A 72,089-nucleotide genomic window follows, 5' to 3' on the forward strand; every position below is an offset into this window, starting at 1 on the left:
CCATAAGCTTGTCTTACTGACTTGTCTGCCAATTGTAATGAGAATAAGGCAGGCTGTACCTCAATGATCCCTAGCTTCTCCATTATAGAGAGTGGCATAAGATTTATGCTTGACCCTAGGTCACAGAGAGCTTTTTCAAAGGTCATGGTGCCTATGGTACAGGGTATTAAGAATTTCCCAGGATCTTGTTTCTTTTGAGGTAAAGTTTGCTGAAACCATGTATCAAGTTCACTAATAAGCAAGGGAGGTTCACCTTCTCAAGTCTCATTACCAAATAACTTGGCATTCAGCTTCATGATGGCTCCTAGATATTGAGCAACTTGCTCTCCAGTTACATCTTCATCCTCTTCAGAGGAAGAATATTCTTCAGAGCTCATGAATGGCAGAAGGAGATTTAATGGAATCTCTATGGTCTCTATATGAGCCTCAGATTCCTTTGGATCCTCAATAGGGAACTCCTTCCTACTTGAGAGACGTCCCATGAGATCTTCCTCATTGGGATTCGCATCCTCTCCCTCCTCCTTGCATTCGGCCATATTGATTATATCAATGGCCTTGCACTCTCTTTTTAGATTTTCTTCAGTATTGCTTGGGAGAGTACTAGGAAGGGTTTCAGTGATTTTCTTACTCAGCTGGCCCACTTGTGTCTCCAGATTTCTGATGGAGGACCTTGTTTCATTCATGAAACTTAAAGTGGCCTTAGATAGATCAGAGACTAAATTTGCTAAGTTAGAGGTATTCTGTTCATGATTCTCTGTCTATTGCTGAGAAGATGATGGATAAGGCTTGATATTGCTGAGCCTATTTCTTCCACCATTATTAAAGCCTTGTTGAGGCTTTTGTTGATCCTTCTATGAGAAATTCGGATGATTTCTCTATGATGAATTATAGGTGTTTTCATAAGGTTCACCCATGTAATTTACCTTTGCCATTGCAGGGTTTTCAGGATCATAAGCTTCTTCTTTAGAAGATGCCTCTTTAGTACTGTTGGATGCATTTTGTCATCCATTCAGACTTTGAGAAATCATGTTGACTTGCTGAGTCAACACTTTGTTCTGAGCCAATATGGCATTCAGAGCATCAATTTCAAGAACTCCCTTCCTCTGAGGCGTCCCATTATTCACGGAATTCCTCTCAGAAGTATACATGAATTGGTTATTTGCAACTATGTCAATAAGTTCCTGAGCTTCTGCAGACGTTTTCTTTAGGTGAATGGATCCACCTGTAGAGTGGTCCAATGACATCTTGGAAAACTCAGATAGACCATAATAGAATATATCTAATATGGTCCACTCTGAAAATATGTCAGAAGGACACTTTTTGGTCATCTACTTATATCTTTCCCAAGCTTCATAGAGGGATTCACCATCTTTTTGCTTGAAGGTCTGAACATCCACTCTAAGCTTGCTCAGCTTTTGAGGAGGAAAGAATTTATCCAAGAAGGCTGTGACCAGCTTATCCCAGGAGTCCAGGCTATCTTTAGGTTGTGAGTCCAACCATGTTCTAGCTCTGTCTCTTACAGCAAAAGGGAAAAACATGAGCCTGTAGACTTCAGGATCTACTCCATTCGTCTTAACAGTCTCACAAATCTGCAAGAACTTAGTTAAAAACTGGTAAGGATCTTCAGATGAAAGTCCATAAAACTTGCAGTTCTGTTGCATTAGAGCAACTAATTGAGGTTTTAGCTCAAAATTGTTTGCTCCAATGGCAGGAATTGAGATGCTTCTTCCATCAAACTTGGACGTGGGTTTAGTAAAATCACCAAGCATCCTCCTTGCATTATTGTTGTTGGGTTCGGCTGCCATCTCCTTCTCTTGTTCGAAAATTTCAGAAAGGTTGCCTCTGGATTGTTGTAATTTAGCTTCTCTTAGTTTCCTCTTCAGAGTCCTTTCAGGTTCAGGATCAGCTTCAACAAGAGTATTTTTTCCTTGTTCCTGCTCATATGAAAGAGAAGAGAACAAGAAAAGAAGAGGAATTCTCTATGTCACAGTAAAGAGGATCCTTATTATTAGTAGAAGAAGAAAAGAATAAAGAAAGGAGAATCCAAACACAAGGGTAAGGATAGAGGCAGTGATTGGAGATGAAAAGGGGTGAAGAGAAGTGTTAGTAAATGAATAAATAAATAGAAGAAGATGTGAGAGAGAATTCGAAAATTAATTTTGAAAAGGAGTTAATAATTTTCGAAAATTAAAGATGAGATAGAGTTAAAATTAAAATTTAAAACAATTAGTTAATTAAAAAGAATTATTTTGAAAAAAGAGGGAGGTATTTTCAAAAATTAGAGAGGGGAGAGTAGTTAGGTGGTTTTGAAAAAGATAAGAAACAAACAAAAAGTCAAATAATTAGTTGGAAGAGATATTAAAATCAAATTTGAAAAGATAAGAAGATAAGAAGTTAGATAAGATATTTTAAAATCAAATTTTTGAAAAAGATAAAATTTTGAAAAAGATATGATATAAAAGATAGGATAAGATAGATTTAATTTTTAAAGTTAAAATTAATTACTTAACTAACAAGAAACTAAAAGATAAGATTCTAGAATTTAAAGATTGAACCTTTCTTAACAAGAAATTAACAACTTCAAATTTTTGAACCAATCACATTAATTGTTAGCATAATTTTCGAAAATAAAGATAAAATTAAGAAAAAGATTTTTGAAAAACATTTTTAAAAAGAAAATTTCAAAAAATTAATAAGAAAAATGAAAAAGATTTGATTTTTGAAAAAGTTTTGAGAAGATAAGATTTTTAAAATTGAAAATTTGACTTGACTTGTAAGAAACAACTAATTTTAAAAATTTTTGACTAAGTCAACTCAAATTTTCGAAAATTAAGAGAAAATTAAGGAAAATATATTTTTTATTTTTTGAATTTTTAATTATGAGAGAGAAAAACACAAATATGACTCACAACATGAAAATTATGAATCAAAACACATTATGCATGCAAGAATACTATGAATGTCAAGATGAACACCAAGAACACTTTGAATATCATGATGAACATCAAGAACATATTTTTGAAAAAAATTTTATGCAAAGGAAACATGCAAGACACCAAACTTAAAATTCTTTAATGCTTGGACTCTAACAAACAAAAAATGCATATGAAAAACAACAAAAGATACAAAATAAGAAAACATCAAGATCAAACAAGAAGACTTACCAAGAACAACTTGAAGATCATGAAGAACACTATGAATGCATGAATTTTCGAAAAATGCAAGAATTTTTAAATCATGCAATTGACACCAAACTTAAAACATGACACAAGACTCAAACAAGAAACACAAAATATTTTTGGTTTTTATGATTTTATAATTTTTTTTCTTCGAAAATTATTCTTTTGAAAAATTAAAATAAAGAAAAATTTTTGAAAAAATTTTGAAAACTTTTTTTTGAAAAGAAAATTACCTAATCTGAGCAACAAGATGAACTGTTAGTTGTTCAAACTCGAACAATCCCCGGCAACGGCGCCAAAAACTTGGTGGACGAAATTCTGATCATCAACAATGGCTCCAAAGACTTGGTGCTCTTAAACATAAATCACACTTTGTCACAACTCCGCACAACTAACCAGCAAGTGTACTGGGTCGTCCAAGTAATACCTTACGTGAGTAAGGGTCGATCCCACAGAGATTGTTGGTATGAAGCAAGCTATGGTCATCTTGTAAATCCCAGTCAGGCGGATTCAACTATATTAAGAGATTATTGGGTTTTTGAATAATAATAATAAATTTAAACAAAAAGTAAAGATAGAGTTACTCATGTAATTCAATGATGGGAATTTCAGATAAGTGTATGGAGGTGTTGTGTTCCTTCCGAATCTCTGCTTTCCTACTGCTTTTGTCCAATCTTTGTCACTCCTTTCTATGGCAAGCTGTATGTAAGGCATCACCATTATCAATGGCTACATCCCATCCTCTCAGTGAAAATGATCCAAATGCTCTGTCACAGCACGGCTAATCATCTGTCGGTTCTCGATCATACTGGAATAGAATCCCTTGATTCTTTTGCGTTTGTCATCACGCCCAGCAATCGCGAGTTTGAAGCTCGTCACAGTCATTCAATCCTGGAATCCTACTCGGAATACCACAGACAAGGTTAGACTTTCCGGATTCCCATAAATGACGCCATCAATTCTAGCTTATACCACGAAGATTCTGATTAAGGAATCCAAGAGATATGCGCTCGATCTAAGGTAGAATAGAAGTGGTTGTCAGTCACGCGTTCATAGGTGAGAATAATGATGAGTGTCATAGATCATCACATTCATCATGTTGAAGTGCAACGAATATCTTAGAATAAGAATAAGTCGAATTGAATAGAAAATAGTAGTAATTGCATTAAAACTCGAGGTACAGCAGAGCTTCACACCCTTAATCTATGGTGTGTAGATACTCCACCGTTGAAAATACATAAGTGATGAAGGTCCAGGCATGGCCGAATGGCCAGCCCCCATGAAAGACCGAATGGTCAAAAGAACTAGATAGTCCAAGACATCTAATAAACTAGTAAAAAGTTCTATTTATACTAAACTAGCTACTAGGGTTTACAAAAGTAAGTAATTGATGCATAAATTCACTTCCGGGGCCCACTTGGTATGTGCTTGGGCTGAACTTGATCTATCCACGAGCTGAGACTTCTCTTGGAGTTGAACGCCAAGTTGTAACGTGTTTTGGGCGTTCAACTCTGGTTCGTGACATGTTTCTGGCGTTTGACTCTAGAATGCAGCATGGAACTGGCATTGAGAGCCAGTTTACGTCATCTAATTACGAATAAAGTATGGACTATTATATATTGCTGGAAAGCTCTAGATGTCTATTTTCCAACGCCGTTGAGAGCGCGCCATTTGGAGTTCTGTAGCTCCAGAAAATCCATTTTGAGTGCAGGGAGGTCAGATTCCAACAGCATCAGCAGTCCTTTGTCAGCCTCCTATCAGAGTTTTGCTCAGGTCCCTCAATTTCAGCCAGAAAATACCTGAAATCACAGAAAAATACAAAAACTCATAGTAAAATCCAGAAATGTGAATTTAGCATAAAAACTAATGAAAACATCCCTAAAAGTAACTAGATCATACTAAAAACTACCTAAAAACAATGCCAAAAAGCGTATAAATTATCCGCTCATCACCGCTCGTAGTCGTTGTCGCCGTCGTTCTGCAGGTAGGTCATCCTTCGATCTTCAATGTGTTAATTTATGTTACGAATTCATGGCCAACCCTAATTTAGTACTTTCTAATTCTGAAATATGTTAATATATGCATTGATTTGGAATATAAATTATGATTACTGTAGTTGATTTTCAGGAAATTAAATTCCCTATGTTTAGCACTATAAATTCAGAAAAATTTTAGTCTAAGACTTTGGATCTCTCTGTTTTTCATTCCTCAATTCTTTCAAGGGCTTCGATTCGCTTTTTCGGGGGAGATTTTCTAGGGTTTCTTAGTCTGAAACAATTGGAAGATGTGGCTTAAGATTATGTTATTTATGTTCTTCATTGATGAGAGGTATGGTTTAAATTTTAGCTTGTCTTTTATTCTAAATCTTGAAAATTGCCAGTGTTCTTGTTCTGTTAATTGATTTTTAAATGAGAGGTATGGTTTAAAATAATTGTTGCTTCACAGTTTTCACTAGTTTTGTGCCCTTGCATAGTTTTTGAATTGTAAACCAAGGTAAACTCTTGCTTTGAGCAACCCTGGGGGATTTTATGCTTGCTACTTTCTTAGAAGCATCATTTTTAAGCTCTCAATTATTTCTTTCTAAATTTTTTAAAACTGGAAGACTGTTGAATTTGATTAACTTGTTTTGACTGAAAGAAAAAATTTGGAGTTTCATGTTTAAATAGGCCAAATATATCAGATAGTTAAATTTGTTAGTTGCTTATTCAAGTATTCTATGACCTTCATGTGGCTCCTATAGTCCCTGCTTATACTTTTGATAGTTGTTTTGTATCCAGCTGATGGCAGAGCAGAACCTGGTAAAGGTGTGAAGCAGTCTTCAGGGAAGAAAGATGGACCTCCTGTAACATCTTTGACATCTACTGCCAAAAAATCAGGTGGTCGTCCTTTGGAGAAAGAGAGGACAAAAGATGTTCCTCCTCCACGAATGCAATTTGATGACAAAAGTAGAGTTGAAAAGGCCAAAAGGCATCTATTAGTCAATCAAACTAAAGTTGTAAACAGAGTTAAAAACCCATAGAATCATTTTTTGTCAAGGTACTAACATGTAAAATCGCTCCTAAATTGGAAAACTTCAAGGATAGAGATATAGTCAGTGGCTCAGTTTCTGCAGCAAAATCAGCAAAGTCAACTGAGGCTTCTCCAAGAAATCCAGATTTTGAAGATCCTTGCAGGGGAGGTTAAAGGTTAGACCCTCTATTCGACGTCCTAGTCCGATAGACTATATAGTATGCAATTACAAGTCTACAGCTTACAGTTGAAACGACGAAATGATAGATTTTTTCTTGTAGTTTTCCTGATTTTGTGTCTCTAACAAATTTAACTGTTTCAAAAATTGGTTTATCCCATAAACAGGATCTACCCTGGATAGCAACTTTCTCTAATTTAATTGTTGGCTTCCCAGCACCATCTGGAACCAAAGCTATCATCAGTGCCACATTTTTTATCTTTGGCACCTGATAGAAAGGAGAAGAGAACAAGGTAAGATACTGTATACAGAATCTGTTCATAGCCACGACATGCCTAGACAGCCCAGTGTATGTTAGCTTTCATACTCCTTAACCATCTATAGGATCCACTGTATCTTTCAAACTTCCTGGTAAATATATTTTGAGTAAAAGCTGGGACAAACCCCATTTTTGGATTTTGTATAAGATAAGATGGCATAAAAACTTTGTATGCCTTAGTGAATGTTACCTGAGTCGCCTAAAATTGCAGTTTCAATACAGCTTTTATTTTGTTCTTCTTGCTGCATTCCCTGAACATGATTTTCTGAATGATTGATAAAATATTGCAGTTTGATTTTATGGAAAACTGATAGTGTTTAATTCCTAGGAGTCCCAGTGACACGTCATTGGTGAGTTGGCCAGTTGTTGTGTTGATTTGAAACTTGAAAGTACGTTTCTGATAGATTCAGTTACCAACTGGAATGAAATGTCGGTATGCTCTTGTTAAATCCCTTCCTTCTGATTTATTGGCTTAGTTACTAGTACTAGATGCTATACTGAACTTGTATCGTTACTTCGTTAGCAAACTTAATAGAAGTTTAATTTGATACTAAAAGCTTTTTCAGAAGACTAAAGGGACTGAGGAAATAAATAAAGGAACGTTTTTGAAATGTATGGTTCATTTTTCTGGTTTTAGCTTTTGTTTTTTACTTTAAAGAAAATGGAAGGGGTCATATGAGGGAGCGAGACAAAATAAAATCACAAGATTGACCCATACAACTTTATTTTCTTAGGCGTATCTTTTCAAATGCAAAAACATACTGAATTGTATCTCTGTTGATGTAAGTTCAATTATTTTTCCATTGAAATAGATAGACCCAAATATTTAATAGTAAGTAAATACTTAAAATAAGAAACATATATAGAATATTTAATATTCTTAACAAACATGCAGAACAAAATGTCAAAACTAAAAGGGAAATAGATCTATTTTATATCTTAATAGCGGAAAATTAATAAATTTGCACTAATCTATATCTTAGAAAGGGAAAATTAATAAATTTGGCTGCACCCATGACTTTGGCTTTGTCTTGCAATACGTGTTTATTTTCAGATATCAGAGCATGTGAAGATGCTATTGCTTATTTAGATGCTGGTTCTACAGAGAGTTTCCAGTTTATAGGGGCATATCCTATACTTCTTGATCTTGGAGCACAAGCTATCTGTAGTTTGGAAAGTATGTCAGTACTTGATGCGGTATGTAGTAGTTTCATATTTGATCAACATTGTCTTTACTCTGTGTACTTACAGTAGGATGTTTCACATTTGATTAATCATTTGGTTGGCAACACCCGCAATGACCAATTAATCCAATTCAGAGCCTAGTTAGAATTAAGGCTCTTCAATCTCTAAGGAGTGTGTTTAGTGAGAATCAAACCTAGACCTAATCTTTTTTTTAAATAAAGAAGAGTATATATCTATAAAAAATAAAATAAAATTGAAGATTTACTGGCTGATGGCCAATCTTATAGTTCATTATTTCCATATCTAAATTTGTTACAGACTTTAAGTAATAATTAATTGAGGGAAGATATATGGTTTTAATCAAATACAAGCAAGTCACTAACATTTGTAACTGACTACTAATGATCAGTGTATGCTAGGTTTAGAATTTTGTTTTTAGTTTTCAATATTGAGAATTGAAATTATCAAATAAATTCCAAGCAGAGATACCAATTCCAAGTTTTGGTGCTATATGAATTCTGGTGTCTTGTTGGCTTGATCATGATGTGTATTAATATACGTTTCTCAATTTCATCCACTAGCTCAGATTAATGCGTGAGCAAAAAATATTTGTACCTTGTATAATTGTAGCAACTCCTCATCAATTATAATAAACTTTAATTTATGGTTCGTTGTATAAATGGCTGATTGGAACTCACATTCTAATCCTGCGGGGAAATTTGTGATTATTACATAAGTGATGCACATCGGTTTATTTTACGTTGCATGAGTGCACATCAAGTTGTTTGTCACTGCGTTATATTGAATATTTCCCCTTTTGATATGGCAGAATCATGCTCTGTAGCTGGCTCTGGATTTGTGAATGTTGTCTTATCAAGGAATTGGATAGCATAAGTGACTGCATTTTCGACCTTCTAGTTCTAAAAGTATCTATAAGTAAGTAGCCTTTTATACTGTTATCTCCCCCATTGATAACTTAGATTTAGATGGGATATAACAAGTGTATCTTTTGACATTTGAATTACTAATTTATTGCACTGATTAACATCTGAATTACTGATTTATTGCACTGAGAAAATAGTTTGTTTAATTTATAACACCATATGAAACGGTCGCTTCTGTATATGGCTATTAGTAGTAGTTTTTCTATAGTAGTACATTGTACAGCTGGTGAACCTTAAAATTTCAAGTGGATAAGAGAAGAAATTATATGTATGTTCAAATGATTCTTGTGCAGGGTCAAGATTATTTTAGAGGGAGTCAAGTATAGGAGAAGGGAGCAGTGATGGACATCACAAAGTGAAAAGACCAACATTTTGTGATGGTGAAATTAAGGACCATGTGTTTTGGCTGAAGCTCCTTCAAGTTTAGAAAGAAGTTTAGAATCATTGGTCAGCATTGAATATTTGTTCTCTTGTATGATTGGTAAACTATTTGTATTACTTTTTCTTTTCTTTTTTATATTTATATGGAATGTTTAGAGTTTAAGTGCTATAAGTATTTTTTTTCTTTTATCATTTTATTTGAATCATAAAACAACCTTGTACAATGATTATTGATTAATGAAAGAGGCTATAAAAATTTCATTTTGTGAATTTGTGAATTTAATGAAATATTTCATGTTGTAATAATTAATTTTAGTATATTTATATTGTGTATAATATAAAATATTAAATAGTATAATATAACTAAAAAATGTTACTAAAGATCTTTTGTAATATTTTTTAAGTGTTACAAAAAATATCTATGGTAACATTTTTTGAAGTATTACAAAAAATATCTTTGGTAACATTTTTTGAAGTGTTACATAAAATATTTATTGTAACATTTTTTAAGTGTTACAAAAAATATCTATAGTAACATTTTTCTAAGTATTACAAAATATATCTATTGTAACATTTCTTTAAGTGTTACTAAGAAAGGTCTATTGTAACATTTTTACCAAATGTTATTAAATTTTTAGAAAAATGTTAGTAAAACTCTTTAGTAACATAGGGTATATTTAACATTTGTTAAAATGTTACTAATATATATAGGTAACATTTTAATATGATTTGGTAACATTTTTTAAATGTTAGTAAAAGTCAATTATATAGTAGTGCGCTGGTTACCGGTGAATTGTGTTTGTTTGTAAATATAAGATGCTAAGATGTGAACAAAAAATATAAAATTATATTTAATAAATTAGATATAGATACCGACGTCAGCATCTATTCTGCTGTCTCAGTAGGAGGATCATGATTACCGGGATCTGTAGGGATTAAGGTTTTATTTTTCTATTTGTCTATTTCATTGTACTCTACTTTTGTGATATTTTATTGTATTCATACTATTTATTTTTAATAAAATAATTTATTGATTTCTACTAATTTTAAATTTTTGCTAACAATTTTGTTAGCAAGAGTTTTAATTTGACTACTAATTGTGACTTAATTAACTGTACCAAAAAAAAAATATTGCCGTTGGATTTATCGTCGGATTAATCCGATGGTAACTTGGAACCTAAACACGTGAAATGGCGCCAAAGTTACCGTCGGATTAATCCGACGGTAATCATCAACTCAGTCTCAACAAATCCATTGAAAAAATCGATAGAAAATCTACCGGTAATTAGTGTCGAACGGAAAAAAAAATCCATGGGTAAGCAGTTTTTCGGCGACATTTATACCGTCAACTCCAAAACGACGGTAACTTTATTACCAGCGGATTTATTAGATGAATCTAATAGTAAATTCAATGGTACTCAATTTTTTTTTTGTAGAGGCAAATTCTGAGTCCATACAAGTTCAGATTGCACAACTGCCAAAGCGTGAAACTCTACCTCTGTACTGGACCTACTAATAGCTTGTTGTTTATTGCATTTCTAGGCAATTAGATTCCTTCTAAGGCACACACAGTAGCTTGTCATCAATCTTCTATCATCAACATACATCAGCACCCCAATCTGCTTCTACAAAAGAGAGTTGACAAAAATCAGTGCTTTTAGTAAACAACAATCTTTGATTCAAGTACCTTTTATGTGGCGCAGGATTCTTTTCATATCTTTCCAATGATTTAATTGTGCATGTACTGACATACTTTGCTCACAGCAAATGTAATGTCTAGTCTTGTTAAGGTTAAATATTGCAATGTTCCAACAATAGGTCTGTACTTCTTAGGATCATCAAAAGGGTCAGAGTCATCTTTACTTAATTTGATTGATGAAATCATAGAAGTAGGGACTGTGTTAGCAGTTACCATGTTAGTTATAGTTGATAAGTCAGTAGCATACTTCTGTGGTATCAATAGAATCTGATTATCATCTGTATGCATTGCTTCCAGTCCTAGAAAATAATTAAACTTGTTTAAATCTTTTAAAGGAAAAATTAAATTCAGTTGCATGATACTATTTTGTAATTCTTGAGGATTATCTCCAATTATCAAAAGGTCATCTACATATGCAAGAAGATATGTAATAGAAGAATTAGTGTGTCGAATGAAGAGTAAAAGATCAGATTTTGTACTAAAAAAAGCCAAAATCTCTTAATGTTTTAAAGAGGGTTACAAACCAAGCGCTTGGTGCTTGTTTTAAACTATAGATAGCCTTCTTCAGACAGCACACTAAGTGAGGATTAGATGTTGTAAATCCCTATAGTTGCTCCATATATACTATTTTAGAGAGTCACCATTTAAAAACGCATTATCAAAATCAATCTGTCTTAGAATCCAACCTCTTGTTAAAACAATTGAGATCACAATTCTAATCATTTGTGGTTTAAGCACAGGACTAAAAGTTTGATCAAAACCAAGCCCTTTTCGTTGATGAAATTCCTTGGCTACTAGTCTAGCTTTATATCCTATAATTTGGCCTTGAGAATTCTTTTTCAAAACAAAAATCCCTTTAAAACCAACAACAACAGAATTAGAAGTAGGGATAGTCCATGTTTTGCATTTCTGCAAAGCATTAAATTCATACTCCATAGCCTTCCTCCAATGAGTTAAGGTTGAAGCCTGTTTGACTATTTTTGGTACATGACAGAAAAAATCAGGATCAGTAATTTTATCATAAAGAGAAACATTATAAGCCATATGGGGATGAGCTTTTGTTTTAGACCTGGTTTGCATAGTATGAGTATTCTGAGAGGAAGGAGGAAGAAGTCCTAAGAGTAATTGAATTTCTATACCACTAATTGGTACTTGACTAGAAGCTAAGGGAGAACACCAGTAAAGGCTACAGGAGAGATTGGGGAGGTAGGAGAGAGATTGTTAGGGGGGAGGCAGGAAAGGGATTGTTAGGGGGGTGTTCTGCTTATCAGGAGTTGAGATTGTGACTGATTGAATTGAGGGTGATGATACAATGATGGGTGGTGTGAGAGAAAGATGGAACAGCAATAACTTGAGGTTCTGAGTATAGACTAGGACTGGATGGTATTAAAGACTCCTTTTGAACAAAAAAATGAGTGGACTAATTAAATCTAAGTTCATCAAAGATAACATTCCTGGAGAAATACAACTTACCATCTGGAGACAGGCACTTATAGCGTTTATGGCAATTATCATAACCAAGAAAAAGACAAATATGAGACTTAAAATCAAATTTCTATTTATTATATAGTTTAAAATAAGGATAACAAGCACAGCCAAACACTTTGAAGAAACTATAATCCGGTTGTTTGTTATACCTTTTTTTCAAAGGGTGATAAAGAGCGAAGAACACGTGTAGGTAGTCTATTGATCAAATAAACTGATGCTTGAAAAGCATCATCCCAAAACTGAAGAGTTAAGTCTACAGTAACTAATAATGAAAGACCTACTTCTGTTAAATGTATATGTTTTCTCTCAACAATCCCTTGATGTTGATGTGTGTAAGGACATACTAGTCTATGTGCAATTCCATTGTCATTCAAAAAATTTCTAAAGGCGTTTGAACAAAATTCTAAGCTATCATCAGTTTGTATAGATTTAAAAGCATGACCAGTTTGTTTTTCACAAATAATTTTATATTGTTGGAAGACACTTAAAGCTCCAGCCTTATTTCTAAGAAGAGAAATAGAAGTTAATCTGGTATAAGCATCAACAAAACTAATATATTAATATCTGAATCCATTTCGAGAGACAATGAAAGTTGGTCCTCAAATGTTAGCATAAACCAACTCTAGAGGGTGATTGTAAATAGTGACAAAATTCTTAAATGGTAGTTGATATAATTTGGACATAGAATATAATTCACACACATTAAATTGATCTGATGCTACAAAATAGGAAATTTGAGATTTATTAAGAGCATTCAATACAGTTTGCATAAAAGGATGTCCCAATCATTTATTCCACATTGTTACTGAATTCAATGGTTTATCAACAGCTACCATTGCAGTTTTTGATGTTACAATTGAGGTGGGTGAATTGTTTAGGAACATACAAAGATGAAAAAACATAAATTCTGTTTCTAGTAACTCCTTGTAGAAGATGTGTCTTGGTAACCGGATCACAGACAGAATAATTATGAGGCCAGAATTAAAAGAAAACCGAATTGTCAGCTTCAAATTTGGATACACTTAAAATTTTTTTGTATAATTTGTGGAACAAGCAACAAATTATTCAATTTGAAGGAAAGATCAATATTAGAGTCAATTAAGATAGATGAACCAGAGTTAGTTGTAGCAATACCTTCACCATTATGCCTATGCAGAGATGATTAGAGCCGTTTGAATCTCTGCAGCTTGAATGAGATTAGTTGGTTCAGCTAGCACCAGAATTAGGATATATATCAAGCTGATTGTGGGGTTGTTGGGGTTGCAAGAAATGCTCAAGGTTGATGAAATGAGGATAGAGGAGCTGATGGTTGAAAGGATTGTATGGAGGTAGTAGCATTAGGGGACTCATCATATTGCTTATCAAATCTGTAACAATTTTTTTTGTTACAAATACTTTTTTTTATAATACGTATGCACATATTTTTGTTCCGTTGGACTTTATACTAACTTAGTTGGACTTAGTTACAAAAACACCTATACATACAACATCACTCAATTCTAATATTGATCACATTTTTTTATATATTCTTTTTTCCAATTGTACAATATAATCACTAAAAAATAAAAATAAGTTTGTATAAAAACACATATTAAAATACAAGATGATTTTATATTCGTAAATACAATTAAATTTTATAGATGAGATAATAAAATTTTATAAATAATTTAATTAAACTTGATCTAATGCTTAAAACAAAATTTCATGAATAATATAATTAATTAAATTTATCTTCTGTTTTTTCTTTTTTGTGCGTATAAACATAGTGATGGAGGTTTTTTTATTTTCAGTGAAGATCATAACCCCCAAATTTTTTATAAATAATTAGCAATTTTATTATATAAAAAAATAAATTTAGTTTTTTTAGTGAAATAAATTAGACAATTTTCAATCTTAAGCATTACTAAATAAATTTAGTTTAATTGGATTAAATCTTATCCTTCTGCATTAGGCTTATTATGTTCAACTCTACTTTCTGCATTTGTTCAACAATTTTTGTTTCAAACATTAACCTCTTGACTTTAGATTGGAATGGATATTCACAAATTAAAAATCTTGTTAGTGTATTCATATAAATTAAAATCTCATTTTAAAAACCAACTTGAGTTGATATAGTAGTTAGATTATTAATCTGTTTAAATAAGTGTTAGGAGTTTAAATCTTATCTTGTGTATGTAGCAATTCATTAACTAGTGACAAACTCTTAAATGGAATTCAGATCCACGACGGATGGATCCTTGACCTAGTAAGCTAGAATATACCGTAAAAAATAAAAAATAAATAAATAAATCTCCGTTGCAATTAGCTGCAATATAATATTTACAAAGTAGTTACATTTCTGATTGATTATACCTAATATATATAAATCACTATAGGACGTAGAGTCTTATAAATTTACACAAAATATTTTATAGTAGAGCGCTTTATGTAAAGATTTTAGTAGGTCGAAACTGCTTAATTGTGATGCGATATATTATATATTCGTTTGAGTCGTTTTCAAGGCCATGGATTCCTTACTCCTACTTTTATGTAGGAGTACGATTAACCATCATCAAAATAATTACAAAATATATCCCTTTTTTGAAAAAATTATTAATTAGATTTTGATCCCTCGAATTTTTGGTTTTTTTAACTTTTTTTCCTTTTCTTTTTGATTTAAGGTTCAGAGAACCCTAGCAGACTAGAAGTTCTGGACCCTGTACCTTACAGCTTGCGAAAGAGCTGTTCGTTACTATAAATGCATCTGATCTGAGCAGCGGATCATGATGTCGGGGAGTTGTTCACAGGGGTAGAAGTTGGGAAATGCTAGGGTTTTTCTTCCAAATTCAATCACTGCCATTCTCTCATCCTCTTCCTCTTCTCGATCGCTTATCCTTGCCACCGCAACATGCCTCAGACGACGCAAGGACTAATCTACCGCTGCTGCGTAACTTGCTTCCGCTGCTGCTGCGCAAAATGTCATTTTTGCTCCTGCAAGCTTCTCCTCTTTCCTCGAGCTTTTGCTCTGGTAGCTTCTCCTTATCTATTAACGTGCCTTCGCCTCCTCGATCTGTTTCTCAATTTGTGTTCTAACTTCTCACTTTTAGATCTGTAACTAAATTCACATCCTCTTGTTCCAATTACTTCAATGATTGTTATATGCTAATTATTCTAATTACATTGTCCCTCAATAATGTTTTTGGTTTCGATTTTGTATTCACTCTTAATTATTTTTTTCTAGCATTTCATCTTTCATGAGGCTTTGATAATTGACTCGATGCTCTTTATTACTTATTTCTTCCTAGTAATTTTATAGAAGTTCTATTTCGGTTCATTTCTTGTGATGTGCTGTTATCAAATTACCGAATTTAGGGGTTTCCTCTTCTTGATTTTGGTTTTGGTTCCATCGAATTCTAATTTTGGTCCACTCCCTGCGATTATTAATTTTGTGATTGTGCCACTACTTGATTGTTAATTTTGGTTTTGGTTTCATGGAATTTTAATTTTCTTACTGATGCAGAGGTACATAAAGCAGAACAATAACGTTGCCCTCTATGCACCAGAGATGGGTATCAATTTCTTTCTCTTCTCTACTTTCTTCGTGCACATTATTACCTCATTACTTCTTTTTCCATTAGGTTCCATCAAGAAAATAATCGTTGTTTTAATATAACCGATATGGTACCATTACTTTATTAATTGTGTCAAAAGCAATTAAGAATTAAGATACAGGAGTTTTAGATATAATTGAGATGTCAGCTAGAAAGTTCGAAGAGCAGCAGCCAAATGCCTAGCAGCATTGATTCTTTCTTGCCCAGAAATTCTTTCAAAGCTATATGATTAGGCTTGTCCCAAATTGATCGACAGATTTAAAGAGAGGGAAGAAAATGTCAAGAGGGATGTATTTAATACTTTCATTGAGCTCTTAGGTCAAACTGAAAATGTAACTAAAGGGCAGATTGATGCAAATGAAACAAGTCCTAGATGGTTGTTGAAGCAAGAAGTTTTAAAGATTGTCAAATCTATAAATAGGCAGTTGCGTGAGAAATCTATCAAGACAAAGGTTGATACATTTTCTGTTCTGAAAGAACTGGTAGTTGTCTTGCTAGACTGTCTTGCAGACCACATTGGGTCACTCATTCCAGGAATAAAAAAAGCATTAAATGAAAAATCATCTACTTCAAATTTGAAGATTGAAGCTCTCGTATTTACTAGATTGGTATTATCTTCACACTCTCCTGATGTTTTTCACCCATATATTAAGGCTCTTTCTGCTATTGTTCTATCAGCTGTTGGTGAGCGATAGTATAAGGTCACTGCTGAGGCCTTGAGGGTATGCAGAGAACTCGTACGTGTTGTCCGCCCAAGCATTGAGGGATCTGGATTTGATTTCAGACCGTACGCCCATCCCATTTATAATGGCATTATGTCGCGCTTAATAAACCAAGTTCAGGATCAGAAGGTTAAGGAGTATGCCATCTACTACATTGGCAACATTGTGTCAACATTTGGTGATCATCTAAATGAAGAACTACCAGCATGCCTTCTGTACTTGTTGATTGAATGGAAAATGAGATAACTCGTCTTATAGTTCTCAAGGCATTTGCTGTCATTGTTGCTTCTCCACTTCGGGTGGATCTGTCGTGTTCTGGAGCATGTAATAGCAAAGTTGACTGCATTTCTACGGAAAGCTAATTGAGCACTAAGGCAGGCAACCTTAGGAACCTTAAATTCACTTATAGTTGCATATGGTGATAAGATTGGTTCTTTTTCATATGAAGTTATTATTGTAGAACTCTCGGGACTAATTAGTGATTCTGATTTACATATGACAGCTCTTGCCCTTGAACTCTGCTGCACGTTAATGAGTGACAAGAGGTCCAGTCCTAGTATTGGTTTGGCTGTCAGAAACAAAGTTCTTCCTCAAGCTCTGACATTAATTAAAAGCTCCTTGCTGCAGGGGCAAGCCCTTTTGGCTTTACAGAATTTTTTTGTTACTTTAGTCTATTCTACAAACACTAGCTTTGATTCTCTGCTGGAGTCACTACTTGCCAGCGCCAAGCCTTCACCACAGTCAGGTGGCATTGCCAAACAAGTGTTGCATTCAATAGCTCAATGTGTGGTTGTTCTATGCCTTGCTGCTGGGGATCAGAAGTGTTCGTCCACAGTGAAAATACTGACAGACATTCTCAAGGATGACAGCAGTTCTAACTCTGCTAAGCAGCACCTTGCCCTTCTATGTTTAGGAGAGATTGGTAGGAGGATGGATCTTACTGCACATGCTCATATAGAAAATATTGTCATTGAATCCTTCCAATCTCCTTTTGTTTGAACTTTGCTCTTGTTCATTTTTTGGATTAAGATAGATAAATTATATCTTATAAATTCAGGATATGTTTGAACTTTGCTCTTGTTCATTTTTTGGATTAAGTTATATTGTATCTATTATACTGAGCAATAATTAGTTACGGGAATATATAGCTTATGAATAATTATATTAACTGATAAAGTAAAAGAAATTAGTAATATAGAATTGTAATATAAAGAAAAAGGATAAATTAGTGTATAAACCAATGAAACATAGCTTAGTAATTTGTCTTTCAAAAAAATTATTAAAAATATCTAAAAAGATAATTCCTCATTCCCAAATGTCTTCATGCTCTGCTTCCACCTTGCTCTGATATTGCCAAGCATTTTTTTGGATTACGAGACACAAATCATTGTACTTCTCTAAAACCATATCCATGGCAAGTCTCATTCATGTGGAGTTGTTAATCTGCTTAGAGCACCACAATATAATTCTAATTAGAAGTGTGTTGAAAAAATTATGTTAAAAATACTTTGTTATAAATATGACTTGAATATTGAAGTTATCTTGTAAAGTACATTTTCTCATCCAACTGGTCACCCAAACTCCGCTATCATTCCTAAGATATAAAGCATTCAACAAATAGTTATTATATACATATAAGATATAAACTATTGAACAAGTTACGATATTTAAAAATAAATAAATATTAGACTTACGATCTATTTTTTTGAGTGGGTAGGCCAAAAGGTGTGATAGGCCAAAAAGTGGAGCAATCTACAACTTTAGACTTATGATCATCAAAAATATGATCATCTAACATCACTTCTAAATAAGTTTCTTGTACAAGAGTGAATTGTAAATGAATTAAATTGACTAAGAGTACTAGTTACAACAAACGGTTATTTAAATTGTTAAATTGTTAAACAATTCTAAATGATTGAGTACAGATTTAGAACAAATAATTACTACTTTAATTGCATTCCTTTTGTGTTGTTAATATTTTCCGACACAAGGCAGTAAATCCAATAAGATTAGGCGACGCTCATAAAGTCAACAATAACCAAATACCAATGTAGCTCCTCACAGGTAGGGATAAAAACCTGCAATAAACCTTAAACCATTATAAACATTAAAAAAATATAATAGTATATTAATGGGAAACAAATTGGTCACTTGTACCCTACTGACGTGGCTAACTTTCAGTGACATATATGTTTCAAGGAAATCAAAGATAACCTCGGCCGGTTTGTATTTGTCGCTTAAAGCATATTGCTGCAAACAAAAAAATAGTTAAATGAAAATATGTTTTTAATTTAACAACTATTTTTGAATTGATAATTTAATTATACACTTTACTCATGTAAGTATATAGCATGGTTTAGTCTAGAAAAAAGAACTTCTTTATAAATTAGTATATCCACTCAAACTATTAGATAAAAATATTAACTAATAATTTAGAAATATTATAGGGATAACTTTACTGCAAAATGTTCAGGCATGAACCAACAAATTGGATCTTCATTCCTACGTCAAAATACACGTGTCATCATAAGTGCCACCAGGTTTATAACCTACAATATGTTAAAATTATATGTAAAATATGTTTATAGGTAAATAGAGGCTTAAAAATATAATTACAAGAAAAAGTATAATATGCATTGACCTCTATACTTACTCGTGATTCGACACATCTCTACAGCACAAGACATCTAAATGTACTTCTATAACCTTTTTCATCTGAGATTACCAACTCTTCAAAACTGCCAAAGTCATAAAATGGTTAGCTGAGAGAATCATAAAATTTTTAAACCATTATATATTACACATAATCGTAAGCCACACCTACGGATCTAACGTATTCTAAAAAATATAGGTTGCAACATCAGCTTGAGAATCGGTTAACATAATCGAAGGTGTAGGCTCAAATGCAATAAGTGTCCACCACTGTAGTTAAAAAAATAGTTTCAAGATTACACTAAAAAATAAAGAAAAAAAAGTAAAAGAAAGAAGAAAAAAAATAAGGTTACCTTTGGCAGTATAGCTCCTTCTCTAACATGTGGTTGTCCATTAGGTGGAGTTGTTGCTTCACGAGTAATATCCGAGTGGAATAATTTTTTGCGTTGAATTGGTAGGATATTAGTAAGATCACTAGTTTTTGTACTCTCCAAAGATTGCACAACTACAAAATGATCCAATATCAAACTACTATTTGTGGAAGTTATCTGTTATGCCATGATCATATCAATTTTTTGGTGTAGAATATGAAAGACCGATTCTAAGTTTTCTATCCTTTTTGTTATATCGTTAAACATATTCTTGACCTGCATATTTTTCATTGGAATAATCTTTTACTACTCACTTAGATAGTATTTTGTCTTATATTGTATCATATAACTCCTTAGGATGAATATATAACAAATTCGGTTATAAAAGATAAGATAAGATAAAAATAATACAAATTTTAAAATATTTTATTTCTATCTTTTTTAAAAAAAAATATCTAATTAGAGTAAGATAAAAAGAAGTTAAGAATAATAAGATTATATAAAATAATCTAAATTTTATCTTTTTTAAAAAGTTAATATTTAATATATAACCTCAAAATTATTATTATTTTAATACAAAATAAAAGGATAGTAATTTTGACGGTGGAAAGTTGTTAAATTTTGGATAAATTGATTTTAAATTTAAAGTTAAATTACAAATTATTGGTTATCATATTTAAATTATTAAAAGAGAATTAGTTGTGTGAAACATAATCTTATTCTTATATATAAACACTCAAGCATATAACACTATTAACTATCTTTACTAAAACTAAAATTACAATATAGTAGAGCAATGGAAAAAAAAGTAGTAGACGATAATTTTCTTTTTATAATGTAGTCTTTATCCAAGAGAGTTGATGAGATGGAGAAAGCAATGTGGGTGGCGAAGAAGTCACTTGATAAGTTAACCGTCCTTCAATGTAAAACTGATGAGAAGCATGAAAAATTCGATAATACGGACCTATATGAGATGAAGAATAAATTCTCTGGTGATGTAACAAAGAAAAACTCTTATCCATTGCAAGTAAAGTCCGAACATTGTGTGTTTACGGATTTATCCGACGAAAATAAGGACGTTGATGTTTTGCACAATCTGCCACAAAGGGACGCAAACATGCCTGGATGGAGAAGAAAAATCGAAGCCAAAGTCAAGATTGGGTTTTCAAAAAAATAGAAAACCTAATAAAACTGTGCAAGAACATCCAAGTACGTTTGTAAGGCAAAAGGGCAAATTGGCAAGCGTCAATAATCCACCATCTATCCAAAAGATAGCGTTTGCACGACCAGCTAAAATGCCAAAACTTGAGCACAAAGGTCAACTATCAAGCAAGATGGCAGAAACTAGAGTACGCAAAGGGCCTTTAACTTTCACCATGGACAATGCAGTTAACGACCTCTGCAAAATAAAAAAAAAATGGCTTTCAAGTCAACTTCTATTCCAAAGGTATTTGATTTAGTTAAAAATAATTTATTGGCATAGTATTCAAATACGTATATTGTGGATAACCTTTATGTTTGGTGCAGAATTTTAGCTGTTCATTCAAACCACCCCAAGATATGAGGTTGAGCGAGGATTTGGTCAATATGGCTATGTACATCTTTGCTGCTGATAATGATATAGCGTGAGCATTTTTTTGTTATCTTTTATTTTTAATTTTAGTTATCTTTATGGCTAACATGTTGGCTTTGTGTTAGAGAGGATTTGGTTTATATTCACGATACAACTGCAACTAGAGAAGATCTGTTCTGTCTCGTACCTGAAAAGCAAGTGTCTGGTAATAAAGTTGATGGCATTAAAGATAACATCAAATATTAGCATGACCAAATTAAAGAATGTTTGGTCCCTTCCACCATCATTTGCAGTAAGTCAAAATCTTGATTTGCTCATTTTAACTAAATAAAATAAATAATCATTGTGCTCAAACATACCTAGGATGACGTGTCATTACATATGGAGGATCATGACCTACTGAAAAAATATGCATATTATATGCCACCAACCCGTGACCTTCAATTTGTAAGTTCTCATTAATTATTGGAATATTTTTATTACAATAAAAAATACTCAAACTTGTAGTTATACATATTACATCCTATTTGTTATACAGATATATGTCCCAATCAAAGAGAATGATCACTGGTATCTAATGGTAATGAGCATTCCTGACAAAATACTTTATCATTTAGACTCTCACTGTAAGGTTGAAGATGAACCACGCAAGCATCATATTAGAAATATAGTAAGTTCTCCTACTATAGAAACAAAGCTAATAATAATAACATTACTTCGAATAATAAAGCACAATATTCTGATTACATGGAGTGGCTCTTTCTGAAATAATATTTTCAGAGAAGTATGCAGAATGTGGTATACAAGAAATAGTGAGTTTCGAGGGTTGGGATGTTCGTAGGGCAATAGCTATTCCTAGGTGTACAAATAGGTAATTATTCAAATTGTTGGTTATTTAATATATATATATATATATATATATATATATATATATATATATATATATTGCTTTCGACAGCCTTATGTTGTATTATATGATACGTTTTCACACAGTAATGATTCAGCTGTATGCGTTATGCAATGGATGGATGTGCAACAGGAATTCACTCCTTTGATCTCCCCAAAGGTAATTTTAACATAGAGAATTTTGCTCTTTAATTACATTAATACATGTGGAAACGTTTAGTAAAATAAATTACAGCTGCATGAAGGAAGGAGTAGAATGTATTTAGCATTGGATTTCATCACCAGAGATTGGAATAAAATATGGGCAGATGTTAACGAGAGGTTTCAATTATGGTGGCTTATGATACACCCATAGCATCTTTACTGAAATTGGGAATAATTATTCATGTCTTCTTGTTAGACTTACTAAAATAGACGAATTTATTAATTATGTATTTTTTATTTCTCTTGTCGTGTATCACTTTTTTGTTATCCCATTAAGAACTTATAATTCTGAATAAAACTCAAAATCATCAGTGCTATTTACCTCATTTTTTTCAATTTTTTTATGATGAGCTTTTCTTTGTTAAAGTAAAAAAAGAAACTGTATAATATATATTTTACAACTAAAACAACAAAATTACTTGAAATCTTGAAATTTAGATAATAATGATTCATTCACTAATCATGCTCATTATTCGGTTTCAGATTTGGGTGGGTAAATTATTCCCCATTCGGCCATTCCAACCCAGCTACCTCCTCGTCGAAAGACTCATTTGAAATCCAGGTCCATTCACACCACAAAACCTAGTCCTATCACAAACTGAATGTTTAATTACTATTAAGTTCTGAGTTTTCATCATAAGCACATAAAGGGTGCTAAAAAATATTCATCCCACAAAAAGGTGTATAAAAAAATCACTTAACAGAATTTCTTTTTATCAATCTTCTATTCCCTTGGACATTTTGCACCAAAGTTCATTGCATCCAACATGGATATCTAACCATCAAGCCGACAACAAAATCTATATCAATTTCCGTAGCTTTACATGAATTATTAGCGAAGGAGGGAGGGAGCAAGGTTAAAGGTTAAAACGGCAAAAAGATAATTAGAAGAGCTAGGCTTTTACTCCCTGCTCAGTCTCTGAGCTGCGCTGCAAAATCAATTAGCTGCAAATTCTATTTTGGCTCACTTTTATTTGACACAACAATCTTACTTCTTTTAACTTGATGCTTTGTCTCAATAGGACCTTTGTCACTAGTCCTCTTATTTGGGATTTGAAGGCACTTCAAGAGAATCCTCACTAGTTCTCAGCACACAAATTTTAAGAGGAAATATTACTGCAATCAGCAAGCATGGAATTGGATCAGTTAATTTAAAAAGACATCTAGCCACAGTTAAGCATGATTCAAATGAAACCAAAACACCTGAAACTCCAAAGGTCGTAAAGTTTTAACAGATTAAGCTATAATTCTATCAAAGCTAGAGAGAGGGATTAAAAAGTAAACATTTCTTTTCCTAATAGGATTTTAGCAACACTATTGCATCATACTCTAACCATAATATGAGGAAATATAAGTTTGTGGAACCCATGTTTTCTGATCAGTGAATTCTGGATTAGACTTGCATCATTTCATACATAATTACGTAAAGATATTGACTTTCAGCCATAACAATATTACGTGTCACACCAAAGGTGATGGATACTTGCAACTACCTTTAATTCAAACATACTCTCGGCACTAAAAAATTAGTGGTAACATAAGGCATATTCATCATTCAAAATACAAATAACCATAGGTTAAAGACAATCACCAGTAATCAAACAAAGGTGATAGAAGCAGTCAAGCAGGACTTCAAACTTTGGTTCATAATAGTAAATAGAAATAGTCTAACATGTAACAAACATAATATTTGAATAGATCAATGTGACAAAGAACACAACAAATCCACTAACGAATGTAGGATAGCGAATTTTTCTTTTTTCATTTCTATGATGGAATAAAAAAGTAAATGCTTCACATTATAACAATCTCGGACGATGCACGGAGCACACTAGGTTGAGTCGAAAGGTCTGAAACACAAGGGAACGAGGAAAGTGTTAACACAAAGGATGGCAATCCATTGTGCAAAACGGTGTTTGTTGATTGTGAAGGAGGTGACTAAAGGTTAAAGGTTAACCTAATGTAACTGTAGCATAAGAGAATTGGACAGCAGAGAACTGCAAATAGAGGCTTTGGCTACCGCAAACCGGCGGACTAGCTATAGCCAAAGAATGTTGTAGCTCCCAATATATGCAAACCAGATAATGTAATCTACATGATTCTATTCAATGGACAACAGGATTAAACTTCTAGAATAGTTTGGATCTACCAAGAAAGTGTAATGCCACAAATATTATCCTAAGAATGGGTGTCAATGACATGGATTTTGGTCCAGTTCAGAGTCAATTCAATGATACACTAAAGAGAATGCAAAGTAAAGTCCCCAATTCTATTTACCCAACTATGAATTAGCAATCATTACCACTACCGAATGAGCCCCTCACTCCACTCAATGTCTTTTTGGGATGAATTTCGAGTCTTTGCCAGCTGTGTGAACTCTTCTTGGCAATCACTATCTGAAGGCAAAAGAACCATGAAAGGATTCACCATAAACTAGCATCAAGCCATACCAACAGTACAAACCTCAACCTTTAGTCATAAACACGAACAACAACAACCATCGCAAAAGCTGAATTCCAATAAGATTAAATATAACAAAAATAAATTAAAAAAAACACCAATCCCAAATAAAATAAAAATTAGAGAATACTAAAAACTTAAACCATTAACTATACCTTATTATAGCACTTCATTGCTACTGTACGAAGCATTCTCATCATATACCTACAATATCAGCAATATAATATCATTAGTACTAGCTAATAAGCAGCAATTAAAACTTTGTCATACCTCATTGGTAAAAATACTTACTAGTGAATTATCTTCAATGTTCATATGATCATCCAAGTCATTATCAATTGTGTCATTTCCACGACCTTCTAACTGTGAAATGCCACGACGAACACGACAAGTTGTTCGATTGTGGCCCTCCATGCCACACTGTCCATATCGATATTTTTTTTATTGGACTGTGAAGCCCCCCTTTTGTCCTACATTTTCTTGGGTCTCTTGGCATGCTATGTCCCAGATCATTGGTTGCAAGCCCAACTCTAGAAGCATTCACTTGCACATTATCTCTTACATTATCTACATCATTGACTAACTCTTTTTGTGCAGCATCTTCCTCCTTAAATTGTTTCAACAAATTCATAGTCATTTCTCGTGTAAAGATAAATCTCTCGTTATCTTGGCAAGCAAAGTTGGCTAGTTGTCTAAACCAATCCATCAAACAACCATATTGACTTAGCATCAAAGAATCCCAATGAAATCCAACCGCATTTTGCAAACCTACTTTGGCAGTCTTGGTTTACTGAAGCAAGACTAATGACCTTGGCAACTCTTCTATATCTTCATGCACCAAAACGCAAACTATGTGTTCACAAGATATACCAAATGATTCCATTCTCATAAATGAACAATTGAATTCCATCTCAATGTCACAATAGAATACACGCTACATCTCATTTGGCGTACAGTCTAAACCGACAGAGTAAATCACATAAGAGCCAGTTTGCCTCATATTTATTACCTTCATTGATGCAGCTCTACAAGGATTGGTTGGAACATATAAAATATTGATAGGGTGTAAACATTGGCAACACTCCTATCTAACTGTTGAAAACAGGTTTGCATACTGGGTCTTCCATTCACAGATGCGAGGTCAGCCTGGACCTTTTTCCACCTTATATGGTTGACACATCAATTAAAGTGTTGAATGAACTCAACCAGATTGTACCTTGAATTGACATACTTTGCAATGATTAAGTTTAATCCCTTGCACCGAGAAGTAGTCTGAAAACCAGCAAAAACTTCCCTCTTATATGTACAGTTGCCCATGAATGTCTCTTTTTATACATATCTAGGACCCAATTCTTGTTTTTGACACCAAATCCCTCAACCATTTCAAACCACTTTTGACGAAATGCATCAATTTCATAGTCGCCTAATATACACTTTTTAAACATGGAGGTAAACTGGGGCTTGCCAATGTTACTTGTTGCATTGAAAATCAGATGCCATGCACATAATCTATGATGTGCATTAGGAAACTCTTTCTCAATGGCAAACTTCATTGATAGATCACCATCTGTGATAACCGAAACAGGTGCTTTCCCATTCATTGCCACCTTCAGTTGTTGTAGCAACCACCTATATGTGTCTTTTTCCTCATCGCAAATTAAAGCAGCAGCAAAGATAATTGTTTGATTGTGATAATTGACACCAGAAAATACCACCAATGGACACATATATTTATTCCTCTTATAGGTAGCATCAAAGCCAGCACATCGCCAAATAATGAGTAATCTGCCCTACTAAGACCATCGCACCAGAATAAATTGCACAAAGTACCATCGGCATCCATTTGATGATTAAAATAGAGAGAATGGTCATTTGTTGCTTGATCTTCTAGATACTTCAAAGCTGCATATGCATCACCAGATAATTGATGCCTCTGCTTTGCTATTTTATTGTACATGTCCCTTTGCGTGAAAGAGAGATACTCGTAGCCACCTGCCTGATTTGCTAATGCTCGATATATCTGCCCAACACTAATCCCACCCTTTTTCATGTTAATCATGTGGTCAATATCAACCTCGGACATGAATCTATGCCCACGAAGCAATCCAGTCAACCGAGGATCCAGAAGCGGATGATTCTGTTCATTTGAAAAATAAGAAATAAACTAACGACCACTAGGTGCATCTAGACGAATCTCCATCATTGCACTGCAGCCACACCTTGTCTTAGGAGTAGGTTTTCTCTTAAGGTTCCCAATGCCATAATTATTTTGCGGTCTAAATCCTTCACGATGACATACAAAATTCTTCAACTTAAGTACGCCCGCAGGATTCTTCCTAGTCCTGTTCTCCCGAGCACTAAAGCCTCTTGTCCTTGCATATCTATTGTAAAACTCAAATGCAATATCGACATTAGAAAAGTGAAAATGACATACATCTTCATCCCTGATGTTCCAAAATTCAATCATCCCAATGTCTTCAAGTGAGTCAATGTTATACCCTTCGTCGAAGCCATGATAATCGAACATTGGTTCCACATTTGTGTCGTCCTCATCCATATAATCCACATCAACTTCCTCATGTTTTTCTTCCTCTTGCTCGTACTGATCATATGATATATGCTCGCTATTAACCCTTTCATGAGAAAATTCCTGACCCATAACTTCTTAAACACCAATACAAAATTCAAAATAAAACTTAAGTTTGTATATAAATTGCCAAACATGATAAGAACAAATGCAAAACAAAGTTTGAACAGGATACAAAATGCAAATTTTACACATGTACAACCATAACCAGCACTCTAAAAGCCATTACTACTAACAACTAAGTGTGTGTTTGGGTTAGAGTTTGTAAACAAGATTTTGTATAAAATTAATTTTACAAACGTAATTTTGATAAAAAGTGAGTTGGTATTAACGTGATTTATGTTTGGTAATTTTGTATCAAAATGGATTATAATAAGATGAATGTTGTTTGGATTACATTATTCAAAATTACGTTTAGACAAAAATTACTAAAAAGGACATGAATTTATATCATTCAAATTTATATTATTTTAAGATTTTTTTTACTATAATTACTTTTGAAAAGAATTTAAATTTATATATTGAAAATTAGTACTCTTTTGTTATAATTTGTTAGTATTCTTCTTTAGTACTTTTTTTGTATTTAATTGTATCTTTTTAATAAAATTTATATTATAAAAATTAATAATAATAAATAAAATATATACTAATTTAAGAATACATAATAAAAAATATACAAAGTCAAATAAAAAATAAAGTTCTATAAAAAAAATACGTATTAATAAAAATAATAAAAAAAAGACATATGAATAATGAATATTAAAAATTCTATTAAAAAGATACAATGATATACATAAGTGAACATAAAAAAATTCTAAACAAAAATATCCATACTATTAATAAAAAATAAACAAATAATTGATAAAAATTAAAACTTAACAAAAAGTACCAATAATAATATTAAAAAATATTTGTTTGTAAAACATAGCTATGAAATAAATTCAAGAACGCTGATGATTGTTTTTTGTATTTCTTATTGTAGATGAGATTAAATGGCAAAATTGGTAGAATGTCAATTAATTTTTTAATTTATGAAGTGAACGCAGAAGCTAAACGTAAAAGCTATAATTTGTTGCTTCTGGTGAACGGGAGTTCAAACCCAAAATCATGTTCGCATTCAGAAGAAAAAAATTAGCCAAACAAAAATTACAACGTTCAACAAAATTGAACGCATTTTTTGTGCTTCCAACGTGTTTACCAAACACACCCTAACTAAGGTTTGGAGTTTTACTATGCTAGAAATTTACTCCCAAAATTAATTCCCTGATTAGACTCAATTATATTTCTCAGCCAATAGGTAGAAAAAGTGGGGGATACTTTGACATTCGAATTGAATTTATAATAATAATAATAATAATAATAATAATAATAATAATAATAATAATAATAATAACAATGCTAGAAAACTAAGAGGGTACCAGCCAAAAATCAGGCAAATGCCTCTAGGTGAATCCAAAACTTTTACGTGGATAGTGTTTATGCTAGGTATTAGGATGTTTCTTTTCTTTATAAATTGGATGGTTCTGAATCTATTTCCTGATTTATCATGTTTTAGGCATTTGGAGAGGGAAGGAGGGTGAAAGAGATGGAAGCTAATTGAATCAGTTTCCGTGATTCACGTTGCTAACTTTTTAATGGCTGGACCTCGAAACTCATCTTAATAAAAATAAGTTAATATATATGGATGTTTCTTTTGCTAAGGATCAAAATATTACTTTTTCGTACTAAATGAATGTTTTTTTATATATTTTTTGAATTATTTTTATTACAAATGTAAATGTTTCTTTTTCTTTAAGAATTTCAAATATGCTGGAATGTATAGCCCAATGCGCAGCAAGAAAAAGTCATTAGCCACATTCTAGCATGATTCAAGTTGTATGGCACTTATGATGGATGAAAGCGCTGCATTAGGGCTTGACCTGAGTTTTGTTACGCATGTACTTTTGATGGAGCCAATTTGGGATAGAAGTATGGAGAAGCAAGTAATTAGCCGTGTCCATCGCATGGGTGCTTCTCGTCCTATTCATGTGAAAACCTTGGCAATGCGTGGTACCATTGAAGAACAAATGGTGGAGTATTTTCAGGATGCTGATAAATGTAGAAGATTACCTAGTCAAGATGCTTCCAAATCTGAGAAGTTGCAGAGTTTTGGGTGGGTAAGGGCGAAAAGGATTTGACAGTGAGAGAAAGGGATCTGTGTGTGGTTGTTGGAGGTGGGTAGATTAATGTGGAAAAGAAGAGAAAGGTTTTTATAGGCTTTAATTAGGTTTACTTAATCAGTTTTAAATTTTTTAAATTTTAAATTTAAAAAATTTAAAATTAATTATTAATAATTACAATTAATTGAGTTGTTCACTTTTTTTCTGGTTAGACACTTGGTTTCCTATACTTTTCCTAATAATAAAGGCTAAAATATCAATTGATTCATTGAGAAGAAAAGATAAAAATGCTTAACAAAGAGAACCGCTCTTCTCAATGAAACACATATTGATGTAAATAGAAAGCTAAAGTAGCCACCCAAATCTAACTCCTCACAAACTCACATTGCAACTTGCAATTGGTGGTCCTAAGACCATCTCCAGTAGGGAACTCATTCTAGTCTCTATTTATGACCCAGCTGTCATAAAAAGTAACTTCCACGTCAGCTTTTGCATCATTACCAGTAAATAGGAACTCAAAAAATCTCTCTCTCCTCCATTAGAAGGAACTAACTTTAGTTCCTATTGTGGTCCCACATAATTAATTAATTAAAGTAATTAAAATTAATATAATTATTATTTTTTATAATAATATTATTTAAATTTATAAATTTAAAATAATTTAATATTATAAAATATTAAAATAAATAACTTAAATTTGGTTAGTATTTTAAATTTTATAAATAAAAATAAATAATCCAACTAAAAATTATTTTATAATATGTAAAAATTAAATTTATTTTTTATGTAATTATAATTTAATATAACAATATAAATAATATTTGATATTGATTTAACATAATTATTTATATTAATTATAATTTAATATAACTAATTATTAAATAATTAATATAAATAATTAATTAAATAGATATATAAATATTTAATATAATAAATTATTATAATTATTAATAAATTAATTATAATTTAATTATTTAATATATATTTAATATATTTTTTATTTTTTTTATTAACTTACCACATGGCATGATTTTATTAGTTGTTGCAAGTCCCTGTTTAGAGGGACTCTCAATCTTGATCCACGTAAAGGGTCCTCCTTCCTTTTTCACTCCAATGGTACTTGAGTCCTCATATATCAGAACAGGAACTCTATTTCTTAGTATTGGAGTTGCTCTAAGACCCCAACTTGAACAAGAAAATGCTCCCATCATAATTCATAACTATGTATGAAGTCGTGATGGCCATGCTGCAGTCTAATGTGAATAATTGTGACACTATAATGACCTAAGAATCACTTGAATTGACATATCAGAGCCGTCCAAAACATTTTCATATTTGTGAGAGCAAAGCAATAACAATAATCATAATAATGCAGCACAGAGCAAATTAAGCTGACGAAGAATCATAATTTTATCACTACATACTCCATAGACTGAAAGCAAATGTTAAGGCCATGATCAAACTACTAGTCGCGCCATCATAGGGCCATAAGCCATATACATTAACATCAATACCGTTATCATCATCATTTATTTTTGGCATAACTACTTAACAGATCAGTTTTAGAACACACCAGGCATAAAAATACTAGCGACTATTCATTTTTCTATTTTATAAAACAAAATAGAAGGATTATCTTATTTATAAATTTTTATTTTGAGAAATATTAGAAGAATAATATTTTTCTTTGTATTATCTTACATACTAGTCAACCTAATAGCTGTGTAATCACATTATTATCCCTAGAATAACATTCCTTATAACTACTGAGTAGCACAACAATATCATCACTATTATCCCTAGAATCAAGGTTGGGAGAATTAAATCCAATTGGCAATTTCTGAGGGTGGAACCTAATAGCTGTGTTGAAATCATTAAAAAACCTCCTGAAATTCAAATTCGAATCCCCTCTGCCTCCAAGTTTCAAGCTAAAAGAAGCAGCAGAGCACACACTGTGCTTTGTGACATTGAAGTGCAAGTAATTTGATAAAGCTAAAGCGCAATTATCAGAGGCAAAGGTGAAGAACTTGAAATCAAAGGCAAATCGACTAATATGGGATACAAAATCATGGGCAAGACCATGTTCACTACAAGAAAATGGAACATTTGTAACAAAAAATTTGTATCAAATTTAAAATTGTTACAAATTATAGTTTTTTTGTAACAATAATTAGTTATTGTTACAAAATAAGAATATTTTGTAACAATAAGAAAATTTGTTACAAAACATTTCAATATTTTGTAACAACTTGATTTATTTTGTTACAAATTATGTTGGCTTTCGTATCGAATTGTTGTTTTGTTACAAAATGTTATAATGTTTTGTAACAAAAGATTATATTGTTGCAAAAATTCAAAATATTTTGTAACAAAATATCTATTTGTTTCAAAAGCTCTAAATATTTTGTAACAAAAAATTAATTTGTCACAAAATACAATATTTTTGTAACAAATTATTTATTTGTCACAAAATTCAAAGATTCTTTGTAACTAATAAACAATTTTGTTTCAACGTACTAAATGTAAGACTTTGTGTAAGATCTAGAAATTTTAGAAGATCTTATTAAGAGCTAATTTAGATGTATTTATCATTAAGTATTTTAATCCCTGAAAATATTTTATTAAAGATAATTGAATCAAATTTTGATTAATTGAGTTTAAAATAATTTAAAGTTTTATCTGATTTTATAATTCTCGAATTATTTTCTATATTTAAATTATAAAATTTAACATATGTAAAATAATAAGAATTTTATACGATTTGATTTAAATAATTGAGATTTCAAAATTTAACACTTATTTTTATAAATAAAGAAAATTAATTATATTATCTTATAATTTCAATTAGAGTATTTGATTTCAAATCAACTAATATTTTGATACAATAAATAATATTTGAAAATAATTTTAGAAATTTAATTAATTTTCAGATAAATCCAAAAACCCCAATTTACCCAAAATTCCTAATTTCACTTTTTATCCCAAAATTAAACTATAATTTCCAAATTAAATCCAAACCCTAAATTTAACCAAATTAAACCCTAACCCCACTCATCTAACCCTAGCCCTCGTTACTCACTCACCCACTGCCAGCCCTTCTCCCCCATATACACATAACACAGCCTCAGAAAACAAAAAGGAAAGAAAAAAAAAGGGGATTAAGGGAGACGAGAAAAAGAAGGTTGCGATCGGAGAGGAGAGAGTGCTGCGAGCCAGGGACGACGCGAGGAAGGAGAGGAGCCGTCGCGCTCAGCCGCTGCCAACTCTGTCGCATCCTGCGCCGCGTCATTGCTGCCCAGACCGCGTCCGTTCCATTCAGCCACCGCCGCTGCCGTCGTGTGGGTGAGAGGGAGAAGCTGAGAAAGGCTCAGCCACGAGAACCAGAGGTGCGTGAGAGAGGGAAGACGCGATCGACGAAGGGAAGGAAAAAGGGTTTCACCGCCGCGGTGTCCTGCCACCACTGCTGCCTCCGATCGGAGCCCTAGCCACCGGAGCCCCTACCGTCACCATTGCATGTGGGAGGAGGAGATGATGTTGCCGATTCTGATTCTGCCCAAGTCCCTCATCGTCATTGGAATCACGAACCAGAGGCGGAAGGAGGCGTTCCTCCATGCCAGCCAGCCACCAAGCTATGACCAAATTGGAGACCTTGTTTCTATTACCTTCCGTTTTGGTAAGCTTATGAAGAAATTGCTTTGTATCACCTTGCTCTGCAATTGTTTCTGATTCATTTAGTTTTTCAGAGTCATTATTGTCATTGTTTGGTGTTGCCGCCCTTGTCTAGAGCTATTGAATGTTTTTGCTGCGAGAATATTACTAGAATCGCTGCTGCTGCCACGAATTGGGGATAAAGGGGATTCCTGCGTCAAATCCTGCTATTGCGACATTGAGGTAGGGGGTTCGTTTGTAAAATGAAGGCTTTTAAATTAAGAATGCCCAAAGATTTTATTGAGTAATGAAAATAACTTATAAATGTTATGTATGGTTAATTGATGAAAGTCAGAATTGTTGGTAATAGTGAATACGATTGATTGTGATAAGATTGATTTGTTGCTGTGTTTTGTTTGAGGATGATTTTTATTGGTTATGTGATTTGATGATGATAAGGGTATGCTTGAAAACTTGGTTGGTAGCTGGTGAACTATTATGAACATGTGCTTGATTTCTTAAATGTTTGAGAATACTGGAAAATTATGTGTTTAGCTGGTTGTGATAAAGAATTGCCAGAGTTGCGTTTAATTACTGAGTTCGGCTAATTGAGGTAGGGGATTTTATTTTGAAATTAACTGTAATGCCATGGAAGTCTAGGATTTAATTTATTAGAACTTCTGATTAGGGATATTGTTTTTGATTATCAGAACTTGTGAATATTAGGGCTGTTGATTATTGTTCTGTGTAGTTTTTTTCTGATTTGTTACTTGTTTTTTTTACTTGTTCTGATTAGTAATTTAGTATTATTGGAACTTCAAATTATTACTTGTTTTTGTTTTTAATTTGTTCTTAATTTAATTGATGCTAGATTGATGCCCAACAAAATTCATTCATAATAATAATTATTTACATGTTCATACCATCGATTGAGTTGTTACTCTTGAGAAACTTAGGGCTAAAGGAATTGAAGTTTTGGCCCTTGTTTGCCATGTCTCCAACGATCAACAGAGAAAGGATTTAATTCAAAAAACCTTACATTGTGCAATTGTGCTGGTTTATACATGTTGTACTAACTTGATTTTGTGGGATATTTTTTAATGCAGCTGCCAAGACTCAGAAAAAGGCAAGGGCTGGAAGCGATTTGAGTTTGACAAGGATGCGCCTCTTAAAGATGAGGAAATTGAAGGTTGGACTTGTTTGCCAATTTCATTATTCTAAATAAATTTGCGCAGATTTCTTCATTGCAAATACAATCTGTTTTAATACTATTGTTGTGTGCTTGTTAATACCACCAATACTTACTGATTTTAATTGTTCATTGCTTAGTCATGGTAATTCTTTTAATTATTGAATGCCAATGATATTTTTTCTTATAAATGATAATGAGTAATGGTTTGGGGTTTGGCTTAAAGCCTGAAACTTAATTGAACTGATTGTATTTGTCCACCTATCTGCAGTGGCTGAAGATGATGCTTCCTTGGTCAAGCAAATTGGCCAGAGTTTTTAGTATTCTAAAATAGAGGTATATTCCTCTTCTTATATTCATGAATAGTCAGTTTTGTTCCTTGTTAACATACATGCATCATCTATGTATGGAAGACTAAACATAGATCGAATCCATTTTCTTATCAAGGCAAGAAGGGAGGAACGAATCCAAGCTGCTCATGATGAAGCCATGTTTGGTGCTTCCGCACTTTCACCTCCTACCAGTACTGACAGTGAGCCTGAAAGGGAGAATGAAAAAGAAGTTGATAAAAAAGCTGTTGTTACAAGCCTCTTAAGTGAAATGGTAAGTGGTTTCACTGCAGACTTATGTGGATAAGCATGATGAGTCATTTAAGTAATCCTTGTATTTGTGTGTGCATTTGTTGTTGAATAATTTCTCACATTAAGTTGTTATTGCTGCTCTATACTTGTTGTTGGTTGCTGCTGATTTTTCCCCCCTCATTACTTGCTTATTGAATGATTGTTAAATTCAATGAGAAAGGAAATACTGTTGAGTTATTATTGTTTGTGTTGGAATAGATGATGATTACTGAACTGAGATTGATTTTATTGATAAATCTGTTGCTGAAATTGTTTAGTTTGACTTGATTGATTTTCTGTTGAGTTAATGGATAAACTGCTATGCCCTTGCTGCTTGCAAGTGTAATGGTTATTGACTCATGACTCCAATGAGTAGAATGCTGCCTAAATCCATTACCTTTGTTTATTTTACTATTTTGGGTGCTGTATGATGGGCCATTGATTGCTGTTCTGCTGAGTGCTGCTCTGCTTCTTGCTGGTTGGATTAATTTTAATTGTTTCCTCATGTTTTCTTGTTGGAATTGGCTTATTTACTTCCTTCCTATGAATTCATTATGTTTTTTGTGTTTTTAACTGTCAAAGAATTCATATGGAATTTGAATTGATTAATTGAAATTGTGAAATAGGCAAATTTACTTCTGAAATGCTGCCGGAATTTATTTTAAGCTGTTTTCAATATTCATCTTTGATTCAATTAATTGATTGAGTTGGTATTTAATTGCTTTTGGTTTTCAACTGTTGCTAAGCTCAATTGATTGATTATTTGGCTAAGTGCTTCACTATTTTGGTTGTTGGAAGCTGGAAGCTTTGGGTTTTGTTATTCACTATTTGGTTGTTGTCCTATTTGGTTGCTCAATTAAACTGTATTGTGTTGTTTGAAATGGTGCAAGTTGTGAATTGGTTGTGTTTGTTGGAACCGTGGACGGTGGAAATATCCAAATTTTAGGGGAGGTTCTGCCGAAAATTTTCTAAATATTTTGGATAAAACTTAGTGGAAAAATTATAATTAGTGTTATATCTTGTTTCTAACTTTTTTGTTTCGGTTTTTCTTATTTACAGGAGTATTGAAATGGTGACCATATGCTACCTTGAGGGCTCAAGAATGTTTTGATGCATAGAGACACTAATCTATGTTAGAACTTTTATGTTTTGGTTGAACTTTTATGTTAGAACTTTTATGTTTTGGTTGAACTAATCAATGTACTCACTAGCTAATGTTATTTTGATTCAAGACAATTTTAGCTAAAAGGATCTTGTTTGACTTATGTATGTTTTTGCATATTATACAAGTAAACTTGCTTATTAAAAGCGTTAATATATTAGTTAATTTAAAAAATAATTTAGTAAATTATGCATGTAATTTGTAATAAAAAAAAGTTGTTACAAAATAATTAATTTGCTTTCGTAACTAAAGAAAAAAAATGTTACAAAATCATGTTACATTTTGTAACAAAATTTTTTGATAGGAAAAAAATTGACTGTCACGAAAAATACCTTCAAGATCAAAATTTGTTACCACTTTTGTAACGGCTTCTGATTTTTTGTATCAGAAAAAATTGTTACAAAATATGGTATTGAATTGTAACAGTTCCATTTTTCGTTACAAAAACTTTTTGTAACGGGACTTACTGCAATGGACCCTTTTTTTGTTACAAAAAACTTTTGTTTCAAAATTTCGACGTTTTGTAACAATATTTTTTGTTACAAATATGCCTTTTTCTTGTAGTGGTTCTTGTTGAATACTCGCCTAATGAAACATGGTTTTTGTTCCGTGCTACTCTGCCGAGGTTACAACTACCATATGAATAAGCCAATAAAATACCAAAAACTAATAAATATAGTAGCAAGTAGAGAGAGTTGACATGAGAAACACCACCATTACCACCACCAACAACAACCACGTGCGTTAACCATTTACAACATAGAAAGTGTGTGTGTGTGGAGGTCAAAGTCGGAGAGAGGGTCAAAGAGATTGAAGAAGTAACAGTGCAAAGAACAAAGAAGAAAACATACGAAATGATGAATTGAAAAGGCATAATGATTAACTAACCTCCAAGCGTTGAGACAGAGCCTTGCGCGGCGGAAGCAGGGCGCGGCGGCATTTGAGGCATGTTGCGGCGGCGAGGATAGGCGAACGAGAGATACATCATAAGAAGATGATGAAAAAATGGCAATTGATTGAAATTGGATGAAAAATCCTAACTGACATGGTTCTCTTCTGAGAAACTGAAACTAAAAGAAAAAAAATGTAAATAACAAAAATTAGAGGGATCAATATCTAATTATTAATTTTTTTCAAAAAAAAAATGAGATATATTTTATAATTATTTTAATGATAGTTAATCATACTCTATATAAAAATAGGAATAAAAAATCCATGACCCATTTTCAAAATTTATAAGAGAGTTTCTAGAGAGAAATAAACGAGGATAACACATGGATGGGACCATGGAAGAAGTCGATAGAACATTACAATGTTGCGCATATTACTAGAAACAAAGATATTAGTGCAAAAATTTGTGCTTTGTTAGATTAAAAAAATAGTTTTATTGTTGATTAGAAGTAAATTTGGAAGTGTAGACATAAGATTTATGATGAATCTGATGAGAGCTATTCACTCCTTTCCAAATAATTTCACAATTAGTGATAGGTAATTTGTTTTATGATAAAATAACATATATAAGAATTTTTTAATTGAATTTTCAGTTCTCATCATAAAAAAATATTTATGTTTTCATCAAATGATTGGTAAATTAGAAGATAGAAAATAGAGACTCAAACATTTTAAATGAGACTGAGAATAAAGAACTAATGTATGTTATTTAATTAAGACTAACTAATAGTAAGTATTAACAAACGTAATCGAGTTGGGTTTTGATATAACAAAAAAAATACCAAACCAATTAAAATATATCTAGATTAAATTGAATTGCATTCAACATTTTTATAACTTAAGATTCGAATTTTGATACAATCTAACTAAAATCCCATTAGTTTTATGTTCTGTTGGATTCTCTCGTTCCTCCTCTTATTCAAATTTGTTATTCTCGCAGAAAAACACCATTCATGTAAAGACGGTAAAAACAACTTTTTTTTTAAGTTGTTTGTTTAGTCACATTTAAAAATATATTTTAAAAAACATAAATTAATAATAAAAATATAAATTATGAATAGAATTGAATCAATAAATAAATTAAAAATTCTAAAAAAAATAATTATATTAATAATTTTAACTAATATTAATTCAAATGACACTGAATTTTTTAAATTAATACAAAATAATATTTTTAAAATTTTAATTTCACAATAAATTTTATTCAAGGAATTTAAAAATAAATAATAATACTAGACTAAAAATAAAACCATTAGTAATAAGAATTAGTAGATTAAAATATAAATTTTTAAAATAAAAAAATATTAAAAAATTATAAAAATTTTAAATAAAACTCAGCTCGTAAAAATTTATTAAATTCTCAAAATAAAAAAGTATTCAAATGATAATAAAATAAAAACAAAAACATAATATTATAAAATTTATAAAAAATAATAAAAATAAAATAATTCTCTAATAAATGTTTTGTTAAAAATTTAACAATTTAAAAAATTTACATCATAATCAAAATAACAATTTTAATAATATAGCAACACTTTTTAATAAAGATATCATTTTTAATTTATGTCATGTGTCAAAAATCTAATATATGATCATCTATTCAATAGACGAGATCAAACATCTTTATATAAAGACGTTTTGAGCGTCTTTACCTGAGTGTCCGCCCTCACGAATTGAATATTTTTCATGTGTACACAAATTATAAACAATAAATTTATACTATATATTGAACTGTTATATTTTTTTATTATTTGAATTTAAAACTATTTACTAACATAGAATGAATAGGTATTCTCTAAAAATATAAATAGTTAACTATTTAAGACAGTTGATAGTTTTTAATTAATAATTTTTAGTTAAAGATATCCACTTTTTAATTTCTAATATTTTTTTAAGTTTCGAAATTCTTTTTAAATATTAGTAAAAATATTTGTATAGCATATCACCAACTCTTTTGTATTTTCTATTTATCCAAAATTTTATATCTCATCTACAGTAATCGATGATCACTCCTTTTCTTGAAATTGAAGCTAAGGAAAGACATTCTCAAAAATTATTGTTATAGTTACTGCTATAAGCTGTCTCTCGAACTATATTTCTTTTTATTAGGTTCATCTTTTTTTGAAATATGCCAAACCTAAACAGAAGAGAAGAGGAATTGGTAGTGATAAGATAATCTACGATTTGTCACTAACCTTGTGTTTTAAAAAAAATCTTTACTCATTTTTGTATTTATTTATTAACATTTATTATAAAATTAAAGTTATTTACGAACATAAAGTGAGTATGTCCTCTCAATTAAGGGTTTAAAAAAATTTTTAATTTTTAAAATATAATTTTCAATTAGAGACATTTACTTTTTACATTTCTAATTGATATTGGCCTATTAATATAAATATATTTTCTCTAAAACTTCAAAAAAAATTTCTATATTAATATGAATTCTTTTTTATAGTATTAAGCAAAAAATATTAATACTTAAAAAAAATTTGTTTTAAACAAATAAATATAAGATATATAATATTATTATTAATTTACGTTATGTTATTTTTAAAAAGTCAAATTCAATATATTAGAAAAGTTTTCAATTGACACACTAATAAAAGAACAATTTTATTTAAAATTTGAATTAGTTTTAAATTATAGGACATGCTATGTCAAAGTGTAACTATTGATGATTTCATTTTCTTTGTTTTTCTGTCGTTTTTCATCTTTTTTTATTTTTATTTTTATTTTTTTCTCTCTTCTTTCTCTATTTCTCTATCTCTTTTTTCTTTCTAGTCCATCATAATCTTCTTCCTTCATTTTTTATTCTTTCTCTATTTTTCTATCTTTTTTCTTTTTTTAATTTATTCATCTTAATCTCTTCTTTGTTTTCTCTTTCTCATTTTTTTATCTTTTAATTTTTTTTATCTTTTGGTTCTAACTATTTTATTTACATTGTTATGGTTTTATTTTTCAAAAAAAATACATTAAGTTTAAAATCATAGACAAAAATAATTTTTTATTGACATTTGAATATGTAATTCATAACTACAAAAATTTAATTGACTTAAAAATTGTATTAAGTCTATTAGTATTTGGAATCAAAACTATTAGAATGTCAATATAAAAATTTTATAAGATTAAAATCTAATTGACATTTAGATATTAACATATAAAAGAAATGACTTCACGAAATTAAGATTCTGTTCTCTTTAAAATTAAAAAAATTATATCAATTAACAATGTCAATTGAAACAATAAAGAGTATATATCAAAAGCTCTCAGCTAAAATATCAAAAGTTTAAGACAAAGTTTAATTAACGCATATTTAATGTGCAAAAAATTAGAACAGATACATACTTACAAACTTTATATATAGAGAAGAATAAATTCCATTAACAATCAAGTAAATATATGTCTAAGGTATCAATTTAAAAACAACTAAATTTTTTCGCTTTTAATAATTACATATTTTCTGGTAAGAAATCTTAGAGCATCATGTTAAGCAGAAAATATTATTACTTAAAAAAATAAGAATTATTTTAAACAAATAAATATAAAATAACATTATTATTAATTTATGTTATGTTATTTTCAAAAAGCCATATTCAATATATATATTAGAAAAGCTTTCAATTGACACTAATAAAAGAGCAAATTTATTTAAAATTTGAACTAATCTAAAGTATAACTGTTAGTGATAATAATAGAATGTCAAAGTAGATCATGCGAAACCAATTATCAATAACAGCAAAATGAGCGTCAAGAAACAACAAGTATGGAAATGATTGCCAAGTGAAGTTTGAAAACTGACAAAGATTTTATAGGCATAAATATCAATTGACATCAGGTTAATGGGTAAAAAACCCAAATGAGCCAAGGAGAGCTCAAAATTACCTAATTCAGCCAAATGAAAAATCAATACGTGAATCAACCAGGAGGAGTTATTATATAATTCGAATCAATATGATTCGAATTTGATTTGAATGTAATTCGAATTGATATGATTCGAATTACTAGGAAGTCAACAATTGAATGAAGTTCGAAACAACTTGTTTCGAATTACACCATGATAATTCGAATTTAGTTAATTCGAATTACTATGAAGGCAGATTGTTTAGTAATTCGAATCAACTTGATTCGAATTACTAGGTTAGGTTGTGACATTGGATAATTCGAAACATATAGATTCGAATTATATATATATAGTGCGACCCAGGTCTCTATATATATGCTGTGAACTCATGTTGCTCTCAACAAAGAGCTGAGATGGCTAGTGAGGAGAGTTTCCTAGTTCTGGTACATTACAGAGGGTCGATTAAGAGAAAAACTCGGTCCGGCGTGAAGTTCACCGATAAGGATCCGCTATGTATTATCGTGACGCCGACAACCACCTACGATGCACTTGTTAGCTCTATGCTGGAGAAGCTGGGTGTTGAAGGCGTTAAACGGGTCAAGAAGTTTTTCTACCGCATTCCAACAGCGGTGCTCCATGACACCGTGAAGTTTGACTGTTTCACAATCGGTAGTGACGAGGACTTGCAGGTTATGTTTCTTTCTCGTAGGCAGTTTCCCGAGGTAAGGACACCCGAGCTGTTGGCAAAGTTGGTTGATGTGGTATCTAGCTCGGGTGGTTCGAACCGGAATGCCACTACTATAGCCGCGGTTGCCGGCTCGAGCTCGAGACCTGCTGTTGCTTCATCCTCTGCTCCTGTGTATGAGCCACCGATGCAGCCTGTTGCGTCCCCTTCGTTTGCCGTTGATCTGAGCGGCAATGTTGGAGACGAGGTTCGGTATGGGGAACATATTCCCACCGAGGTACATTGTCCCACACCGGCTGGTGTTGGTGATGGTTTCTTTGATGATCCAGATGACGATGACGTGGAGCCGGATATGATCGCTGATGAAAGCGGCGATGATGTTGAAACAACTGTTCCGACAAGGGCTATAGGTGGATCTAGTTCTGGCACACAGCAGTATCCACCCCATTTTTCCTCATTGGACCTGGATGCCATGCGGCAAGACGACAATGATCTGCAGGCCTCAGGATTTGGTGCTAGAGATACCGAGGGGTCTGCCGGTATGAACGAGTTCCAGGTTGGCCAACAATTTCAAGATAAAGATGAGGCACTGTTGAGTGTGAAGACGTACAGTATCCGCCGAGGGGTCCAGTACAAGGTCGTTGAGTCTGACTACCGCAGGTATGTGGGAAAGTGTTCTGAGTTTGGGAATGGGTGCACATGGCTAATTCGGTTGAGTCTCCGACAGCGGAAGGGTATCTGGGAAGTGAAGCGATACAACGGACCGCATACATGTCTTGCCAGCTCCATCTCCAGCGACCATAGGAGTCTGGACTACCATGTCATATCCACCTTCATTATGCCGATGGTTAGGGCTGATGCAGGTGTGAACATCAAGGTGCTCCAAAATGCCACGGCCGCACACTTTGGGTTCAGGCCTACGTACAGGAGGGTATGGATGGCGAAGCAGAAGGCCGTTGCCGTGATATATGGGGACTGGGACGAGTCGTACAATGAGCTCCCTAGGTAGGTTTTAGGAGTGCAGCTGACGATGCCTGGCACTGTAGCCGTCCTCAGGACTTGCCCTGTTCGAGTTGGGGGACAGGTTGACGATTCTCAGGTTTATTTTCATAGGCTGTTCTGGACTTTCCCCCCCTGTATCCAGGCATTCCGTCATTGCAAGCCTTTGGTGAGTATTGATGGCACGCATTTGTATGGGAAGTATGGGGGAACACTGCTAGTCGCCATTGCACAAGACGGAAACTCGAACATCCTCCCCGTGGCATTTGCACTAGTTGAGGGGGAGAATGCTGAGTCATGGTCTTTCTTTCTTTCCCACCTCCGTGAGCACGTGACACCTCAGCCGGGTCTGTTAGTTATTTCAGATAGGCATAACGGCATAAAGTCAGCCCTCGAGGCTCCGGATGGGGGATGGCTACCGCCTGCTGCGTACCGGGCGTTCTGCATTCGACACGTTGCAGCGAATTTTGCCTTGACGTTCAAGGGAAAAGATGCCCGGAGGCTTCTTGTTAACGCCGCATATGCCAAGACCGAGGTGGAGTTCGACTACTGGTTTGACATTCTGCGCTCTGAGAATCCGGCAATGTGTGACTGGGCGAACTGAATCGAGTATTCGTTGTGGACACAGCACTGTGATGAGGGTCGGAGATTCGGGCACATGACGACCAATATTTCGGAGTGTGTCAACTCAATCATGAAGGGGGTTAGAAACCTCCCTGTTTGCTCCCTGGTGAAGGCCACATACGGAAGGCTTGCTGAGCTATTTGTCCGTAAGGGGAGGGAGGCCGAGGCTCAGATGGGTACTGGACAACAATTCAGTCAATACCTAGTAAAGTGTATCGAGGCCAACCTGAGAACAGCCAGGCATTTCACGGTGACTGTTTACGACAGGGATAACTCGGAGTACACCGTTGCTGAGACGACTCCGACAGGCTCATTCTCTCTTGGTACGTACAGGGTCTCATTAGGGTCTAAGACTTGTGATTGTGGATACTTCCAAGCACTTCATTTTCCCTGTCCGCATGCACTGGCATGCTGTGCTTATTCACGGCTTACATGGCAGCCTTACGTCCACGAGGTATATCGGCTTAGCTCCGTTTTCGGTGTCTATCAGATGGAATTTGCCCCTCCCATTCCGGAGGGTTTCTGGCCACCTTATGCCGGGCCTACCGTTATACCGGATCCGAGTATGAGGCGTGCGAGGGAGGGTCGTCCTAGATCCACAAGAATTCGAACCAACATGGATGAAGCAGATCCGAACCGGCCAAAGAGATGTGGCCTCTGCAGGCAGCCAGGTCACACCAGGCGTAGTTGTCCACAAGCCCCAGGCCCAAGCGGGACTGCTAGAAATCAGTAGGCGATTTGATATGTATGCGTTTCTTTCTTATTGTAGTAGCACTTGTCCTCTATTTGTTTATAACTTTTAATGTATTACAAGTTGTATGGAACAACTTTGTTTCGTTTGTGTAATGAAACTTGTTATTTGTACCAAACTTTTCTGTTTAATGTCTTTTACATCATTGAAATTTATAACTAGAACAAACAACATTATATCATGGTAAAAGGATAACGAATAACATAACATAATGCTATAAATCATAACAGAAAAGTAGAATACATCGACGTAAATGAGACTACATAACATAAATTCAAATAACATAATAAGAAAGTACATACCATAACAACGATAACAAACCAACAAAGTACAGAATATAAATATTACAACAAGACATACACCGCTATCCATGAATCATCTAAACAGGTGCGATCCAGTGCCGCAACGGCGTGGCACCCGTGTCCGGTAGCCCCTACGAATAAGTGGCTCCTCATCCTCAATCGAGTCGTCGCTGTCATCCTGAACTGGCTATCTCGGGGTCGTAGGCGGTACATGGACGGGTCTGGATGAGGACGGGCCGGCAACCGAGTGTGATCCAATACTGTGCGCCGATGCTGGGGTCCCACCCATGGCAAAAGGATGCGCAGGAGCTACCGTGGCAGGCTCATTCAGATCAACGTCCAGTGGTGCCTGTGTCCCTGTCGTATGAACCCGTCCGGAAGCAGCCTCATCCTCCTGCATGATGGTCCGGATATTCTCAAGGAAATGTGGTCCACCAAACTCGTGCACAATGTCGTCACTAGCAAGTAAGTCTCCAAACATCGAGCCAGGACTCACCCATGGAGTACTATCCTGAAGGGTATGATCATCACCGGGAACACCTACGAAGTAATCTCCAAGACCTCCACCACCAAGCCCAGCATCAGTGTGACTCGTGGGATCTCCCATACCGGCTCCAGGGGACCCACCATCATGCCCGCCCTGATGCGCCCTAGCAACTCCCGCAACATCACCTCCCCCAGGCATCTGGGCTCCATGTCTAGCAGCACCCACCCTCCTCCTGCCTCCACGACCACGACCTCTCCCCACACCCCTAACTGGGTCGTCTCCGGCATCCATAGCCTGATCTACCCAGTTCCACTCACGCTGGCTACGACGTGTCCCAACTCGTGCTCTCCTCTCAATGCGACGTCTGTCAGGAACATCCTCTACCCGGTCCATGTCTGGAAGTCGGCCTGCACCCCTCTGCGTCGCCTCATCTGGAATAGGAACACCTCTCGGATCCCCCAATAACATCTCCGGCGATAAAAACCTCTTCCCGTGCTGATACCACCATGTCAAGAACTCATGTGACGGTCCAGGGTCGGACACGATGTCAAACTGTAGAATATAATCAGCACGCTCCTGCCAGTAAAGATGCCACTCGGGGTACTGTGCCGGGAACCAGCGGTCACCTCCTCTCCCGTCCTTCGACATCAGGAAGTCGATGTTCAGGGCGGGAGACGGTATGGGCTGAACGCCGCCAAACTGAGGTAAAACTCTATCAACCTGATGCCACTCGACAACCGCAAAATAAATCAGGGACGTCCTGCATCGCCTCAACATCGTATGCCGAGGCTCCAACACCTCAGGATGGACAACCTGGATGACGTCCACTGCGCTATACGGCATCCATATGAACTGAAAAAATAAAAAACAAATCGTTTGTACTTTCAGTTAAGTGATATAAAGTGAAACACTGACTTGACATACACAGAAGTTCTGCTTACGTACCTGCCGAGGCTGTAACAAGTCGATCTTCATGCGAGCCATCTGTACCCGAGGTCCCTTGTTGCTAATCCCAGGGTTGTAACCAGACCATCTGCGTACAAGAAAACAGAAGAATATAGGGCATAATTACAAGAAAATAACAAGAAGAATATCTAGTACAAAACAATAACGGTACCTCGAGGCAAGGGGCCATCTGATCTCATCATACCCAGATGGTCTAAGTGTGGGAAACCTCCAGAAAATCCACGACTGTAATAACTGTAACGGGCCAGCTAACTTAACCACATGTCTGTTGGCGACTCGGCACATGCACCTGTACAGCCATGCTAGTGCCACCGACGCCCAACTATAGCGACCCATCTCCTCAAGCCGAGCAACATATGGTAGCCATCTGATGTGTATACGATTGCCGGACTTGTCGGCAAACAGCTGCGTACCCAATAACATCATGATGTAGGCCCGGGCAAATCGCCTAACTGTCTCCTCATCTGCCCCATCTGGACACTCCGCGAATGTCTCCTGAAACCAGGTGCAGTTGACTTCGAATTTCTGCACCTGGTTCTCCGGCGGTAAAACACCGAGCAACTCATGGAACCACTGCCAAGCAGGTCTCCCACCCTCAATGTAGAGGTGGAAGTCCGTAAGGTAACCACTAACATAATCTCCGTCGACTGGCAACCCCAGCTGGTATGCGACGTCCTGAAGCGTGATAGTGCACTCTCCGAAAGGCATGTGGAAGGTGTGCGTCTCAGGCCGCCACCTCTCGACGAATGCGCTGACTAGGGGCTCATCTAGTCGGAACCATCTGTCGTTCAGTCTCGCGAGATGGTAAAGTCCCCCCATCTGCAAGTACGGGACATACCTCTCATCAAGACGCATCCCCTGTTGCCGCCTAACACTGGATATGCAACGACGAGGCTGGCCAATACATAAACCACATAATTAGAACAGATGCACAAACCACTAACATAACAAAAACCATTAACAAAAACCGTTAACAATAAACCGCTAAAACAAAACCATTCACACAAAACCATTAACAAAAACCATCAACAATAAACCGTTAAGAAAAACCAAACACAAAAACCATTAACAATAAACCGCTAAAACAAAACCATTCACAAAAACCATTAACAAAAACCATCAACAATAAACCATTAACAAAAACCATTAACAAAAACCATTAACAAAAACCATTAACAATAAACCGCTAAAACAAAACCATTCACAAAAACCATTAACAAAAACCATCAACAATAAACCATTAACAAATACCATTAACAAAAACCACTAACAATAAACCGCTAAAACAAAATCATTAACAAAAACCATCAACAAAAACCACTACCCTACACTAATTTCCTAAACCACTATCCAAAAACCATTTACAATAAACCGCTAAAACAAAACCATTAACAAAAACCATTAACAAAAACCATCAACAAAAACCACTAGCCTACACTACTTTCCTAAACCACTATCCTAAACCACTAACAGTAACATAAACCATTATAAAAAACCATTAACAAATACCGTTATCATAAACCGCTTTCATAAACCACTAACCTCGTCGTTGATAACACCGGCGATATGAGCTACTCCATCCAAACGATAAAGCCTTCCCGGATCGTCCCCCATCGACAGAAACGGCCGCTCTGGTCAAGCTCGTACTGAACGTTGGTCTTTTTCTCTGGGATTTGGTGGGGTTGGAGAATGAGAAAGTGATTCGAATGAACTTGGCTCGAACTCCTTTTATAGCCGATTCCCTTGTAATTCGAATCAACTTGATTCGAATTACTATTCAAGTCCGTTTCCACCTAATTCGAATCCAATTGATTCGAACTCCTCTAACATGCGCTTCTCCTAGTAATTCGAATTAACTAAGTTCGAATTATATAGGTTTAATTCGAAACAACTTGTTTCGAACTTCATTGATTTTTGGCATTCCTAGTAATTCGAATCATATCAATTCGAATTACATGCAAACATAATTCGAATCATATTGATTCGAATTATATAGTAATTCGTCCTGGTTGATTCATGTATTGATTTTTCATTTGGCTGATTTAGGTAATCTTGATGTCTCCTTGGCTCATTTCAGTTTTTTACCCCAGGTTAATTTATATTAAAATTTTGGACAAAGATAATAATCAGTTCAATACTTCTAAAAAAATTTTCGAAAACCTAAAAATACTTTCAACCTCCTTAGTATTTACTACAATTTTGAATAATTCTTCTGAATGTCTGAACTCAAATTTATTCTTTGTTTTTTATTTTTAATTAAAAATCTTTACTTTTGTTTGTTTTTTTTATTTTTTTTCTTTTTTTTAATTTTTATATTTTATTTTAGGCACCTTATATGTTTTTTTACCTTTAATTTTATTTTTGAAATTGTAATTAAGACTTTGAGACAACTATAAAAAGAATTGTTTTTGCAAAATTAAAAAATTATTAATTTATTTATTATTGATAATAGAACAAAAAATAGAATAAAACAGAGAGCATCATACGAATGGTTTAAATCTCATTATAGTAATCTATCACCACCCTATTCTTGGATATATTGCTAGGATTGCTGTCGGCCTTTAACTAACCAATCTTTTGAAACAGCATTTTATGGAATACTATATTTTGGAAAATAATAAACCTTCGTCATGTGCAAAAGAAGAAAATAATTGTATTGATCTGATATATATTTTACTATTTGCAGACCTATTTCTTCCAACCTTTGTTCATGCTTGTATTTATAATAAAATTGACTTTTATTGAAAAGGTGATTTTATGTTTAATCGAGAATATTTACTATTAATATGAGTATTGTTTTGAGAGTTATCTGAAATTGGATTGTTTTTGGTCTAAATGTGAAGTTTAGAATTTTTTTTGGAACAGCATCAGACGTCTACTGGTATCGTTATCGAGGTGTCATTGTCCAAGTTCCTTGTGAGGAGGTGGGGATATTATCTGCAAGTGACTCTGATACTTAAGTTAACAAGGGTTTTAGACATATTTTTAGAAGATTAGGTTCGAAAAATACCTGCGAGTGTCAGGGTATTTATAAGTGTAGATGTAGAGTCAATAACAACTTTTTAGAGTAGTTCCATCTTTGATGGTCAATAACTGTTCCTTTTGTTAAGGAGGCTGTTGAGATCTCACTTCTAGATTAATAGGAGATATTGTAGGAGTTAGTTACTTATTTAGATAACTAGGCTAGATTCATGTCACCGTGTCTGACCCCTTATAAGGTTGGGTAAGTAGTAATGAAGATATGAATATTGATATCTGTAGATTGTTGATTGGGCTTTACTCATTTTGAGTCTGGCTAAGTTGTGGGCCAAGATATGAACAGTGCCTCTACTTGAGGTCGACTTTGTGAAGTCGGGCTTGAGCAATCAGATGACCAAGTCAAAATGTCGAGCTGTGGAGAAGTCGTTTAGTAGTTTAAGGTCTGAAGCCAAGAAGATCGATTGACTCGACGTGATTTGAATGTTGTAACATTTCCGTAACGTTACTCTGTAACTATTTGTGCACTTTTTCTGGGCACTATCATTTTACTGTAGTGTATTTGTTACTTTGTCATTTTATAATTTGATATTACAAGTCGTTTTTATGTTTCATGCGACTTGCTTTATTTATACGACTTGTTTTTGGTTAAGTATATTTTTCTAGAACTAATTTACACAACTCGTTCTTTCCGAGTTATTCAAGGCTTGTAGGTTTTGTATGACTAGTTTTATCACATCTTGTTTAACCAGATAATATTTCTTGACCTAGTATCATTCAACTTGCTCAATTCGAGTTGTTTTGAATATGCATGACCTGTTTTAATACAAATCACTTTTCTAAAATTTATTTTGATACTACAAGAAAATGAAACATTTGTAACAAAAATTTTGTATCAAATTTAACATTATTTCAAAAAAATAATTTTTTGTAATAATAATTGGTGATTGTTACAGAAGAATAATGTTTTGTAACAACATTACAAATTGTTACAAAATATACTAATATTTTGTATCAACCTAATTTTTTTGTTACAAATTATGTTAGTTTTTATAACGAACTGGTATTTTGTTAGTGATATTTTGTAACAAAGAATAGAGTAGTTACAAAAATTCGAAATATTTTGTAACAAAATATCTTTTTGTTTCAAAAACTTCAATTATTTTGTAACAAAAAATTAATTTGTCACAAAATTCAACATTATTTATAACAAGTTATTTATTTGTCACAAAATGTAAGTATATTTTATAAAAAAAAATATTTTAAAATGTTAAACACTTTGAGAATAAAAAAATGTTTATATAATTCTTTTTAGAATAATTTTATTTTGTTTCAAAAATTAAAATTTTTTAAATATTATTTATATTTATTAATTTTTTAAAATTGTAGATATTATTTTATATTTTTTTAAAAAATTAATATATAATTTTCTTTAATAATCAAATTTTTAATGTTAACTAAAAATTAATTTGTGAAATTTAAAAAAATTATTAAATTATAAATATAAACAATAATAATTAAATATAAAAAAAACTAAGATACCAAAAGTCAATTTAAACTGTCCTAAAAATGTAATTAATATGTTTATTTAATAATTTAAAATAGAAATGATTGTTTGAATTTATTGATATATTGATAAATAAAATTTTATGTATTTTAAAAGTAATTTTTATAGTATTATATTTGATTTCTTAATTGTTAATTGTTATTTTATCTCGAATATTTTGTAAAATTTCATAAAATTCAGATTTGTTGGAGTTGTGGTTTTAAAGATATGAATTTTTGAAATAAGATGCATTATGTAGTAAAAATCAAGTTTAGTTTTCTAAGTCACTAACTTTGAGACTTTATAATCTTTAATTCTAGATGGATATTGAGGTGTAACCAATTGGTGATGAAAGTTGAGTATGTTTAGCATGTATGATTTAAATATTAGGATTTTTCATGTTTTAATAATATAAGTGAGTTATGGAACTTGAAAGAGGTTATGTTCAATAATTTTTAAAACAAAATTCTATAGAAAATTACCTAACTTCCAAGCTACTCTTTTATTAAAAATGGTATTGACTTGAAACCAATTAGAAAAAAAATCTAAATAAGTTAAGTTGAACATTAATTTTGAAGGCCATTGAATTTAATTTGGATTTAATTTTGAAGGCCATTGGGGAGGGGAGATGTTGGACTGGGTTTTTTAAGGAGTAAATTATTGCAATATGAGATATATGAGAGTTTATGAGGGGGGTTAAAGGATGGAATATAAGCTTGACAGTGTATTAAATTTTCTGTTGGTGCAGCATAGATTGAGATTGGAGAAGTACAAGAGAGATTCGTATTCTTTGCAAAAAGAAGAGAAAAACTTGCATGCCATGTGGAGCCCTGATGGCAAATTAATCGCCATTCTTGTAAGTTCTTTAGAATATTGATATGTGCATAGTGAATTAGTGAGCATTTTAAAAATATTTTAATTTTACATGTTTGATTAGGAGGTAATAAGTAATCCTGCATATTTATTGATGATTATGAAATGTGGCTTAATTACAACCTTTGGAGGATGCATGCAAATGAAAAGTGAAGCTGCCAGTTGGGATTCATATTATTTGATTGTTAGTAGGCTATATTGTGAAATGAAAGATGCTGCTTGCTCAGTCTATTCTAGATCTATAAAACTTGTTGGATTAGCCTTTGTATCCAAATTAAGAATAGTTAAAACCTTTATGGTCACTTGTTTGTTCATGTCTACATCCAGGTACTAGTGAGATATCATATGTTCAATTTCATCTAGGATCTTTGTTTTGTTTCTAAATTCAAAGTCCTAGTAACTTGTGCCTTGAAATTACTACATTGTGTTTTAGTTATAAACATTTTGTTGAATCCAAATTTCTGTCTATTAATCTTGTTTTATTCTGGATAAGTGATAATATGGTGTTTATATTCTTAATACAATTCATTTTTTTCCTCTTTATTTTGCAGACATCTTGTTATATTTTGTCTCTAATTTTTGTTTCGGTTTTTTTTTTTTATTTACAGGAAGGCTAAAATGATGATAACTATCTAAAGGACTCAAAAATATTTTGATTCATAAAGACACTACTCTGAGTTAGACTTTTAACTTTTGATTGAACTAGTGTAAAAAATATAACTTGTAGAACTAATCAATAATGTAGACACTAATGTTATTTGTTTTAAAACAATTTTAGTTAAATGAAGCATGTTTGAATTATCTATATTTTTGATATATTATATAAATGTCGACTTACTCAGTAAAGTAGTTAATATATCAGTTAATTAAAAAAATAATTTAAAAAATTATGCATGTAATTTGTATTAAAAAAATGTTACAAAATAAATATTGTGATTTTGTAGCTAAAGAAAAAAAATGTTACAAAATCAAGTTATATTTTGTAACAAAATTTTATGATAGAAAAAAATATTTTGTCACCAAAAGTATTTTGAAGATCAAAATTTGTTATCACTTTTGTAACGAATTTCGGGTTTTGTATAAAAAAAAGTTGTTACAAAATATTACTTTGAATTGTAATAGTTTCATTTTTTGTTACAAAAATTTTTTGTAACGGGACATACTGCAATGACCTTTTTTGTTACAAATTTCTTTTGTTTCAAAATTCTGATTTTTTTTAACAATTTTTTTGTTACAAATATTATTTTTTCTTGTAGTGATTTTGTACAACTCGTTTTATACCGAATTATTTTGAAGGTTGTAGAATTGTTGCACGACGTTGTTTTTGGTACAAATCGCTTATTTTGAGACATGATTATTTCTTGATCTCATTTCATGCAACTTGTTTAGTTCGAGTTGTTTTGCATCTTAATGACTTATTTTAATACAAATTCTTTTTGAAACTTACTGTTCTAATTTCATATAATTTATTTTGATACAAATTGTTTATTTCAAAACTCATAATTATTTCTAAGTATAATGTAAAACCCAAAACTTTTAAAAGAGGGTTATCATTAGCTAATTTTAAATTTAGTGTTTCTGTAACTTTAATTTTAGAAATTTCTCTATTAAAGAAAATTAAAGCAAGTTTTGATTTATTGAATTTGAAATAAATTGAGATTATTATCCAATTTTATAATTATTGGACTATTTTCTACATTTAAAGTATAAAGTTGGTAGTTGTGAAATAATGAAGATTTTATATGATTTGGATTAAATAAATAATATTTTAAATATTAATACTGCTATTTTAGAAAATAGAGAGATTAATTATATTATTTTCAATTTTTTAGTTTTGGGCTTTTTATTGAAAATGATTTGTAAAATTGAGGAGCAAAATAGTATTTTTCTATAAATAATTAGTGTTGGATTTAATTTAGGTTTCAATTACTCTATTACCCTAATTGTATTAAAATTACCCAAACTACCCCTAACCCTAAAAATCCTAACCCGGTTACCCATTTCCTCCAACCCTACAGCCACCAAAACCCTCCTCCAACAACCAGCAGCAGCAACGCTGCAATGGAAAAGAAAAACAGAAATAGAAAAGGGAGAGGGAGTCTGAGTCGCGCCAGGGAAATAGAAGAGGGAGGGGCGAACCAGCAAAGGTAGGCCTCGCCGTCGCCGCCGAACTGCTCGCCATTTGCCACCAACGTCGAAGAAGAGGGATGGCTTGCGAGTGAGAAGATCGTGGGTTGAAGCCATCGTCCTTGTCGCCGAGGAAAGAGGAGGAGAGGTTGCCGCTGCCGTCGAGCTTGCCGTCGTCCTCACTGTACCGCCACCGTCAAGCCTACAAGTATGGAGGAAGCACAGTCGTCGATTTCGTCAGATCCCCGCCGTGGAACACTCCGTGCCGCCGCCATTCGTATCATGACCAGAGGAGAGCGGGAGACCAAGAGGGAGGCATTGCGCAGAGAGGGGCGCTGTCTTGCGCGCCGTCGTTGCACCTGGATATCGCCGCTGCTACTGCGAGTTCGCCGTCGCCGGAGCTGGGTAGTCGTCCTTGCCAGCAGCGAGGAAGAAGTAAGATGAAACCCCCCTCCGTGTCTGCTGCTTCAATCCGCTGAGAAAAGTCTTGGCACCACTGGACTGCCGCACGCGAGGAGCGCCGTCGTGATTGGCTGCCGAAGAAGTTGTAGTGGCTACCGGAACCACCACCGGAGCTTCTGGTTACTTTTGTTGTCACCGAAAAGTTTGCCAGTAAGGGTTTTATTTAAGGTTTCTGTCCTTTTTGAATTCCGAGGTTACTATGGTCACTGCCTGTCAGTTTCAGTCTTCGTGATTGGAATTCATCGCCGCTGCCGCTTGAGGTGGCTGTCGGGCTGCCGCCGAGCTGGTTCAGAGACCGCTGCTGTGTCGGTTCAGATGTTCCTCCTTTGGTTTGGTAAGCGTTTTCGATTTGAAAGCCCTTTAGTTACTATTCTGTTATCATACGCTGGGGTTTGTGGCGTTAATTGCTATACAATTGAGTTTCAGTTGTTGTATGTTGCGATTAGAGTTATTGAGACTGTTGCGAACGTGGCTTGGAGCCAAGGTTTTGGTTGCCGGGATTTTGATTGTTGATTTCGGGTTGAGGCGGAAAGGACTCTGTGACGCGTTTGGGCTATGGTTTTGCGTTTTGAGGTAGGGGTGCTTTCCAAAAACTATATTTTTATATATCAGAATTATTATATATGGATACTGTTGTGAGAGAATGTGTATTTGGTGATTGTATCGGCCTTATGTATGGTTTGATTGATTATGTACATTTGTTGGTTGGATTGTTGTGTGGTTTTGTGAAACGAAATGCTTTTGGAGTTGATTCTTTTAAAGTTTTGATATCTAAGTTTAATCCGTTGAGGATTGATTTGAATTGAGTCAATTATTTGATGATGTGAAAAGTCGAATGCACTTTTGAATTCAGCTTGGTTTACTTTAATTGACTTGGTCTTGGACAAATGATTTGTGACTGAGCCATTTTTTTAAAGCTTTGGAAATGAGTTAAATCGGTTGATATTGAGTTAATTTTGAAATGGTTTTCTTGAGATATGCCACTGAGGTGACTATTGGATTTATCTTGCTTTTGAATTGATTTCTAGTTTTGAGCTGTTGAAAAGGAATGAGGAACAATTTAGTTGGGACCCGAACCGGGTGGCAAAAGTCCAAGTTTTAGGGGAGGTACTGTCGAAATTTCTACAAAATCCTAGTCTTGTTTGAAAATTTATTTAAAAAAAAAGGTTGGATTTGAGAAATTGTATTGTTTGATTTATTAAGAGAATACTTATGTTTTTCAAGCTTAATTTATTTAGCAAACTTTATGCCTTGAGTTCGACTTATTTAGAAATGAACTATTTTTACCATTTTGATCACTGAAGGAAAGAATGATGCTCTAATATGGATTTCAATATAAAAAGGAGCTTTTAGTGATTTTAAAGGAAACTAGACTTTTGATTGAGTAGTTAAGTTTGAGGCATTTTGGAAGAGGTTAGAAAAATGAGTTCCAAAAAGAAATCTGAAAGTGGTTTGATTCAAATGAACCGGTTCCGTTTCAAATGAGTTGATTTTTGGACCAGATTGAAACTTGTGATTTTGTATGGTTCGGTTTCATAATAAATTCAGTTTTATTTACTTGAACCGAGAATCTATGATTTTAAGAGTTTCAATGAATTTTAAGGAATTGATATAGATTGCCCTTTCCTAAAGACTTGAAACTCTGTCGAGAAACTTTTGTTATAAAATTCCATTGTTGGATGGATGATTTTGAATACCTTGAAATAAATCCTTAACTGGCCATGGTTATGCAAGTTTTGGAAAGAGAAAGCCGAGAGTGACTTTGTTTTAAAAAGGGAACTTACTTTGAGTAAAAGTGGCTTATGAGCCTGAGATGATTTAAGAAATGAGATCCTTAAAGCTAAGGCTAAAAAGAGTTGAAACTTGATTTCAAAGTGAATGGATTGAGAAAAGTAATTTATGGCTTAAATGTCGATGTATGAATTTGATGATGTTGAATGGTGGAAGTGCTATTTTGTTATGAGCCGGAATGACTGTGTATGCTATTGAACTATGGCTGATTGCCGAACGAGTTGTGGGCCGTATGTCTGATTATGAATTATGAGTTTAAGCCGAAAGGCTGTATTTATTGATAAATTGGCTGGTTCTGGATTGAACCATGAGCCGGATGGCTGAGATGAATGTTGTACGTGAATATGCTTGCGTGTTCTCTCCGGTTGTAAGGGTGACAGGGCACCGATACCCTCTAATGGCGACAGGGAGCAGATACCCTCTAATGGTGATAGGGCGCAGATACCCTTTAATGGTGACAGGGCACATATTCCCTCTAATGATATTAATATGCAACAAAGAGACTGTGCCCGGGTTAGCTACCAAACACGTCGGGTTGGCTTAGTAACCGACAGATGATATCATCAGCCACTAGGAACAGGCATGCATCATATGCATCTATGTGACATTGTTTGGGTGTGCATATTGTACTTGGTTTGCCTATGTGATTACTTGAGATTAACTGCTAATTATTCTACTTGCAATAACTGTTTGTTTGTTCTTGAATCTTCCTATTTGTGTTTGCGACTGAGACTCTGTTGAACTGTGGTGATTGGTTGTTGGTTGGCGTGTTTGGGCCTAGGGCCGTGGTTGAATGAGATAGACCGATGGTTGGTTTCGGTTTTGTATTTCTGGTTTGGAAAAATATGAAAGGCTATTTTGGTTTAGTATAAATAAACATTTTTGAAAGGCTTTTGAGTTTTTGAGAATTGAACTGTTCCTCTTTCAAAAAAGATTTTAGATTTCTCTTTTATTGTAAATCGTTATTTTTTAAAAGAGGCATAAGTCAGTTATTAATCACTGGTACGGTTTGTCTTCACGTATTCTATTACAGTAATTCCCCAAAAAACCCTCTACTGAGAACCCTTTCGAGGATGATGTTCTCACCCCCTTACATTTTTCCCCTTTCAGGATATGGACGCTGAAGTCACGAAGAGTTTATTTAGTTATTGTTGAGATGCTCTGTATTACCTTAGTTATGGTTTATTGTACCCTCGCCTTCTGTAAGAGGGTTAGGCATTGTATTGGATAATGCTTGTAATATTATATATATATATATATATATATATATATATATATATGGATGTATCCTTTATGAGTTTTTGTAAGTTGTATGGTATGTATGGATGTACGTAGTCGAACGAAAGTATTTTTTTGGGAGCGATTTTGCGGTTTAAAGTTTTAAACAGGCTCATACTTTAGTATTAAATAGTATAAGAGTCGTCGTAATATCCGAGCTATCAGAGTTGCGCAGCTGGAAGCGTAAACTTTGATAGTTAGGGTGTTACATATAACCTGGTCTAGCTCATTCGATGCAAGTAGTTTTAAGGTTTTATAATTTGTTTCATTTCAAATCGTTTAATTGAAACGTGGGCTATTTCTTGATCTGATTTCATAAAACTTTATCCATTGTACCCCTGCTCGAGGTCGAGCTTCATGAGATCGGACTCGAGCGATCAAGTGAGTCGGATTGTCAAGTCGAATTGTTGAGATTGAATTTTCATGAAGTCTTTCAATAATTCTTTCAACTCGTTTGATTCGAGTTGTTTCTAGAATGATAGAATTTTATACGACTTTTTTTAATATAAATTGCTTAGAACATATGGTTATTTTTTACTCGATTTTGTTCAACTCATGAGCTTGAGTTGTTTTACATCATCAAGTCGTATTATAATCATTAGGCATCAATTTGAACCTCGTCGCTTTATCCGAGCAACCATTTGAAAGATTAACTCATGATTTTCACGTTTTGTTGAGCATAAATTGGCTCTTTAGGTGATGGGATTATATGCTTATTTCTTTCGCTTTCTAGTTTGTACAAAGTTGTTTTCCTTGTGTATGATACATCTCATTATACTTGAGTTATTTTAATTGGAGGATTGTTTTTACGTTTTGATTTTGTTCGGAACGCTTTTACCATCCTTCCATTCCTTTCCAACTCGTTTTTGTATGAGTCGTTTGGTTAGAGGATTGTTTTTACGTTTCAATTTTGTTCTAAATATTTACAATCCTTTCATTCCTTTCCAACTCATTTTTGTTTAGTTGAATGATTATTTTTCTTGTCGCTTTTGCTTTTACCGTTTTTAGGGCTTTATCAGCTTTTACGATGCATGCTTGAACTTGCATGCTTTTGACTTATCATTTCTGACTTTCTCTTAAGTCATTTTTTGTACGAGTTTGAGGGTTATATGATTGTTTTTACGATTTCGATTCCACTTCAATTCTTTTATACAATCCGTCCTTGAACTCGGACTTTGTCGCTTCAAGAAAGTCGAACTGAGTCTCTTTCCTTTGGGACTTGATTGCGACCACGCCGCCTTTTAATAGGTGGGTCGTGCTTTATTAAGTTAATTTTATGATTCGTTTTAGGATTGCCTTTTACTGAATTATTTTTCGTACGAGTGGTTTAATGAGGTCGGTCTCGATTCGCTTATATAACTTCTTACACTAATTTGGACCTCATCATTTTATCTTGCGGACCAATCATGTCGGTCAATGATTTTCGCAGTTTGTCAAGCTAAAATTGGTGCGTTTTAATTGTAGAAAATCAATTTCCATAAGAAATTGTAGTATCTCCTTATGTTGGTGGCGTGTCGCGACCTGGGCAGTTCGTCACTCTTGAGGTTAGACACTTTGTGGCAGCCCTTTCATAAGACTTCAGTAATCTTGTAGGGTCCTTTCCAGTTTGCTGTCAGCTTTTCTTTGACCAACCTCTATAGCTCGATATTATTTCTTATCAAGATGAGGTCTTTTGTGGCAAATCTTGTCATATCTCGTAATCATTCTTTATCTCAAAACCTCTTTCTTATCCGAATTTGCTCTCGGATTTCTGGAAGGAGGTCGAGCTCCTCTATTTTTGAGCTTGAATGTTACCAACTTCATTGTAAAATTTCTCTAAGCCTCTGATCTGTGTTTGTTTTCAGATTTCTGGAAGGAGGTTGAGTTCTTCTTTTGTGCTCTGACTTCATTGTAGAATATTGCCCTTGGTTTTTCTTTATTTATGTTGATGAAAATCATGGCTTCTGTGCCATATGCATGTCAAGAGGGAGATTCTTCAATGGTAATTTGTATTGTTCCATATGCTTATAGCATTTGTGTAAGCTCTGAAAAGTCAGTCAATAGAAGCCAACTCGTAATACCTTTTCTGTTGGTGACCTGCCCCCAGATGAATTCCACAGATTTTACTATGGGTTTCATCTAGAACCTCTTGTATTTAAAGTCGGGACACACTTTGATAGAGGTGTTGAGATCCCTCTTTTATAGAGAATATTACAAACTAAGGTGTAGTGCTGAGCTTCTTTCATTAATCTTCTTACCTCCCTTCACTCTTAAGGAAGGATGTCAAAGTTGATATATTCAACACTTGGAGTCATCCATCCGTAGATTGTGAGGATGTCCATCTTCTTTAGGATGTGTTGCATTGGTTGGTTAGTTCGGACTCGTATGGTGTGAGCTTGAAAGTAAGATCGCAATCTCTGTGATGCCGAGACTAGCGAATATGCTACTTTCTTAATTCTTTGATAGTTAAGCTCGGCTTCTTATAGTACTCTACTGTTGAAATATACAGGCATAGCTAGGTAGAAGATGAGCTCTACTCTTGCTACAAGAATTTTATGGATTCTTCAAAGACTTGTTCATATTCTAGGTTAACGAACGCCGTGTCCCTTTTGTAGTAGAGCTTTCTCCTCTTATTTTCTTGCTACTTTTTTATTTTGTGTTAGGTCCAAATATTAATGGTTCACTGAATCCTACTATAGCCTCTATTGGATAAGACTTGTTAGGCATTTTCTTTTTTCAGCTCCTCTTCTTGCTCGTCTTTTCTATTAGTTAGGCTTCAGGAGGACTGCTTTGCGATAGATCATCGAGAATGAATTTTTATCTCCTTTATTGTCACAACCTGATGAGCTTCCAGAATGTATTTTTCTAGGTTGGCATTTTATTTCTTGTGACAAACTTGTGGTTCTTGCTGTTGTTGGAGAAGATTCTTTGCTTGTAATATATTTTCTCTTGACAGGTTGACTTTCTTTTGGTGTTGCCCTTCTTCTTTGTGCCTTTGGAGCTTGTGTCTTTTCTGGTAATGATTTTGATGCCCCTTCATGGAAGTGACTACACCGCAAGAAAGACCTACATTTATGTTATCTCCAATTTTTACTTATTTGGTTGTATGATTGTATTTTTTATGCCAGCAAATCCGTCAAACGAAGTCCTTCTACAAGACGTTTTGATAGATTCTGGTATTAAGTCTTTAATCAGACCAATTGTTTCTCTTGCTGGAGTAGTTGGGGTCTTGTTTACTCATTTTCTTCTCACGTATTTTCTCTTTCCAATTGAGTTTTCTTTTAGTTGAACATTCTTTTTGTTAATTGGCTTTCGAATTCGCTTTGGTTTGCTTTCTGCAATGACCTTGGAATGGTATTTTCTTCTCTGTTGTTTTGGTTGTGGTGTCATCCATCTTTAACTATGTGCAAACAGCATCATATTCTACAACAGAACCATTGATTGGCACAGATACTATTTCTTCAGCTTTATTTGAATCTCCTTAGACTCCACTTTAGGAGCCGGGCTCGCGGGTTTCGTTTTATCTGGTGGAAGGTTGGGAATAGATAGCAGACATGGCACTGATTATGTGGAGAAAAATTGAAATGCAACTAGAGTAGGAGAACCCAGATTCGGATATAGAGCGGGTCGGTCCGTAATTCATAGTTGCTTTGCGTTTCTTCAGAGTTGTTCAATTTGAAGAGGTAATCAAGAACCTTCGAGATCATGGAGGAAGCTTTAGAGCAGACTCACTCGAGGGCTGGGATGCCGTTGTTGAGGGCATCAAGGAACCAGCTCTTGCGTTTAATGGAGCCATTGAGGAGGGAGCTAACGCTGCCAGCTCGGGAGGTGTTGTTGGCAGAGGAGGATTCGGGAAAAGAGAAGAGGCAAGAACGAGCAGATTGGGGGCTTTGACTATGTGTGACACAGTCGTACTCATCCTTTATGTTTTTGACGTCTTGGTGGTGACAAAGACAAGCGTGTCTCCGCTAGGGGTGTTCATAAAAAAACCAAAATATAGTTAACCGGTTAAAAAATCATAACCACATTTTGGTTAACTAGTTTAATAAAATAATTTTAAAAACCATATTCATATTTTTTAAAATTGGTTAACTAAAACCAAATTAAAAAAATTGGTTTTTAACAGGTTAACCAAAACCAAAACCAAATTAAAATCAAAACCTAATTTTAAAACCAAATTACATACTCTCTCTCTCTCCCCCTCCCTCTCCCCCTTCTTCTCTCTTTCTCTCTCCATCCCTTCTTTCTCTTCTCTCTCTCTCTCTCTATCTTCTCTCTCTCTCTCTCCTCCTATCTCTCTTTTTCCCTTCTCTCCCTTCTCTCTCTCTCATTTTCCTCTTTCTCCTCCTCCTCTTTGTTCTCTCCCTTTCTCTCTCCCCTCCTCTCTCTCTCCTCTCTCTATTCTCTTTCCCCTTCTCTCTCTTCTTTTCCCCTATTTCTCTCCCCCTCTCTCTCCCCCTTCCTTCCTTCCCCCCTCTCTCACCCCCTTCTCTCTCTCTCACTCATTTTCCTCTTTATTTCCTCTCCCCTTCTCTCTTTCCTTTCCCTCTCTCTGCTTCTCTCTCTCTCTCTCTCTCTCTCTCTCTCTTCCATCATCTCTTTCTCCTCTCCCTTTGTCTCCTTCTTCCGTCTTTCTCTCCCCTATCTCTCTCTTTCCCTTTCTTCTTCTCTTTTTCTCTCTCTCCTCTCTTTCTCCTATCTCTCTCCCTTCCACTCCCCTTCTCTCTCTCTCTCTACCTCATCTTTCTTTCTCTCTCCCTTTCCTCTTTCTCTCTTTCCTTTTCTCCCGCTCTCTCTTTCTCTCCTTCTCTCTCTGTCGATCTCTTTTTCTCTCTGCTCTCTCACTTCCTCTCTCTTTCTCTTTGCCCTATTTCTCACATCCCTTCTCTCTCTTCCTCTCTCTCTCCTCCCCTTCCTCTCTCTAATTATCTCTCTCCTTTTTCTATCTCTCCTCCTCTTCTCTCTCTCATCTCCTCTCCTTCTCTCTCTCCCATATCTCTCTCATTTCTCCTCTCTTTTCCCTTTACTCTCTCTTTCTCTCTCTCTTTCTCTCTCTCTCTCTTTCTCTCTCCTTTTCCTTTCCTCTCTTTCTCTCTCTTTTCTTTTCTTTTCTTTTCTCTCTTTCTCTCTCTCGATCCTCTCTGTTTCCTTTTATTCTTTCTCTCTCTCCCATTTTCTCTCTCTCCTCCTCTTCCTCTCTTCCTTTTCTCTCTTTTTTACTCTTTTCTCTCTTCTCTCTCAACCTTCTTCAATCTCTATCCCTCTTCTATCTTTTCTCCTTCTCTCTAAAGTGAGAGAGAAGAGAGAGAGGAGGAGAAGATAAAAGGAGGAGAAAGAAAAAGAAGAGAGATAAGAAGAGAGAAGAAGGGAAGAGAGAGGAGAGAAGAAAGAGAAAAAGAAAGGAGAGAGAGATGGAGAGAAGGAGAGAGAGAAGAGAGAAGGAGGAGAGAGAGAGAGAGAAAGAGATGAAGAGATAGAGAAGGATAGAGAGAAAAAAGGGAGAGAGAGAGAGAGAGAGAGAAGAAGAGGAGAGAGAGAGAGAGAGGGGAGAGAGAAAATGGGAGAGAGAGAGGAGGAGAGGAAGAGAAGAGAGAGGAGGAGAGAGAAGGAGAGAGGAAGAGAAAGAGAAAGAGAGAGAAAGAACAGGAGGGGGAGAAAAAAGGAGAGAGATGGAAAGAAGAAGATAAGAAAAAGTTACTCGTATCTTTTAGAAAGAAAATTATTTATATTAGAAAAAATTATTTATAGAAAATGCTGAAAAGAGATAAGAAAGAAAAAGGAACGAAAGCAATGGAAGAAATTTCATTATTTACAAATGTTACTCGTATCATTTAGAAAGAAAAAAAATTATATTAAAAAAATTTAATTAAAAAAAGGTTTAAAAATTTGGATTTTTGTATGTAAAAATAGATTTTTACATGTAAAAACCAATTTTATGGTATAAAAACTAATTTTTTTAGTTTAAAAACCGGTTTTTTAATGTAAAAACCAGTTTTTTGGTGTAAAAACCAGTTATTTAATATTAAAACCAATTTTTCTATATAAAAACCGGTTATTTTTTAAAAACCGATTTTTATTTTAATAATTGGTTAAAAACCGATTTTGAATTTTATTAACCGGTTAATAACCGGTTTCATCATGTAAAAACCAATTTGGTTAATTAACCAATACTATATTTTTGGTTAACCAAAAAACTGGTTTAGTTTTTGGATTAACCAAACCATGAACACCCCTAGTCTCCGTTGACAAAGGTAATAAGAACATTGAAGAGGAGAGAGGGAGAAGCTGCGATGATGGCAAGGAAAGTTGCAAGAACACCAGCGAAGAAAGTAGCCGAAGAGCAAAGTTACGATGTCGTCGAAACTGCATGTGAAGTAGACGCGAGGGACATCGTGGACGTATCACCAACAATGTTTTCCATTCTTCTTCGGTTTCTAACTCCATATGAGACATTTTATTTATTTAGTTGTTCAAGTATTTAGAACATGCAACTACTCCGTTACTATGAGTGGGTATATGTGGTTGATTTTCTTGTTTGGTGTGCAAATTGGCACTGAAAGTAGGAATCTTTAAAGTGGAAGTGTTCACGTGTAAGTAGAGATTTAGTACCCAAGACCAGAAAAGGTAGCGTCAGCATCAGAAGCCATGTAGATACGACTTGGTGGACTGGGAGTCAGCGGCAATCAAAGCTCTGCCATGGTTCTTCTCGAGTTTGTAACGTCGACACAGCAACGGATTCCGAGCTTGAGAAGAAAACCAAATTCTATCTCGTCATTCATCTTATTGCGTGAAAAGTAATAGTTCGCCATGAATAGTAGAAAAACATGGGCAAGAGAGACTGGAAGCTTTGATTCTACAGTGCACCTTCTGATATTTGTTTATCAAAAATGCCTTGTTTTCTGTGGAATTTAGTTCTTCGTAACAACTTTGGAATAAGGAAGCCAACACGCATATTGTTGAGGCAATTATTATAATGTACCACTGATTTTAATATGCTTTCATCATGTTCATTTTGAGCATCATATTCATTTCGAGCGGTTGTCTGACCATCTTGTTGATCATCCACCATTATCAAGGGTTGAGCTCCAGGTCTCCGGAAACGGCGTGAATATTCCAAGGGTTATCTGAAACTGGATTGTTTTGGGAGGTCCAGACTCCTTTTAGGGCATCGTCCGACGTCTGCCGGTATCGAGGTGTCATCATCTAAATTCCTCGTGAGGAGGTGAGGGTGGTACCGGCAAGGGACTTTGATGCTTAAGTTAGTAAGGGTTTTGACAAGTTTTTAGTAGATTGGGTTCGAATAATACCTGAGAGTGTCACGATATTTATAAGTGTAGATGTATAGTCAATGACCACCTTTTAGAGTAGTTCCACCTTTGATGGTGGATAACTGCTCCCTTTTGTTAAGAAGGTTGTTGAGATCTCCTTTTTAGATTAATGGGAGATACTGTATGAGTTAGTTACTTATTTAAATAAGTAGGACTAGGCTTATATCGCCGTGTCCGATCTCTTATAAAGTCAAGTAAGTAGTAATGAAGATCTAAATACTGATATATGTAGAGTTTTAATTGGGTTTTACTCATTTTAGGTTTGACTAAATTATGAATCAGAATATAATCAAATACGTACTCTTTAAAATAAATTAAATAATTATTTAAAAACAACTGATATAACTTTTAAAATGATAATTTTAATTAAAGACATCTATATCTTGTATTTCTAAATTATATTAGTTCATTATGCATTTTCTTTAAAGTTTTAAAATATTTTTCTTATATCAAAATGAGTATATATTCTCATTAATTTTTTTTATATATTCAAAATTTTAAATCTTATTCACAATAATCATTAACCACTCTCTCCTTAAATAAATGAAGGAAATATATATATTTTCAAAAATTATTACTATCATTTGGTGCAATTAATCTATCTTTTGTACAATCTCCTCATTTTATTGGGATCATTGTATTTTAGAAAGTAACTAGTTTTAACCATTGTGTGGGAGAGGAAGAGGTCTATATTGATTTGATAATCCACGATTATTTGTCATCCATATTATCATTCTTCATTCTTATATTTATAATAAAAATAGCATTTTCGTAAAAACGAGACATGGTTTTATACACAAGTCATAAATAATAAACTTAATATTAGAAATAGAAAAATGATAAGTGTTCGTTTTTTTATAATTTAAATTTAAAATTATTTGTTAGTATAAAATAAATAATTTTTTAAATAAATAATGATTATATATTTAAAACAACTAATCTTTTAAAATAATACCTTTAATTAGAGAACTTCAAACTAGTAATTGCTCAACGTTCATTACATGTATGTATTTTCTTTAATGTGTCAACAATTTTTCGAATATTAGTATACAAATCTTTATAGCATGCTAATAATTTTGTCTACCCATCAATACTGAAAGAAATCATTCAATTTTGACCAGGTAATCCAATTACTCAAACTTTAAAACTTATGTGACCTTTAAGTCAAAATAAAAGAAAATCTATTCGACAGGATAGGAGTAATAATATTAATAAAGAGAACCTGAGGCCTCATCATTGTAAATTTGTGTCCATTGGTAACTTAGGCAGGGTTTATTTAGTGTTTATGCCTATTAGAAACATGAATATGGTAACACATATTACTATTTGTTTGATGAAATACAAAAAAATGAGAGACAGTAACACACAAAAATACATAAAATATGTATATTTTGTATTTCTTTTAAATGGTGATATACGAATTTTTAAAGATAAATACAAATTATATCTTTTTTTTGGGATAATTTTATCTTTCTTAATTTTATAAAATTTTTAATATTGTCCTTCTTCCTACTTCATCTCCTTCCATTTTATCTTTTTCAATAAATTTGAACTCTTCCATCTCCTCTCTTTTTCTTTATCATAGTCTCTTTTTCTTCTTTCTTTTCTTTTTTTTAATCTTTGTCTATTTTCCTAATTTCTTTTTTTATTCTTCTTTTTCTTGACCTATTCCTTTGCCTCTTCTACTTCTTAGTGTATCTATCTTTGTTTATGCCTAAATCCACCATTATTAGTGCTGTATATCGCATCTATCATCGTCTTTAATGTCGTTAGCTTTTAAATCTGCCATTCTTCTTCTTCTTTTTTTTGATTTGTTTCCGCCTTTGCCTCTCTTGTTCAAGGGTTTCATCATTTTCATCATTTTTAAAATCAAGATTACAACAATGGCTACTGACCTTATTGGTGAATTTTTAAACTGATGATGGAAGGGAAGACTTTGGTGTTGTTGGAGGCAAATTGGCTAACATTATTTGTTGATGGAATATTCTTTGTTTTTTTAAAAATAAATTGTATTTTATTGAAAGTTAATTAAGACCATTTGTTAAATATCTTGGATTATTTTATTTAATTAATTTCTTTTATTAGTTCAAGAGTTGTTAATGATAATAAAAAGAGTGGAGGTGGTTGTTTAAACAGTAACAGAAAAAAAATAGTAACGGTGGTGATAATATTTTGTGACAAAAACAATATTAACATTTTATAAATAAAGAGTTAACTTATTGTTGTGTATATCTTGTGCTTACTTACTAAACAAATTAAAAAAATATATATCACTATGTCTATATTTTCAATATATATATATTTGTGTCTATATTTTAAACTACACATAAATCAAACACAGCATTGCAACATGATTTCACTGACTAGGGACTTAGAGTAACCAATTAAAATAAGTGTTTTATTAATTAAAACAATTTAAAAGATTAACGTTGAAAGTACCATTGCATCAAGGGTAATTTTATTTTTTAAATAAATACTAACTTTAGTTTTTTTAAGCTATAAATATTAATTATATATTTTTATTCTCATAGTACTTCCAATTTTTAATTATTTATAACTTTTGATTATTATTTTTATATAAAATTTTTTCTATATAAATAAAAATTTTCATAAATTATCTTCATGTGAAGTACATTAATCATTGAGAGTCATTAAATAATAATTTAATTAAATATATTAAATCATCTAATAATTTTTAATTAATAATATTACATGAAGATATTTATATATAATTTTTTACACTAATTTATTTGGATCGTTCAGTCTGTTTGAAAATTTTTAATAATATAAAATTGAATAAAATTTTATTAGAAATTAAATTTCAGTCAGAATTAAATGAATTAAATTGAATTTCAGTATTTAAAATATTTATTAAATAAATTAAAATTTTATAGTGGATATTTTTACTATTTATTAATATAACATTATATTTAAATAATAAATATATTTATTCATTAAATATTTAAATTATATGAAATAATTAAAAGAGTTGTATTTTTTTAATTATTTTTTAACTAAAATTTATTTATCTCTTTTAAAAAAAAAATAAAAAAGATTTTTTCGCATCCTTATAAACTAGAAGACCAAAATTAGAGCCTACAATTAATAAAGTCAAGTCGACACAAAAGTAAAATAAATTATCTACTAATAAGTAATAACTCACAAATATTTTAATTCAAAATTTAATAAAATATATATATATATATATATGTGTGTATGTATTAGACGGTGAATGTCTAAGATTTTGTGTCCTCCCATTTTATCTTTTTATTCAAATATATATATATATATTATTGATAAACATATATAAACATAAGAACAAGCCAAGAACAAGAACAATATTTTTTTATGGTTAATGAGAAAAAATAAGAAGGCACCAGCAGAGGTGTTGTGGAAGACGGTGTTGAGGGATGGAAGATGTTGGGAGAAAGTAAATAAGTAAATAAAAGTAATTAAGTCATTATTTTATATTTAAATAAAATTTTAGTAGAATATAATTTTAAATCAAATCCATTTTGATAGGAATTAATTTTGGGAAAAAACAAATTTTAAGAGTCAATAGTTTTTAGTATTTTGGCTATTTTTTGGTCAGCATAAATATTAAATTTTTATTTTTAATAAATAAATTTTATTAATTAATTTATGTGTACAAATTTTAAAAAATATAGTATAAATTATATTGATTTATGTGTGTCTAAAATTTTGATAAATATATGTATAAATTATATATTTTTTGTGTATAAAATATTTATCTATAAATATAAATATAGATACAAATTATTGTTGGTAAAAATAATAATATTTACTAGTTATGTGATACTGCTCCTTGGAAAAAATAATAGAATTAAATTGAATTCTATTTAAACTCATTTAATTTTTGAGAAAAAGATAAATTGATACCTGACTTTTTGGTCCATGAACATTTAATTCTTTGAGGATTTAAGTTTCTGACCTCTTCAAAATTTGGATATATTGATCCTGAGTCTAATTTGTTCAACTTTAAAAGCTCTCTCACATGTGCATCCGTATCAACCAGGTCGATACAACGAGAGTCATGTTTGATTTTTTTGTTGAGTCTGACAGACCCAAGTGAACATAAAGGATCAATGTGTCTAAATTTTGAAAAAATCAAAAACTTAAATATATTTTTAAATTCTCAAATACTTAAATATGCAGATCAAAAAGTTAAGGATGTATTTATCTTTTTTTCTTAATTTTGTTTTTCAAGCATAGTAATTGAGTTCTCCAAACACGCTGATTATATATAGATTAAAATTGAATAAGGGAAGCTTAGGCCGAAATGCGCATCTGGTGTAGTGGTATCATAGTACCCTCCCACGGTACTGACCGGGGTTCGATTCCCCGGATGCGCACGCTTCCATTTTTTATGTTCTATTTTTTCGTTGGATTTGGGCTTTTACCTTCCAACTCCAAAGTTTTTTTCATAATTTTTACTTTAGGTTTGCCTTTTCATCATTTTAACTCCCAAATCCAAATCGTTTTTTTTGTTCTTTTTTTTTCCGTCAAAATATACTCAAGTTATTAATTTATTCTTTTATTTATTAATAATGTGTAAAAATAATTAATTTGATTTAATTTTTTTGTCAAAATATACTCAAGTTATTAATTTATTCTTTTATTTATTAAAAATGTGTAAAAATAATTAATTTGATTTAATTGAGTGGTTCACTCGTTTGTTTAAATAAGTACTGAGAATTTGAATTACATCTTGTATATGTAGTAATTTGTTAACTAATAACAAACCTTTAAATTTTTAACCTATCTGATTGGGAGAAACTAATATATATAAATAAAAAATATGTTTAATAAATTATACACCAGTCATTCCCATATTTTTATTATATAGTCATACAAGTAAAAGAATTATTGAAGATTATTTTTTTATTGAATGAAAAATATCAAAACTTAACTCAACACAATAATTAATCTTACATTATAGAAATTATTAAAATTACATCTTCAAAAGATGTAAAATTCATATTTAAAGAGTCAAATAGACATTACTTTATTCGTTAAAACATTTCAGCCTCTTTTTAAATTTTTCCTCTAAAAATCAAAGTCGTAAACTCATGCACTCTAACGCTTCAATGTTGCCGAAACTTGAATAGTAGCGGACCTTGATGAGAAGATAATATTCCACCAAGAGTGAACTCTTGAACGAGAAACAACAAGGCTAGTTTTAGAAGTTTATTACCTAACCACATACTAACTTCAATTAGTTACAATTAGTTAGAAATAATTACAAAATAGTTAGAATTAATTATATAGTTAGAATGATGAAAGACAAAAATTATATGGAGCCATCTAGTGTACAGATGTGTCTGTACAGATTTTTGTCCTTTTATGGCTGAAAAAGCGTGTCATTAAAAGTGTTGCTTAAAGAGAAAGTGTTATCCTTAATCGTTAACTTGGCTCTGATACCAATTTTTAAAAGCGTCTTTTCTTTTAATTTCTTTTTCGAAATTTTTATTAACTCTTCGATTAATTTGCCAATTCATATAAAAAGTATTGACCGTATTACTAGTATTTATAATTCTGATTTTTTAATCTTGTTTTAGTTTATAATATTCTTTTTTGCATGGATTATTGTATATAAAATCTTTTATCTGTTTGTCTTTTTCTTTAATATAATTTCTTAAATCCTCAAAAACTTCTTTTGTTTCTACACTTTCTGTTGTTTCTAAATATCTTTTTAATTTTTCAACTTCATTTTCCATTTTTTCTTTTAACAGCTTTAATTCTTTTAAGTCATAATATGATTTTCCAGGCATTTATAAATTTTTTAAGTTTAACTTCAACTTGTTTATATTTATTCTTATTTCTATCTTTTTTATTATAAGGTCATCAATTTCGATCTGAAGATTATTTAATTCCCTTATATACTCCTTTATTTTACTTTTTAATTTTTTTCGCCCTCTTCCTATTTATTTTATTTTCTGGTCTTTCAATCTTTGTATGCTTCATTATTTATCTTAGAATTTCTGCAAATTCTATCATCGATTCATCACTATTTTCTAGAGATTCTATTAATTTTTCTAGTTCTTCGACTTCTCTTTTTAACTTGCCATAAATTATTTTTAGAGCTTCAAATGCTCTTTGATTTATTTCAGAAAATTGTAAATAATTCAACCGATTTTCTCTTTCAAAGAGCTCTTGTTTCTTGTCTTGATAAGTTACATATATTTTTCTTTATTTATTGTCATAATTTAATGTTTAGGGTTTCATTTAATTTTTCGACCTTTTTTGTTAATTCTTTTATTTCAGAATTTTCTTCTTTAATCTTTAACTTGGATAAACTTAAAGGGCTATTAATTTTAGATTCTCTTATTTGAAAATTCGATGAAACTAATTTTTCTGATGGTTCTTTTAATAATAGAACTGGGTTTTCAATAGCTTTATATTTTGGTATTTCTGTTTTTATAATTTTCTAAAATAATTCATCAACATAAATTCTTTCTCTGTTTTTAAATATTATACTATGATGACTATTTGTTAAAGCATAATTTATTGCATATGTAATTGAAAAAGGTTCATCGTCTTGTTCCATTAGATTCTTTCTATGAAATTTATAAGCCAAACTTATAGATCTTCCAAGGTTTTCAGTTGATAAAGGTATAGCATATCCAAGATGGGCATTGAATTTAACATTTACGTTTGCCAAGTTTCCATGAATAATTCCAATTATTTGATCTATTGGGTCATCAGTAATTCTTTTATCACAGATTGCTAAGCTTATTGGTGAATTAATTCCTTTCATATATGTAGATTTGATTAAGACTTGTATAGTACTAATATGAATCCATCCAATTTTAGATCTTTTTTGTTGATCCTTAATTTTCTCAATCTGTTTACCCAATTCTTCATCATTTATCAAAGCTATTTCAAGTTCTCCATTGGCGGATTTTATCTTTATAAGGGCTTCAAGTTGAATTTTTCCATAGTATATTATATTTTTTCTATTAAAAACTTCTTTTAAAAGATTTTGTTTATTGAAATTTTCATTTGATTTGAGATTTAATTCTGTTTTTAGAACAGCCTATTTTTCATTATCTAATAAAGCAGTTAATCTATAATAATCAGATTCTTCTGTTAATTCTAAGCTTTCTAAATAATTCATAACTAAGAAATTAGGATAAAGGCGTACCTTTTTGGAGAAAAACTTCCTTTATTTAGTATATTTTACATAAGATATTTTTATCTCCAGAGGGGAGATTGTAGATACTAACTCCAGAGGGGAGTTTAGAATTGGTTTTTCCTAAGGGAATTCTTCTTCAAACTATAGAATCGCCTCGGCAGCTTCCTCCTTGCTCTCCTAGCATATGAGTACTCGTAGCCTCCTGCTTTCTATTGTTTGATGATTTCTACAATTGCCTAAATAACCTATTTATAATGGTTAGGTCTGATGGACAATTCCCATCATTACCCTTCTTATGACGTCATTGCTTACGTCATTGTTTATTATCTTGCACCAGCTACATTGTTGGTGCTCTATGACCTAAGCGCTTACGTCACTATGCAATAATGTTGAGAGATGCTTTAGATGTGCTGTCCTCCTCTTTCATTATGTGACCTTCAGATGCGTTGTCTCCTTCCTTTATCATGTGGGTTGATTCCGTTTCATTATTGCTTTCTTCAGATAACTCTGAGACACATAGCTGGCACTTGTGGTCTTCTCTGTCTTTTATCAAATAGCAGAGATTCCTTTTTATCCCTTCGGGGAGCTTTTCTAAGAGTCCAGATAAGTTGTAGAATGCTGATTCAAATTCCACTAAGAGTCTCATCTCTCTTTCTTCAATTTCATTCCTTTTACTGGACACAAGCAAAGTATTTCTGCTTTTATAATTGATTCTTGTGTGAGTTTTCCTTGTTATCTTTTG

The 72,089-nt window shown here is 32.9% G+C and overlaps 2 protein-coding genes, 2 non-coding genes and 1 pseudogene across 4 annotated transcripts; 4 read left to right on the forward strand and 1 right to left on the reverse strand.

The window, feature by feature from the left end:
- The first annotated feature begins 1,302 nt into the window (after nt 1-1,302).
- LOC130954080 (small nucleolar RNA R71) lies at nt 1,303-1,406 on the forward strand. The gene has a single exon (XR_009076174.1). It is a non-coding gene; the product is annotated as a small nucleolar RNA R71 (small nucleolar RNA).
- A 4,181-nt stretch (nt 1,407-5,587) lies between these two features.
- On the forward strand, nt 5,588-17,693 carry LOC130979330 (cullin-associated NEDD8-dissociated protein 1-like; annotated as a pseudogene).
- Nucleotides 17,694-26,107: 8,414 nt separating this feature from the next.
- Nucleotides 26,108-26,943, reverse strand: LOC130979340 (protein FAR1-RELATED SEQUENCE 5-like). The gene is made up of 2 exons (XM_057902763.1): nt 26,573-26,943; nt 26,108-26,489 (listed from the first exon to the last, which is right to left on the reverse strand). Exons 1-2 carry the CDS (start codon nt 26,941-26,943, stop codon nt 26,108-26,110), a joined length of 753 nt encoding a protein of 250 aa, XP_057758746.1.
- A 14,487-nt stretch (nt 26,944-41,430) lies between these two features.
- Nucleotides 41,431-42,711, forward strand: LOC130979349 (uncharacterized). The gene has a single exon (XM_057902772.1). It carries the CDS (start codon nt 41,431-41,433, stop codon nt 42,709-42,711), a length of 1,281 nt encoding a protein of 426 aa, XP_057758755.1.
- A 25,782-nt stretch (nt 42,712-68,493) lies between these two features.
- Nucleotides 68,494-68,564, forward strand: TRNAG-CCC (transfer RNA glycine (anticodon CCC)). Its single transcript has one exon. It is a non-coding gene; the product is annotated as a tRNA-Gly (tRNA).
- Nucleotides 68,565-72,089: the final 3,525 nt, after the last annotated feature.

The sequence above is a fragment of the Arachis stenosperma genome, chromosome 1 (genome assembly GCF_014773155.1).
Source record: "Arachis stenosperma cultivar V10309 chromosome 1, arast.V10309.gnm1.PFL2, whole genome shotgun sequence".
Taxonomy (NCBI): domain Eukaryota; kingdom Viridiplantae; phylum Streptophyta; class Magnoliopsida; order Fabales; family Fabaceae; genus Arachis; species Arachis stenosperma.

Excerpts from the sequence above, each read along its gene's own strand:
- LOC130979340 (XM_057902763.1), bottom strand. The coding sequence starts at position 26,943 with ATGTCCGAGGTTGATATTGACCACATGATTAACATGAAAAAGGGTGGG. Across the intron at positions 26,490-26,572 it reads AATATATGTGTCCATTGGTG|GTGGTTGCTACAACAACTGA; the intron begins GTATTTTCTGGT and ends AGACACATATAG.
- LOC130979349 (XM_057902772.1), top strand. The coding sequence starts at position 41,431 with ATGGCTAGTGAGGAGAGTTTCCTAGTTCTGGTACATTACAGAGGGTCG.